Source organism: Papaver somniferum, chromosome 9 (genome assembly GCF_003573695.1).
Source record: "Papaver somniferum cultivar HN1 chromosome 9, ASM357369v1, whole genome shotgun sequence".
NCBI lineage: Eukaryota > Viridiplantae > Streptophyta > Magnoliopsida > Ranunculales > Papaveraceae > Papaver > Papaver somniferum.
Window position 1 is genome coordinate 48,860,205 of NC_039366.1, and position 70,897 is coordinate 48,931,101.

The window sequence follows — 70,897 nt, forward strand, 5'->3', positions numbered from 1 at the left end:
GTAGGTAAAAAAGCATATGTGATGCTAGGCTCGTTTTGGCTAGTCGCATAAAACTTGTCACGAGCTGAACGGCTCGGTGGCGAATTTTGATGGCTGAGATTACGTCTCATGAGGAAGAGTGGCCATTAATTATGGCCGCATCTTGTTGTATAACGAAGTGGCGCCATTGGCATAGTAGCGTCTGGTGGAGCCATGGCATAACGGCATGCTAGTGGTCGTGGCATGGCGGCATGCCAGTGGTCGTGGCATAACCGCATGCTAGTAGCTGTGGCATAGCGACATGCTAGTAGCTTTGGCATGGTGGAATGCCAGTCTCCGTGGCATAGCGACATGCTAGTAGATGTGGCATGCCAGTGGTCTTGGCATATCGACATGCTAGTAGCCGTGGCATGGCGGCATGCCAGTGGCCGTGGCATGGCGGCATGCCAGTAGATGTGGCATGGTGGTATGCCAGTGGCCGCGGCGTTGTAGCATGGGGTGAGTGTCCATGTTTGGCACGTTTGGCACGTACATCTGGAATGTGTGCCTGATATGTGCGTTTGGCATGCTTCTTGGCATGTTGTTGCGTTTTTTGGGAAACCAATTGGCTTTGCGGCCATCTGGCGCGGTTTCCTTGTTTTCAACACTGTGGCGAGTTTAAAGAGACCTGATTGGTCGATGGGAAGTGGGGCCGACAAGCTAGGGCGTGGCCACCCTTCCAGTGTGTTGTGGCGGATTTAATCGCCTAGTTTGGCTAAGCATAGTTTTTCGACCAACGGGGTCTAGTGTACTGCCCGGGGCGCGAAACCCTAATTTTGCAAATTAGTCGGGTTTATGAGTTTTTTATGAGTTATCACAATAATTGGCTGGACTTTGTATGCTTCCACAAAAATCCTTATCTACATAATGCAGTGTGCTTTCCGTCTGAGCATTTCGTGTGATGGCCTTAACTTTGGTACTTGGAGGTTCATGCTACTCCGCTGCGAGTGAACACAAATCTGTCATGCCATACCGATATTAAGGGTTCTGCTGGGGAACATAGCACAGGAAAGTATTTAGTGAGTCTTTTATTGGCGAGGTGCCGAAATTTACAGAGTGTCTGGGATGGTTGCTGCATTCGCCAGTCTGGATAAATTTCATGTAAATATATTGAATGGCTCAATAAATATGCTGGTGGAGAGGTTAGCACTCACGACATCATTTCCTTGCAGAGTGACGTCACATCAGATGCAAGGCTTTAAGATTTTAACCCTAAGTTAAAAACCACCATCAATATTAAGTCCCCTGCTTAGCACGTAACAGTGGCATTGTTGCGGGGTAAGCATGAGATGGTGACAGACGAGAGTAAAATCGAAAGAGCAAGACGTGAAGAAATTTCCACGGAAATTCAACTAACCTTTGGTGGAAGGCATGAGGAATCTGTGATCCTTGTGTTGGCAGCTTTTGCATAAATTCGTCTTGGCCATGGGATGTTGGCACTAGTGCGGCATCTTTGGATACTGGTTGAGGAATGGTTCATGGTGCCGCTGGCTAAGGCATTGATTAGGACGCGGTTGGAGTTGGCTTGGGCTGTGAATGACACTTGTCAGGAGCGGAAAAGTTGGCGCTGAGAAGGATGCAAGTTGTTGGTGTTGGATAGGGCGTGGAGCCGTTGGCGTTGTCTGCTTGGCTTGGCTTGGCCGTGACGTTGTTGGCTTGGCTTGGCTTGGCCGTGACGCTGCTGGCTTGGCTTGGCCGCGGAGATAATGCTGTTTTGAACGGCTAAGATGAGTGTTGAGGTGGTGGAGCCGTCATCACTATAATGTATTGAGGCAGTATGCCTGACAACAGAGTAGTGAGTGTTGAGGATTTTACACGTCTCAATACTAAGAGGATGGATTGTAACACAGTAGTGAGTGTTGAAGAGTTTACACGTCTCAACACTAAGAAAAAGGATTTGTTGAGGTAGCATTCCTGGCAACACAATAGTGGTGTTGAGGAATTTGCACGTTTCAACACCAAGAGGAGTGTGTGTTGGGGCAGCATGCCTGTCAACACAGTTGTGGTGTTGAGGAATTTGCACGTCTCAACACCAAGAGGAAAATATGTTGAGGAAGCTTCCCTAGCAACACAGTAGTGGTGTTGAGGAATTTGCACGTCTCAACACCAAGAGGAAGAATGTATTGAGGAAGCATGCCTAGCAACACAGTAATGATTGTTGAGGAATTTAGACGTCTCAACACTAAGAGGGAGGATGTGTTGAGGAAACATTCCTAACAACACAGTAGTGGTGTTGAGGAATTTGCACGTCTCAACACCAAGAGGAAAATGTGTTGAGGAAGCTTGCCTAGAAACACAGTGGTGGTGTTGAGGAATTTGCACGTCTCAACACCAAGAGGAAGAATGTGTTGAGGAGGCATGCCTAGCAACACAGTAGTGGTGTTGAGGAATTTGCACGTCTCAACACCAAGAGGAAGAATGTGTTGAGGAGGCATGCCTAGCAACACAGTAGTGGTGTTAAGGAATTTGCGCGTCTCAACACTAAGAGGAAAATGTGTTGAGGAAGCTTGCCTAGCAACACAGTAGTGGTGTTGACGAATTTGCACGTCTCAACACCAAGATGAAAAATATGTTGAGGAAGCATGCCTAGCAACACAGTAGTGGTGTTGAGGAATTTGCACGTCTCAATACCAAGAGGAAAATGTGTTGAGGAAGCTTGCCTAGCAACACAGTAGTGGTGTTGAGGAATTTGCACGTCTCAACACCAAGAGGAAGAATGTGTTGAGGAAGCATGCCTAGCAACAAAGTAATGAGTGTTGAGGAATTTAGACGTCTCAACACTAAGAGGAAGGATGTGTTGAGGAAGCATACCTAGCAACACAGTAGTGGTGTTGAGGAATTTGCACGTCTCAACACCAAGAGGAAAATGTATTGAGGAAGCTTGCCTGGCAACACAGTAGTGGTGTTGAGGAATTTGCACGTCTCAACACCAAGAGGAAGAATGTGTTGAGGAATTTATACGTCTCAACACTAAGAGGAAAATGTATTGAGGTAGTTTGCCTGACAACACAGCGGTGAGTGTGAGTAATCTTCACGTTTCAACCCTAAGAGATTTAAAATTTATTTGATATGCCTAATAGATATAAAAAATTTAGTTTAAGGATAGTTACTTAGCTCTGTCTCCGCTAGGCATGTCCTTCGCGCATGATTGGGCTTTAGGTGTATCAGGCCCTCCCGTGAGTAAGCAGCGTGACAAAAGTCCCCATGTGTAATTATCCTGAGCTTATTTTCTCGTGGAAGATGTGCTTCCATTGCATTCGCTGGTAAGGCGGTGACTGCGTTTAAACTTCTAAACCTGAAGGAGGCTTCAGTCCCCAAGTGTAGCTTACTTCAGTCCCCTTTGGAAGGAGGCATGAGGAATTCATAATATTTGCACTGGTGGCTTGACATACTTCTGGCTTGTCCCTATAGTGCCGGTCTTGGCGCTGCAACTTCTTCCATGAACCGTTGATGCTGACGTTGTTACCTTAGTCATGGAACGGTAATGATAACGTTGTTGGCTGGCCCAAACACAAAAACGATAAAGAGGGTGCTAGTGGCTTTGGCTCATGGAACAGTGGAATGCGTTGCAACCCAGCAAAGATAGCGCTTCAATCTTGGCTGTGCAGAGATGGCGTTGCTGACCTCGGAATGGCGTTGCTTGCTCGGAATGGTGGAAACTGGCTTCAGTCCATGGAATGGTGGAAATATGGCGCTGGAACTTTGGCTACCAAACAATGATGATGCCGCTGGAATTTTGGTTACTAAGTGGTGATGATGGCGCTGATGGCTTCAGTCCGTGAAACGGTGGAAAGGGCACTCGGAAGGCTTGTTGGCTGGATCACGGAATGTTGGAGCGTTGGCGCTAACTTAACCATAGAGTGATGGAGCCATGGAGAGTTGGCTTGACCGCGAAGTGCTGGAGCCATTGAGGGCTTGACCACGGAGTGCTGGAGCCATGCAGAGTTGTAGGTTGAGCGACTGGTGTTCCTCGTGTTTTCATCTGCAGCATTTGGCTCCTCTTCGTCATTTGTTAGCGGTGGTAAAACGAGCATTAAATTGTTTTTGTATCCGGATATGTGAATGTATCTCTGTGGCTTTCTTTTGGAGTCTTTGATGGTTGTCAGGATGGCCTGCAATGAGCAGTCCCCAGTCGCACTTCTCTTTAGTTTCTGAAATTGTTTTCTCCGAGCAGGCTTGGGATCTGCTGCGGCCTCGTAAAGTGTTGCAAGCGCCTTCTAGACAGAGAGGTAATGATATTGTTACGCTACACCCTTGAAGAGTAGATGACCTTGTCGTGGTTATGACTTTGGGTTGACCGTGTCTCCTGAGCTTTGACAGTGAAGGGATCCCGTGTAGAGCCTCAGTCCCCAAGTGTGGTTTACATTTTATATCTTGTATTGTCGGTGAGTTGACCATGATAAGGACATCATCTTGCATCCGTACTGGTGACTCTATTACTTCTTCCACGTGAAACCAAAACATGGAGAAGTATGGATTACCTTTGCAGTGGCTGTTGCTATGGTAAAGATCTGACGAACGAGCAACAACAGTTCTTGGCAGCAGATGTGATCGGAAGAGACTACATCTTCGTGGGAACCAAAATAGGTTGGGTGAAATTGCATGGGCGTCCATGGAAGCAAAGGGATTGGCTGGATGCGTAAGCGAGTAAACTGCCCACGACCACGAGGTTTGACGGGATGGATCAAAAAGTGCCACAACTACGAACCTTGGCTGGCTGTGATCACGATCCTTGACAGGGAAAAGTGTGGTGGCTACGGGCACGAACCTTGGAAGGAAGGAGTTTTGAAGCGGCTTCGGATCTTGGAGAGGACGTTGAAGATTTACAAAGTAAAACGCTGAAGCTTCCGCTTCAGATCCTGGAGCAGCTTACGGAGAGAACGCTGAAGCGGGGCGACTGCCGGAGCGAACGTTGAAGCGGAGCCACTGCTGGAGAACGTTGAAGCGGAGCGACTTCTGGAGAGAACGTTGAAGCGTCTCCTGGAGAGAAACATCGAAGCGTATCCTGGAGAAAACTTCAGTGAGGGAGCTATCAACCCTTGACTTCGAAAAATGACTTGATACGATATGGCATATGGGAAGACGGCACAAATAGTGATGGTCGGAAAGTCGTGTTTTTATCCCCATGGGAAATAATACGCTTCTTCTGTTTGATTTTCCCTTGCAACTCTCAGGGCCTTGACGGTTACAGTGTTGAAGTCGGAGGTCGCGTCAATCAGCGTGCTGTCAAACTCGACATCCTTCAGTGGTTAAGAGTCCCCAGTTCCATCCATCAATCGTGCTTTCTAGGAGAGGTTGGGGTTTGGGAACGGCTTCCCTGGATGGAAACAACTGCTTCCCTGATGCAGTGCGGTTGAGGGCTGCAAATATGTCTTGACGCTGCGCCTTGGAGAAATACAGAATCTCACATAAATGTTTCATCATAGACTGCACGATTTTGTGGGTGAAGTCCCCAGAAATCATGCAGCTCCTGACGGGAAGAGGGTCTCTTTGAACTCAGGAGGGTTGTTAATTTTCTTTGCCTCGATTCTGGAGAAGTCGTTCATGATTTTCACGTGTGATGAAATTGGATTGTTGATTCCTTTCTACTGGGCGTTCAAGAGCAACACAAGCCTCTTCATCTATAAACGCGCGTCCTGCTGAAGTGCCTGTGTCGGATGTTAAAAGTATTTCTTGTTAGCTCCATCTGGGGTTGACGTGACTCTTGTGGTAGCCACTCCGTTAGTGTCTTGAGGAAAATAGGTATCTCTTTCTGAGTTGTAGCCTTGTCTGTCCGAGCCTTACGAGAACCTTTTGTTTTTCCATCAAATCAACAGTGGTAAAATGAGATTGACTTCTTCTAGCTCCTCCAGTCTCTCGTCCTGATGGTGGAGTAGCAGCGGCTCTGGTGACAGGTTGGAGCTGTCACACTTGAAGAAACATTGGGAGTGGCGACAACGGCTCTAGCTCTGGTGATCGGCGGTGTAACACCTAAAGGAACATTTTCCGCGCCGCTGGTGTTGGAAGGTAGCGTGTTAATGCCACTGGAAAGAGCGTTAGTACCGGGGATGATTTCAGCGCTAGTGTTCTCAGGGTTTATTGTTGATCCGGACCTGAGTTCTACCATCATAAGATCGGGTAGAAGATGAAATCGGGAATTGGAAATTGATATTGTAACCGAGTGATTAATCTCCCACTGTGGTCGCCAATTGTTTGTGGGTGAAAACGGTTTCTGCTATTTTCGGTAATTTTGTGTGTGTGGGTGAGAAACGAGTCTAAACCCTAAACAATGTACTGCACGGGAGTACTTTTGATTCGAGAGATCAATTTGTACAATCCTGGCATAAACCAAGAAATGGTCGTTCCAGGCTTGCATCGGTCACAAAGTGAAGGAGAATGGCTAGTCTTAGGGAGGGAAGCGAAGAAAGTGTTGAGACCAGAATAGTTGATTCTAGAAGTGTGGGTGTTTTGTGACTTGTATCAGAAAGTTGAATTGGCTAGCTGAATGAAAGTCATCAGATGATTTCTGGATGTGGTATTGTTCATCTGACCAAAACTTGTTTTTTGGTGGGAAATAGGTGAGACCTATTTATACAAGTCGCAACAAAACGTACCCTGGTCTCATGGGAAGTGGAAACGATTGAGTGGTGGAAGAAGGGAGTAACGGGTAACGCCTGGAATTTATGTTTCCATAATGAAGGATACGTTTACACCATTACTTCTTGCCATTACTAACCGCCCCGCTTTATGACACTTTCTGTAACGGGCGTATTGCACGCCGCACGCTGTAAACCGCCAGACCAATACCCTAATGAGTATCCCCCAGTTTGTGACATGTTTTGATGTCTCGAGTGTTTTCGTGGAAAATATGTAGTACTTTGCTACGTGTGGCAACTTCAAAAATGAGAGGCTTACCGTAGGTAAAAAAGCATATGTGATGCTAGGCTCGTTTTGGCTAGTCGCATAAACTTGTCACGAGCTGAACGGCTCGGTGGAGAATTTTGATGGCTGAGATTACGTCTCATGAGGAAGAGTGGCCATTAATTATGGCTGCATCTTGTTGTATAACGAAGTGGCGCCATTGGCATAGTAGCGCCTGGTGGAGCCATGGCATAACGGCATGCTAGTGGTCGTGGCATGGCGGCATGCCAGTGGCCGTGGCATAACGACATGCTAGTAGTTGTGGCATAGCGACATGCTAGTAGCTTTGGCATGGTGGAATGCCAGTGTCCGTGGCATAGCGACATGCTAGTAGCTGTGGCATGGTGGCATGCCAGTGGTCTTGGCATAGCGACATGCTAGTAGCCGTGTCATGGTGGCATGCCAGTGGCCGTGGCATAGTGGCATGCCAGTGGCCGTGGCATGGCGGCATGCCAGTGGCCGTGGAATGGTGGCATGCTAGTATCTGTGGCATGGCGGCATGCCAGTTGCCGTGACATAGCGACATGCTAGTAGTCGTGGCATGGTGGCATGCCAGTAGTTGTGGCATGGTGGTATGCCAGTGGCCGTGGCGTTGTAGCATGGGGTGAGTGGCCATGTTTGGCACGTTTGGCACGTGCATCTGGCATGTGTGCCTAGTATGTGCGTTTGGCATGCTTCTTGGCATGTTTTTGCGTTTTTTGGGAAACCAATTGGCTTTGCGGCCATCTGGCGCGGTTTCCTTCTTTTCAACACTGTGGCAAGTTTAAAACGACCTGATTGGTCGATGGGAAGTGGGGCCGGCAAGCTAAGGCATGGCCACACTTCCAGTTCGTTGTGGCGGATTTAATCGCCTAGTTTGGCTAAGCATAGTTTTTCGACCAATGGGGTCTAGTGTACTGCGCGGGGCGCGAAACCCTGATTTTGCAAATTAGTCGGGTTTATGAGTTTTTTATGAGTTTTCACAATAATTGGCTGGACTTTGTATGCTGCCACAAAAATCCTTATCTACAGAATGCAGTGTGCTTTCCGTCTGAGCATTTCGTGCGATGGCCTTAACTTTGGTACTTGGAGGTAAATGTTACTCCGCTGCGAGTGAACACAAATCTGTCATGCCATACCGATATTAAGGGTTCTGCTGGGGAACATAGCACAGGAAAGTACTTATTGAGTCTTGTATTGGCGAGGTGCCGAAATTTACAGAGTGTTTGGGATGGTTGCTGCATTCGCAGTCTGGATAAATTTCATGTAAATATATTGAATGGCTCAATAAATACGCTGGTGGAGAAGTTAGCACTCACGACACTGTTTCCTTGCAAAGTGACGTCACATCAGATGCAAGGTTTTACGATTTTAACCCTAAGCTAAAAACCACCATCAACACCTATTTTTATTGTTTTTCATGAAACCGTGAAAATATGGAGAAACCATGAGTTTTGCTCAAACAAGGAAAGTTGCTAGAATGAATGAGTTTTCATGAGTTCATGAAAATAATAAAATAAGAAAAAATAATGGAAGAGGCGTGGGGACCGGCCACTGCTAGGACATGGTCGGCCGTCCGGTGGGCCCGGTCCCTGGGCGCCTATTTATTATTTTAATATTATTATTTTCTCTCTCCTATTTTGTGTAGGATTCCTCGTTTGTCCATATTTTCGAATGCTCGTTCGTACATTTGGGTGCTTGCTCGTGCATCATTTTTGAGTACACTTGCACCATTTTCTTGGGGCTTACTCAGTGATGATCCAGATGCCCGGTTGTTGAGTATTTTTTACTAATTTATGAAATTCAGTGGAGAATGATTCATGAAACTGAGTAATAAAGGTAAGTGATTATTTATTATCAATCCATAGGATCAACCGTGGATTCGACCATGGATTCGGAATAATAAAATGAGCATTACCATCCCATGGGATCGTAGATTCGACCATAGAATCAGAGTAATAAAATTATCCATTACCATTCCATGAGATCTGCCGTGGATTCGATCATGAAATCGGAGTAATGAGATAAAATAATTATCTATTACCATTCCATGGGATCGGACGTGGATTCGACCATGGAATCGGAGTAATGAGATAAAATAGATTATTTTCTAAGAATTTAGTGGTGAATGTCACGGTAGAATTAATCTATTGTAGAATCGAGATATGAGATAGTGAAGCGTCATACTCGTTCTGAAAGGTGTATAGTCAGGGAACAACGTGCAGCGTCATTAACGTCCTGAAGGCATTTTGCCCCCTCAACAATCATGTATGGAGAGACGCTTGAATCTATACACGGTCTCTCTACATAGTCAGGGAACAACGAGTGTCGCCGACGTCCTGAAGGCGTTCTGCCCTCTCAACAAACAATTATGTATGGAGGACCGCCCAATCGTTTTCTACGTAGAGGCAGTTACCTCTATGTAGTCAGGGAACAGCGAGTGTCACCAACGTCCTGAAGGAGTTCTTCCCTCTCAACAAACAATTATGTATGGAGGACTGCCCAATCGTTCTTCTACATAGAGGGGAACGATGAAATGCGCAGCATCGAACGCTCAGCAAGTGGGAGGCGTTTCGAGAATCATATTGATCGTGGATCTGAGAGGTATTCGATCAGAGATCGTGCAAACGGTTCACGGATCATAAAATATGAATCGTCACATGCGTTCCTGAAGCCGGGTCTGAAACATGCAGTATCATGATTTTACGATTCTGACCCTTGTCTAAAATCCACCATTAACAAATAAATCTATGTAAAAATGTCATCGTATTCCAAGTTTGTACAACTTTAATTCGACCAAGAACACACTAAAAGGAATTTCTAATGATTCGGTAAATTGAAATTTGAAATATGAGAAAGACTAATGTTTCTGATTGTTGTGTTCAAAATTTTCAGTTCCAAGTGATCCAGACCATTGACTTAGGCTTTCAACCACAATCTCCATATGCTCAAATATGATTGTTCAAGTTTTGAAATTATGCTAGTTTTTTCGCTTTTCACACAACCTTTCACAAAATTATTAACTCCATGATACAATAAATCCATGTAAAAATGTCATTGTATTCCAAGTTTGAACGACTTTAATTCGACCAAGAACACACTAAAATGAATTTCTAATGATTCAGTAAATTGAAATTTGAAATAAGAGAAAGACTAATGTTTCTCATTGTTGTGTTCAAAATTTTCAGTTCCAAGTGATCCACACCATTGACTTAGGCTTTCAACCACAATTTCCGGAAGCTCACATATGATTGTTCAAGTTTTGAAATTTATGTTAGTTTTTATTTGATCTAGCAGCATTGTGGCCGAACATGTGTTCATTTATGACGTCACCAAAGTAAGTGATAACCATGGTTAACTTCCAACATTTTTAATTGTTTTTCAGTATCCATTTCTTTCTACTCTATCTTCTTTGTTCATACGTTTTCTAGTTTTTCACTTAAACTTTATTGATAATTACATCTTGATAAATTCAAGGATTTGGAAAGGATTTTTGAAGATGAGAATTTGGTTGTGTTTCATATATGCCAATGTTCTCCATGCTTTCTACAGAGAGGAACAAAGGCCCATTCAGCTCATTATGAGCACTAATAATTAAGTTGTCAATATTGATTATACGTTGGATTTTTAATCTAAAAAATTATCATTTATGGAGATCCCATGCAACATTTAACATAAATAGTACACAATTTATCTTTAACAATCAAAACTACTATATTTATCATGTTTGCATCAAAACATGAATAAGTTATCGCCGTTTACCACCAATAAGATATATATCACCAAATGTGATTTTCTGGGGAAGTATCTGTAAGGATATTTATAAAACAAATAAGAACAGTGAGAAAAATTAAAAAAAAATAGTATATACATATTTGTTTCTTTATTAATTTTGCTGATGAAATAAAATAAAATAAATGTCTCTCTTTCACATACTCAAGCAATGACATTTTTCAAAGTAAATTTTTTTTTCACGTGTTTCATATGAAGAAATAGTGAAAGAGGTCTAGTAAAGCAAATTTACGGCACCATTAAAAGTATTTTCTCTTAATAACTAACTTTCAATTCTCCTTCAACAATGAGACAGATAAAAGAAGAAAAGGATAAATGAAATACGAGGATTTTGTTGCCTTCCAGTTGAAAAATAGGATTATCAGATAACACTTGGAAATTAACCATGGTTCTTATCTCCAGTTTGATGACATCATAAACAAACACATGTTTGATCACGGTGTTGCTACTGCTAGAGAATATTTTTTTTCCTCGACCGCCTCACGGCCCTCCCAATGCAACATTGACATTCTAACTCCAATGCAACATTGACATTTCCGACATATGAGTCAACTATCATTTACCAGAGCAACTGCTCCTTAACTAAATTTGACCGTAGTGACTACCAAATAGTCCTAATATTAATATAAATGAGTGTGTTTGGTCCTGTTGACTTGGTCAAATGTCTAGTTGGTCCTTTTTTATATTTCTATTAGCCTTTTGTCCAAAAATTATTGTTTGGTCTTAGGGTGGACATTGCTCACTAAATTCAATGCCTATAATACCTTTTTGATTTATATATGTAGTGATTTAATAGCATAGAAGAAATCATTTTCAGATCTACTTTCTCTCTCCTTACTGGTTTTCTTCTCTGCTACTGCAATTTACAGCTGAATGGTGCAGATTTTATTTTCTCTACGGTTACGAAGATGACGAAAATTGATTTACAGATTACAAAGATTGATTTTAAGAGAATACGAAGATTGATTCGAAGATTGATTTGATTACAGAGATTACAAAGGTTGATTTGAAGATTGATTTAACTTTCTCTGCTGTTGTCAAAAAAGATGAAGATTGATAAAGATTTATTGACAGAAAGAAGATTTGAAGATATGTATGAAGATTGATTTGAAGATTATAGAGATTGAGTTGATTTTTTGGTGAGTTTCACTAATCTCTGTAAATCATCTTTATGTTCTTCGGTTTTTCTATAGATTTGTGTTAATTTCATGGCTTATCTTCGATTTTTTTTGTCCGATATGATTTTGTTCTTCGTCTAATGAACATCAAGTTTCTGGATTTTTGTTGTGTGTTCTTTCTAAAGAATGAATTCTGTTTTTTGTTCATAACAATGAAGTTTTGTTGTGTGTTAATTTTAAAGAATGAACTTTGTTTTTTGTTTCATAAAAATAAAATTTTGTTGTGTGTTCATTTTAAAGAATGGATTATGTTCTAGGTTTGAATAACTTGTTTTTGATTAGGTGTTCATTTGAAAGAATGAACTCTGCTTTTTTGTTTTGTTGTGTGTTCATTTTAATTTAAAGAATAGAATATGTACTAGATTTAAATTACTTTGTATTTGATTAGATGATCATTTGAAAGAATGAACACTATTTTTTGTCTTAATAATGAGAGTTTTGTTGTGTGTTCACCTGAAAGAATGAACTTTGTTCTAATTTGAATTAGTTTCTTTTTAATTAGGTGTTTATTTGAAAGAATGAACTTTGTTTTTTGTCGTAATAATGAACTTTATTTAGGTTTCGTTGTATGTTCATATTAAAGAATGAACTATGTTTTTTCAAATTTTGATTGAGTTTGTTTTTGATTAGGTGTCAATTTGGAAGAATGAACTCTGTTTTTTTGTTCATAAAAATGAAATTTTTTTGTTGTGTTCATTTTTAAGAATGAACACTTGTGCAGATTTGTTGATATCACATTTCAATTCTTTATGTGAACCTTCATTTATATTATTGTTTAAATAAAAAGTTGTTGCGCAATTATGTATTAAAGTTAAGATTGCATTGAATACAATAAAGTTTAACAATGATGAAATTAAGAGTTTCATCAAACAAAATGAACTCAGATCTACAAAAAGCGTTACCAACACTTGATATTTTTACCAAAAAGAATAAATTCCTACAAGAAAATAAGTGGGAAGTTCAGAATTCATAAGAGAAGATGAACTCAAATAATTACACGAATAGAACAGTTACGAAAAATAATGCGAAAATAGTATGGAAAAGTATTTTGGTCCATTTGGTATTTTCAAGTAATTATGGACAAGAATACGCGCTTTGTTAGTGGACCAAGCTGACGTGATCCCATCTAAAAATGAACCAAACGATAATTTCCCCAATTTAACCCAATACATTTTTCATTTTTTTCTCACTTAACTAGGAAGAAAAGAAAAGAAAAAAAAAATGCAAAAAAAATAATAATAAACCAAACGAACCAAACGATAATTTCCCCAATTTGACATTTGCTACCGTGCAGGTGTTCCTGCCAGGAAAGAGGTCGATTTGGGTCTCCTCTCCAATGATGGCTTGGACTTAAGACCAGCAGACATCCTAGCTTATAATTGGATTGATGAGCGTGATATGGGTAATCGATGTGACCGGTGTCTCTCCCTTCATGGGTGATGGATTACGTGCTTTTACCCCAGGTCAAGCTCTCGCCAATGCTATTGATCGTAAATGCGTTAAATATCTTGAGAAATACACATAGCATGGGCTTGGCTTTGGAGTCCTTGCCTTCACTACCTTAGGTGAGCTCAGCGATGACACTATCAAATTCCTAAAGACACTTCGTAATTATATGGCTAGTCATGATGTAAATATCAAAGTGGTAAATTTTCTTTTCTATAGGTTAGGCGTTGTCATTCAAAAAAAAAGAAAAAAAATCAAAATTAATTAATTTTCTAAACAAAATACTCTAATAGGCTTACGCGTGTAAATAGTATTTAAATTGAATTTAATGTTATGTATGTTGTTCCTGTGTAAGAAGGGTTGTAGTATAGAAAGGGCAAAAGTTAATGTGATTTGCACCAAAGTACTTTGTTTGTTGTTTCAGGGCAAGCTTCTCTGGCAGGGAAAAAAGGAAAATCAAAGCTTCCACATCAAAGCTCTTACTTATTTTCTGAAGTTCGAGGCAAACAAAGTTTCAATGATAATATCTGCATCGGTTCTAACTACACCCAATGGCTCCAGATCTAGGAATTTCCTTGTTTGTGGTGTTTGTAAATTTTCTTTGTATTTTTTTTTAGATTTAGTATGTATGGTGAAGATGTCAGTATTTGATGTTTTAGATTTAGGAATGAAAACAGAGACAGCTTCAACCAGTTCAAGATCATGTTCAAGTTCATCCATTACCACAACTGCTACCACGTTTCCAATGCCGAGTCAGCCCAATTCGTTCCGATACAGACATTTAAAGACCGATTCAGATCACCACCGTTACTTGAGATACATTGGTTACTGTTTGAGACACATTGGTTACTGTTTGAGACATTGTTACTACTAGTTGGGTCATTGTTACCTTGATTGCATTAGGCAATCTAAACTTAAAAAACTCCGGTTTATGTCATTTGCATGTTCTGATGAACATTGGGTTGGAGCCTAATGCTTTGATACATATTGGTTTTGTTTTCAAAATCAATTTGGCCCGAAATGTTTGTTCCTCTCCTCTGCGAGAGAGAAGAAGGTCCTCTGAAACTGTTCTTAGGTCTGATATGATAGAATTGATAGGCGAGAATCGGTGGAAATACTCCAACTTGAATGACTTTTATATGATCTTGAAATATCTTTGTAAGGTTTTCGATTACCTAAATCGGCATTATCAATATATGTTCTGGGGCTTGCCTCTTTTTCGGAAAAAAAAAAAAAAGGCTTACGCGTGTAAACGTAGCCAAATCACCGAGGCAAAAGAGGGCATATTAGTAAATTCAGACCAATATTAACCTCTAGTCACTCTCCAGCGATATATTGGCGCTCTCTGAATTCCAGCACATCACAATAGTCGCGATCGTCTCTCTCAGTTGAATCTCTAGATCAATTCCGTTTCATCAGGTTCTTCTCTCTCCCCAAAAATCTTTACAAATCCATAATGTTGATATTTGCATTCTAAATTTTCATTCAGTTGCTATTAGATTCATAAATAACTTCTCCACTGATCCAATCTTAAAGTACTAGTACATAGATCTCTGAAAATTATCTTTACTGAAAATTCTTTGATCTGTGACTTTTCATTATATTGTTTTGGAAATTGAATGGAAAATTTCACAAGCTTTGATTGAATCTAGATTATGATTGTATCCATTTAGAAATTTATGATTAATGATTTTATGTCGATCTTATTGCATCTAATAATGATCTAATTAGGCATTAAGATAAGAATCTGTTAGATTACCTTGTCTGGGTTATGTTGATCTGATTTTCTAGGGATTCTTTTATATATGTTTTAGCATTTGCAGTACAAAATGGAATCTGGCAAACAAGGTGGAATTCAGCTCTTGTTAGCTGCGGAACAAGAAGCCCAGAGCATTGTCAATGCTTCAAAGAATGGTATTAATTTTCTTATGCTTTTCAGTCTGGATCATGTGTAGTTTCAATTGTAATCTGCAATTGTTGTAATTTACTTATTCAGATTTGGATATCTTTTCGTGACCCTAATAATTGCAATAATTGAACCCACATGTGCCTTCCCTTACCTTTTTGTATGTCAGTGATTTACAGTTGATTTGTAACTTACTGTCTATTTGGAACCATAAGAAAGATCTTAGGCTACAGTTGATTTTTATTTATTAATTTGTATGTGCCCATATGCATTTGTAGTTATACTGAATCTAAATCTCCTTGTCCAGACAAAATGACTAGGATGAAACAGGCAAAATTAGAGGCCGAGAAGGATATCAGTGATTTCCGAGCACAAGTGGAAGCTGACTTTCAGAGAAAAGTCGCCGAGGTAAACAAAACGCAATATGAGTTCAACTGTTTGAATTCAACTTGATATGAGTTATCATCAGTTCTGTTTGTCTGTTGCACATCTCATGACTGAAGTCATTAGCTAATCTCTTGATGAAAGAAGTATCTTTTAATGTTTGGGAAAAAATTCTGGCTTTTACCAATGTTTCTATGTCCTGAAGATGGGATTGTATGTTCTATGTGTAATGTTGGCTTTATGTTTTATGTTTTTGCTTAATGCTTATATTTTCCAACAGACGAGTGGAGACTCGGGTGCTAATGTGAATCGACTTGAAGTAGAGACCGAGGAAAAGATCAATACCCTTACGTCAGAGTCCTCCCGAATCTCTACTGAAGTTGTGCAAATGCTCATGAGACATGTGATGAGCGTGAAGACCTAGAGTTATGTTTCTCCGTTTCTTGTTGTGGCTCTTTTGGCTTAGCATCCATATGCAGATTGTTCCTTTTTTCCCTTTCCGTTCGCAGTTAAGCCTGTAACTCCTTGAGGTGAACGTGGTATATTGGCTTCCCCATTTGAATTGCGTCAATATTTCTTTTGAAATTTGTCAATTTGGTAAATGATGACGTGAGAAAATAAATATGTTCTTTACTTCTTATGAATTTCAGAATTGATATTTGTACTTGGTGAAATGCTTTATTGTAAACAACTACTTTAAGAATAACATTGACAACTTATGTGCACCCAATCCATGATTGAATTTGAAACCTTAATTAAGAGTTAAATTAAAAGGTTTGTATGTTACTTACTGTTCTGTTCTGGAGCCGGTTGATGTGGCCTAAAACTATCAGCAATGTCATCTGATTATGAAACTCCTTGTGAACCTTCAAAACTGCTGCTGGTATATTAACATCAAGTAGGCAGCTATGTTATAGTCTCTCTCTATCTAAAACGCTCATAACTTCTTGTCCGCGTTTCTTTCCTTGAACTGTGTAGCTATACCGGTTTCATTCTTGATCACCAGATGAACTCTTTCACAAAATCACCCACAAGGCAATGGGTTCAGTAATTCAGTAATTTTACCAGTAGTCCCCACATGAACACTTTCCATCATTAAAATGATGAAACCTACTTGAATCCCGCAACACAATTTGCCGACCAACAATCTTAGGTATGTACTGAAATGCAGAGTGGCAGTCACCACAGACTCGAAGATTTTTCATAATTCTTATCGGCAATCCTGAAGTTTTAAGGAGAACAAAAGCTACTGGGCAAATTTTGGTTTAGAATCTCTTCCTTAGTTTCTCGCTGTGGTGGTTTAGAATCTCTTCCTTGGTTTCTGTTTCAAGATCATACAGGGCAAATTTTGTCTGAGGTAAGTAACCAGCATCCTTCATTTCCCTGGTTAGATCCCTTAGCTTTGCATAGATTTCATCTATGTTTGGATGAGATTTATCTCCTGCTACAAAAACATGAACACCATCTTTCATGGTAACCCAACTACTACCGGCTTCCTTTCTCACTGTTGCCCTCTTCATCATGGACCGGGCCCTTGCTACATCTTCCCACCTGCCTCCAGAAGCATGCAAGTTACAGAGAAGCACATAGTTTACAGCATTTTGAGGCTCTAACTCCAGAAGTTTTTGTGCAGCCTTTGTTCCTAAATCTGTTCTTCGGCCGCTTGCCCTGCAGCAAGCTCCTAGAACAGTCCTCCATACAAGAGCATTTGGCTTCACTGGCATTGCCTTAACGAAGTCCTCCACCATATCAAGCTTGCCATCCCGTCCAAGGAGATCCACCATGCATGAAAAATGTTCCATTCCAGGAACCAAACCGTACTCGTTTTTCATAGATTCAAAATGTTTGAATCCTTGCTCAACAAGGCCTGCATGGCTACAAGCCGATAAGATACCGACAATGGTGACATGATCAGGCTTGTGACCAAGCCGGCGCATCTCCATAAACAGCTCTAGTGCTTTATCACCAACCCCATTCCGTGCATAACCTGATATCATTGAATTCCAAGAGAACTTATTTTTCAGAGGCAGCAAATGGAAGACCCTCAGAGCATAATCAACTCTTCCACTTTTAGCGTACATGTCGACAAGTGCACTTCCCACTACAACATCAGATGCCACAAAATCCTTCATTCCACGAGCATGAATTTCCATCCCCCGCCCTAATGCTGCAACAGAGGCACATGCACTGAGAACTGTGGCAGAGGTGAAACAATCAAAACTCTGACCCTTCTGCATCATAAGCGAGACTAAATCCATGGCTTTGGAGATATGACCATTCTGGATATATCCAGAAATCATAGAGTTCCATGATACTTCATCCCTCCTTTCAGACATTTTAGTAAAGATCTTTTCGCAATCATCCATTCTTCCGCACTTCCCATAGCAAGATATAAGTGCATTCTCAACAACATCGTCATCTGAAACACAACATTTTAGCACTAGGGAGTGAACCTGCTGGTTCAATTCCAGAACTGCGATCGATGAAACGGCTGCGAGAAGATTTATGAATGTTACTCTATTAAGATCCCATCCATCACGCATAATACATAAGAAACACTCAACTGCTTCTACATGCGACTCTGAATCAGCTAATGCCCCAATCATAGAATTCCATGAAATCTTATCCAATTTCGGCGTTAAAGCAAAAAGCTTTTGGCATTCAACTAGATACCTAGAATCTGCGTACAGTGCAAGGAGTGCATTCGAAACAGAAACATCTAAGTCAAGACCCAGTTTGATCCCTTCACAATGAAGTTGTGCTCCCAGTTGAATACACCTCAAGCTTGCACATGAACTTAGAGTGCTGATTAGTGCAAACTTTGATGGCAAAAACCCAGTTCTCATTCTACAGAAACTTTTCATTGCCTCCTCAAAGCGTCCATTTTGATCAAGTCCAGTTATTATGGAGTTCCACGAGACCTCATCTTTGACCTCCATGAGCTTAAAAACTTTGCAAGCATCATCAATGAAACCACACTTTGCATACATGTTAACCAGTCCATTTGGAATTGCAACCTTCGAATTAATAAGACCATTTCTGAGCACGTATCCATGAACCTCTCCACCCTTTCTCCTTCCTTCAACCGACAACACAAACTCAGCGCATGCACTTAAAAGAACCACGAAGGAATCAGAATTTCTGCCGACCAAATCCCTCAGCTCCCTAAAAACGTCTGAAGCATCCTCTCCTCTTTTATGTTTCACCAACCCAACCATCAATCCGTTCACGGATACAGCATTTCTCTCTCTCATTTGTTCAAAAATCTTCTTAGCATCATCCAGTAATGCATACCTTGTAAACCCACTTACCAAAGCACTACCAACATACAAATCACTGAAGAATCCAGATTTAAGGATCCGACTGAATATTTGCTCGAGCAGGGATAGACCAAAACCACTGACAGATGAATAAGTAGCGGTTATCAAACTTCCAAATGTGTACTCACTTGGTTGAAAAAATTTGAACCCATAATCCTCCCTTTGCATTGCCACAAAAAGCTCAAAAGCTGACAAAACATCTCCTGTTCGTGAATAAACTGAAATAATAGAATTGCAAGATATAGAATTTTTCATCGGTATCTCATCAAAGACACGGCGAGCGCATACCATAGAGTCCAAACTACAAGACCCATACATCGTCATCAGTACATTACAAACTACAACATCCAGTGAGTTCCGAGTTTTCATAATAAAACCATGAACTTGCATTCCAAATTTAAGTCCATCTGGTCCAGAATATTGGCAAGCACGAAGAACAGCACCAAATCCATAATGAGAAGGCATTATTCCGGAGCAAAGCATAGAACGGAATAGAAAACATGCCCGATTAGACATTTTCTGTTTGTTATATCCAGACATCATGCAATTCCAAGTAACTTCATTTCTATCAGGCATTTCATCGAACACTTTCTGGGCAGTTACCATATCATTACTTTTGGCATAAATGTTAGTAAGTGTATTAGATAAAACAACATCACTACAGTATCCATTCTTGATGATAAGTAATTTAAGTTTCTCAGCGTCTTTCGAGTTTGTAGAACCCTCATATCGACTAATGAGATTCTCGTATGTCTCAGAATTTGTGTAAGAGTTATGGATTTCATTGTGTGCTTGTTCAAATGAGGGGTTTCGGATTTGAAAATTAGAAGACGGAGGGGTTTCGAAATACTGGTTACAGTTCGTATTACTGAATGGTGAGATAATTGCATCAGTTAAGCTGCTAAAACAGGGGATTTTGATATGGTGAGATAAACCGTAAGCAGAGGTTCGACATTTGGGGATCATAGTAAGGTAGAAATATTTTTTTTATTTGTTTTTTTCATTCTTTTCCCGCTTGTTTTCAAAGGAGTGTTTCCAGAAATATTTTTTACTTGTCGGAGTCTACCTAGAGATTATTGGTATGGAAGTTACTTTTAACAAGCACCAACAAGCGCCTGTAGCTCAGTGGATAGAGCGTCTGTTTCCTAAGCAGAAAGTCGTAGGTTCGACCCCTACCTGGCGCGTTCTGATACAGACACAAAAATATCTTTATGTTTTCTTAAAGTGTGTTTGTTTTCTCCTGACTCAATATGTTTGTTTTTTGAATCAGTAGTATTTTATTACCTGACTCAAACGCGTCCAAGTCAGGGGTTAGGTCTGACTCAAAATAAAAAACAAACGTCTGACTTCTGACTGAGACCGAGCCAGGGGGCGAGTCAGATCCAGATCCCGAGTTAGCAAAAAACAAACAAACTCCTAGTACTTGGGGGTTAAACTGTGCCATTATATCTATAGCATAGAAATATAGAATGGATGAAGTCAAATAGATCAACAACCTAAAGTCAACAATCAACAAATTCTGCAAGATCTCAGGGCAGATGGTGAATCTAAATAAATCAAGCCTTCACTTCAACAAACATCTAAGTGATCAAAAAAGAAGACAAATTTGTGAAATTTTAGATATGAAAGTGATGCCTTTGGAGGAGAAATATCTTGGAATCAACCTCTTCATAGGAAGACAAAGAACCAAACGTTTCAGTCATATCCAAGACAAAATGCAACAAATAATGCTTTTATTGCAAGTTGGGATAACTAATCAAGCTGGAAGGAGCACACAAATTCAGTCAGTGACTAACTCCGTGGATCAATATCAGATGAGCTGCTTCTTACTTCCCCAACAAAATATTAAGAATCTTGAAGATATACAAAGAAGATACTGGTGGAACAAAAAACAAGGAAGTAGAGGTTATTTCAAATCTTGGGAAGGTGTTAACATTCCAAAGATGGGGAGGTTTGGGTTTCAAAAATCTTAGAGTTTTTAATGAAGCCATGATTACTAAGTTGACATGGAGGTTAGTCCAAGAAAAAGATAAAAAATGGACTGAGATTTTGAAGGCTAAACATTTTCCTAAGGAGAACATTCTTCAAGATGAAATTTCTAACAATGGCAATAAAATATGGAGGAGCATACGCACTGGAATCAGTTGGATCAAGAAATTTCATATATGGAAAATTGGTAATGGGAAGACTGTTCATGTATTCAGGGACAACTTGATTGAGGGATACACTGCTCAACAAATACAACAAAACTTCTCTCCTTATGAAGAATATCCATATAACATGAAATTGGTGGAGCTAATGGATCAACACACCAAAAGATGGGATTTAAATAAGCCTCAAAAGTACTTCACACAATATCAGATAGAGAAGATCCTCAACATTAGGCCTTCAACTCAGCATGAAGATAAAATTCTCTGGTCCCTAACAAGAAGTGGTCATTTTACTGTGAATTCTACTTATAAAGCTATCCTCTGCCAGCAAAACCCTAATCTAGTCAGCAAGGAAGAAGAAGCCAAATTCTGGCTCAGTATATGGCACATGCAGATTCCTCATAAATGTCAACTTTTCCTATGGAAGGTAGCCCATGACATTCTTTCAGTTAATGAAATATGTGCAAGGTATAATCAACATATGGAGCCTTTCTGTCAAAGATGCAGTAATGAAACTGAATCTATTACCCACCTCCTGATCCAATGCAACTATGCAAGAAGTGTGTGGAATAATGTTTCTTCTGAGATTTATCAAGAGCTAAGAAATGTCACTGATGTTAGGCAGTGGATAAAAAGTTGGTGCAACCCAGAAAACAACATCTCTTTCGATAAGAAACCCATTATAAATCTGATAGTGATTACCATGTGGTTTATCTGGAAATCAAGAAGTGAATTAATCTTCAATAATTCCACCTCCTCCAGCTCAAGCATGAAACACAGAGTTACTTCTTTCTGCTATGAAAACAAGATTCAAACAAGCTACAGTGGTAACCAGGATCAGACTACCAACAACAACATAGGAAGAAATGGAACAACACTCATCTCAATAGACATTGGACTCCTCCTCCAAGGGGAAAACTTAAAATTAATATTGATGCTTCAGTTTTGCCTAATAATTATTATGCTGGTATTGCTCTAATTGTTAGAGATTTTACAGGGAAGCTGGTGGAGGCCTGAACTCTGGTAGAAAGAACCAGAGATGTTGCTGAAGCTGAAGCAGTGGCCGTTCTAAAAGCTCTTCAGTGGATCCTCCAGTTGCAGCTTCAAAATGTCATCGTGGAAGGAGACAACAAAGAAGTCATGAAGCGTATCAATGGCCATATCATCACCACCGAATGGGAAGACAGTAATCTTATTAGGGAGTGTCAGCACTTAGTTAAATGTTTAGGTAATGTTCAGGTTTGTTTTAGAAGTAGGAAATGTAACCAAGTAGCAGATTCTCTTGCTAAGTATGCTAGGATTAATAATTGTGCTATGAAATGGAGTTCAGATCTCCCTGTGCCTGACATGTCTAGGTTAGAATTTAAAAAAGAGTATTGTAATGCTTAACTTGGTTTTGCTCCGTGCTTAATGAAAATTCAGTGTGTTTTTCTTTCAAAAAAAAAAAAGAAGATCAAGACATTATAATATAAAAAATACAGAATGGATGAAACAAAAGGGCAGACCACTTCTAATAAACAGACTGTTAAATGTTACATGCATCTTAAACATTTTTTGTGGTTACACCACCCTTCCACTAATTTCTTATACACTCTACCTTAGGTAGAAGAAAGTACAAGCTATCACTTGATGCAATTTGGTATCTTCAAGGGGCTAAATCTGACTACTCAACGAAATAATATTACACCGGTAGTCTAAAAAGACGAAGTTACTTGAAAACTTTGACAATCACTCGTTGTGGAGCTTTTGCATCATTGTTTGTCCTCTTGTAAGGAGTGACTGTGAAGGATTGCTACTGTCTCTTCCATGGCACTGCAGTTGTAAAGATAGCAACATCAGTAACTACTACTCAAACAACAGATAGTGGTTCTCACCATGGAATTGAAATTTGACGTGCATAGTGTTAGGAAGCACTACTTGTATTATGCTTGTTCAGCTGTCTTAATATTGTCAAACAAGAGGTGACCATATCATTTTGCTTCCGTACACTCTTAATATGATTAACCAGAGCTTACAGGAAATGTCGCCACATGGGACTGACATGATTGGGCTTACAAGATATGACTCTGGCTTACTCTACCAATGTCTAGTATTCCAAGACTAGCTATGATCAGACGCATAAGCCGGAACATGTATATTTTGCAGCGGTCATCAGTGAACCCAATATAAAGCAAAAAGAAGGAAAGTCAAACCAAAGACTAGAAATCTGAATTCTGGGTTTAACACTTCAACTCAAGTCTATTCTTTCAAGGTGGGATTCAGGTCTGAGCCACCTCCCACTTAAGGTCTTGAACTCCTTTAAGCAGTGCAATATCGATAAGGAACAAAAATTATTAATAAACTACTCTATAGAAGCAAATTTGTAAATAGAAGCACTTCGGTTTTACTTTACCTTCCAGGTCTTAGGATTTTGTACTTTCCTAGCTTTGTGACGTCAACCACGGTCGATCCAGCACGTCCTGAAGGAAGCAAACCGCCATCATAGACATACTCACAGTGCTCCCAAAGGTTCTCAAAATCTTTGATGCATACACTGCTTGGTTGTCCACTTAAGTTTGCGCTGGTAAGGGCAAGTGCACTTCCAGAACCACGTGCAATCACCCGAATAAATTCTGAATCTGGCACACGAACTCCTATACTGTCCAATCCTGGGTTCAGGGATTTCTCTAGTATACTAGACTCACCTGAAATGAACAAATAAAAGATATATGTATTAAAGACCAAAAATGTTATAAATCTATTTCCATCTTTGTACCAAAAATACAAGAGCTACATAAAGCTCATACATTCATTATTCCCTACGTGCACACCTCGAGAATTACTACGCTTGTCTACATTATGTATGGCAAGTGTACAGCAGATAAATAATATATTTGTGAATCAAACCTCGTGTTAGCACAACAGTGACAGGTCCAGGAAGAAGACTATCAAGCAAATCATTAGGCAAATGATCTGTAACGGCAAACCTCTCAATGTCCTTAACATCCCCAACACAAATAGCTAAAGGACTTGTTTGTTTACGCCCTTTAATCTCATAAATCCTATGAACTGCTTCTGCTGAACTGCAATGTAGTAATTGATTAAAAACTACGCCATGAGTAAGTACCTTCGACTACAGCAAAATACAAATTTCACATGAACACAGGGGTAAGTACCTAAGTAGTATTCCTCAACAGCACAATGCAGACACAAAATAGAGGGGTTGAGCTACATGTGCAGATATAATAACGTGTGTAGAACTTTAAGGGTTTTCTTTTCACATGAAGCTCAGAGGTTTAAGCGTATTAGGGTTGAATGCACTACGTTTTTTAAGTAAATCACGAACAGAATTTGATGGAAACTACTTGAAACAAGAGGAATTAGGTTTCAAAAGAATTACCAGGCATCACAAGCGAATCCATAAAGAGTATCAGTAGGCACAGCAATAACTTTCCCTTGTTTGATAGCTTGAATAGCTTCATCAACATAGCCTTCTGTTGCAGGAAGAACTGCTCTTGTTATTCTATTATCCAAACCTAAACCACATCTTTTCAAATCCGAAGCCTCCATTGCTGTTGAAAGACCCAACACCAAACCCCTAATGCGATGCCGAGAATTAAGAAATCTCAACTTGGGTAGTTCTGAACAAAATAGGTTTTAATGCTCAGAAACAAAATAACGACTAAATACAAGATAATAAATAAAAAGAAATAAAGTAAGCTTTGAATATGTATGTGGAGAGAGACAGGGAGACTAACGAGTTCTAAAGAGCACCTCTGTTAGAAGATGGGTGTGAGAATCGAGCACCCAAAACTGGTAATTTTTCAGCAATTTTGGCGGGGAAATTCATCTGAGGAAGACCAAGTTGAGGAACTGAAAATCTGTCTCCCGCGTTTTTACCTCTATAAGCAGCAGGAGCCTGGATTAAACGCAGACAAGTGAATCCTGTCAGTTCAGATCCTGGATAAAGGGCCTTCAGATGTCGGCCTACTTGAATTGTCTCTACGTTGACCGGGGCAACACCGGGGCGGGCTACTTAGTCAAGGGGTTGCAAGAAAGGAAATGAAGTTGACCGAGTCAAGGTGAAGCTGTTCTCGAGAAAGAGGTGTTAATTTGCAACATTACAATAGATTTTCTTTGTGACAATCTAACAAACACGCAATATGCCTGCGTCAGTTTCACCAACACTTTGAAAAATGGTTTCAGTGATACAAAGTAGGAAGTGAGGAATAGAAACAAGTGCAATCAATTACCGATCAAAAAAAAAAAAGAAACAAGTGCCAATCAAGTAAATTACTAGTAAAAATAAATTAATTTGCTATGAGGGAGAGAGTTAAAGAGTGTTAGACTCTTCCTTAAAAACATTAACATCCTATACCAAGAGATACAACAGTTCCTTGAAAATCTTCATTTATCAAATGCAATCACGTAGCACAATACCCTCAGAACGAGACTACACTAATATTACGGTGCACCCAAGAGTAAGGGTAAGTTTTTTTTCGTTGAGAAAGATAAGGGCGAGTTAATGTTCTAGTTTTTTATCCAAATAGATAAGCTCGTCTCAAGTCGTAGACAAGGATAAAAATCACAAACTCACCCCAGCCCTTTAAAACGTGATGAGCATGTTTTCCGGCTTATACCATGTCCTTTCAGTCTTACCCCGGTAAATTACCCAAATAAGTTCATGAATCATAACAGATATTCCAAAAACAAAGTAAATGCATTTTTCCTTTCATAAATTATATCTTCAAACCCAAATAAACATTTTTCATGGAAATATTATTCTTATTCTTTCTTCCCAGCTATAATTTTTTTACTGAAGACAAGTAGAAACCAAAGTATCGACTGGATGAGGTCTCCAGAGCTGGGTACATCATCATCAGTAGTTCAGTAGGTGGATTGGGTCTGCCAAATGTAAATGCTTCTTCAATTTTGTTGGCTTGTAATATTTTGTTCCAGTCTTATAAATTATCTTTGAAAGTTGCATTTGACTCTTATAGCAACTAGAAAGGACTTCCTTGTACAGAAGGACAATGCTACTTTAACTGTCTATCATATATAAAGACGGGCGAACTGCAATGTTGTATACACTTGAACTTACAACAGCCCATGTTAACTACTTGCTAAATATACTACCCCAACTAATATTTTTAATACTTTTGCAAGAAATATGAGCGACCTAGCGATGTGAGCATTGTGTTTCATACAAGTCTTCCAGAAGAGTTTTGCTGCTGTGCTTGAGAACCCGGGGTTTGATTTGCGTGGGATAATTGACTTTGTTGTGATGTTTCTTGTGAACCTAGTTGATTATCCAATTGAGCATGCCTTCTCCTCCATCTAAAGAACTCAGTGAGAAGAGCATTCCCACTCATTGCAATTCCAAAGCCAGCAAACGATGAAAGTAAGATAGCCAGAACAACCTGAACATGAAGCTGTTGAACAATAGAAAGCAATTAAGTGCATAATGTTTGGGGTCTATTCAGAGTCAATTATTGGCTGGATCTATATAGGCAAGTTACGGATGCTAAGAGGAAATAACATACCAGTGTATAGAATAGATGAGCAAATAGAACTACCAGTGTGAACTGGATTGATGCATACATCCAGACAAATGCTCTAGTCACTGAGTGCACCAATCATAAAACAAGTCGCCATCAACATCGAAAAACTTAAGATAAAGTGGAACTAAGATTTGATCAATGCACTATCTGGAGGTCGCATACGTGCCAGTTAAAAAACATAGCTGAAACAATTTCACCCACTTACCCATGGTTGATGCTGTCATTGACGCAAGAAGACCCAGAATGCAGGAAAATGGCAACGTTATCTCAATTGCACCAGTATGCATTTTTTGAACCTGTCAAATATAGATATTGCTCTGAATGGTTATTGTTATATGTCAAAAACCTCAAGTTAAACCTTGGCAGTCTTACCAGAAGCTGCTCGAGAAAACAAAAATAGGCAAGCATGCTAAGAATAACCAGAACAGGCACATCCTGCCAAAGCCTGAGAAGAAACGTTGAAGGTTTAAACTTTAGGCAATGCTACCAAAATCTAACAATTCAGTTTTAGTGTTTCAATTATGTTGTAAAGTGTAAACTTGACAAAATAAACTTCTTGGTGGGCTAGTTTGCAGGGGTCTCAATAATGTTTGCTTGCCTGTACTGCTGAACTGGTGTTTGAGATCCAAGTCCTCGTATGTTATGGGTCGGATTGTTCTCAATTCGCAGAAGGGTGACAGGAAGATTTTGAACTTCTTCATTACATACATCGCAGTTCTTGTTGCCCTTGATACTGAACCATTTTACAGCACATTCTTGGTGGGCCAGTGCAAGTTCACCTTTGCAGCTGCATTCTAGCTTAAGGGTGTTACCCCCTTCAGCAAGTTCGACCAAACAAATTCTACAAACAGCTTCTTTTTCAGGAATATCCTCACCGGCAACCTCGGCGTTGTGAACCTCTGAACCACAAGACTAAGATAAGAAATATGCCGGTTATCACAATCTCTGAGTATAGAAGAAAAAAATATTGAACATAGCTTTGAAAGGTTGATGTTGCAGATGGTAGAAATATTAACTGCATTCACAAAGCTACATGAATATGTTTAGTACTCTGATCTCTTGAGAAAAAAGAGCTCAAGATGAGAAAGAATATACCTGCATCTACCGTTAGAGCACTATTCGTTGCAGTGATACTCCTTTCCATCACTTTGGGACTTGATGTTATTACACGAAATATATTACCTAAAGATTTAGTTCGTCTTATTCCTAAACCTTTAATGTTCATGGAGACTGAAAGTGAACGAGATATGTGCTGTTCGATCTCTTTTCCCTGCATGCATTTTGAACTTGCTCGTTATAACTATTGAGGAGTAACATAGGTTACATCAATACAATGATGGTGGAAAGCTTACATTTGCGTTTGATGAATCAATTGTGTTTCTGCCATGTAAAGATTCCGGGTTTGAGTGCATAATCGGGAGGACAGGAAGGGATGATGTTCTGTTCATCCTGGACGTAAATAGCTTTGTGAATGAGAATGACTTGGGAGCAGAACACCTTTCCTCGAACCCAGGTGTTGAAGCTCCTACAGCTATGATGGCAGCTCTCTCTAGCTCTGAAGTGGAACTCAGATATTTGAAGCTTAATCGAGGGAGGAGGCTTCTCTTGGATGATACACCTTTAGAAGAAGATGGGACTGATGACCCATCCATTCTGGTAGAGGCAGGACTGATTGGTGGGCGCGAACATACTCCTGTAGCAATGGGACTTGTTGGGGACATGTCAATTATATAAATTTCTGGAGAATGGTTATCCAAAATTTTCAAAGGTGTTTCTGAAAAATGAATTGGTCTACTCCACTGTTGATTATGCTGCATTTCTTCAGAAAGCCCGGTCAACTCTTCAACCTACATAAGGAAAAAGGAATAAAGAAATGTGATAAGAAAAGTATATTGTTTAACTACTTCAATGGACTCTACTAAATGTCATTGAGATGCCTCATGACACAACATACTCTATGAACTTCTACGACCCTTAATAGTATTTCTGATGCCTAAATAAAGAGCAAACAGAAAAGATGCACAACAGAACACAACTACTGCCAAGAAATAGTTAGACGTGAAAACATGACGCTCAACACCGGTTAATACTAAATGAATCTATGATTAGGATTTCGGATTCTCGGTAGGTAACTAACTCGCATTACCGATTACCCTACAATCTAGCCTTAATGAATCCAATAAATCAAGAAACATAGGGTTGAATTACAGTTGAAGCTCCAAATAATTCACCACTGACTAGTGAATACCCCTCTTGGCTCGTTTTCCATATGGGCCCTAAATCATTCCCCCCCTTAATACAAAGTGCAGTAGCATTTCTCAAAAGTATCCTAATAACAAAACACAAACAAAAGATACTTCCAACAAAAATTGTTTCTTCCAATTACTTTAACTACAAAGCAGACCCACGCGTAATTCATTAACTATCTATATGAATACAAAAGCAAATGCAGAGGTACAGAAACCCAACAAAAAGTGTACAGAATTTCCAAGTACAACCCAAGAACAAGATTCATATAGTTTTCATAATCAATAACCACCACAAATAAGAAATACCCACAAAACCAATTTCAAGGAAATATTCAAGAATATGAAAACTCCAAACAGACAGTGTGTTGGAACATAGATACAACAATTCAAAGAACCAAAAGAAAGATGGGGCACAATTTTAAGGCTGGATATATTAGAAGAATAAAAGAAAAATACTTTGTGATTTTGAAGCACAGGTACTGTTCCATTGCATGCACTATGGATACATGCAATCCGGTCATCTTCTTCAGAAACAGTCCCCTCTCCACCTCCCATTTATTAACTGATATCAGAAACTCAAAAACTTCACAAATAAAAACTCAAAGGATGGACCAAAAGAGCTCAACTAACCAGAATCAGAAAATTCTGCAACAAAAAAGAACCCGAACTCTGAATACTAAATAAGAATCTAGAGACAGAAAAAAAAAGGAGAAGAAGAATAACAATAAGTGTGACAAGTGATGGTAGCTGTGGAGGATGAAGAAGTGAGAATTAGAAGATCTTTAAAATAGATTTGTTGGTCAAGTTAAAAGGGAAAAAGTTGAAGGAGAAGTAAAGTGTTGGCCAAAATTAAGGAGCCTCGTTCGTATTGTGAATCCATTTCTCACGTCTCTCTCCCTTAAGAGATATTCCCACTGAATTCAGTTGAGTTCTGTAATTAGGCTACACGTAATGTACATTTCTCATACCAAACATGTTAGATGTCTCCTGAATTTTGAGCTCTAATTTTGTCTCGTCTATATCTTGAATATGTAAATATACCCACCCCTAAGGTGTTTTATAGGTGAGAAAGGGTGGGGTGTACCAAATAATCATTTTCATTAGCCATATAAACACCATAAGCTTTTTCTTCTTTTTAGATTAGGTGAGTTTCTGAGATTCTTTCTTTTATCCCCCACTTTGATAGTTTGATGAATGACGATCTTTTTTTAAAGATTCGTTGGAACGTTGTTTTGGGTCTTCATTGATTACTAGGGGTAACTCTGGATTTTCTACCGTGAACGCAGTTTTGTACTGTAGTTTTTTATGTTGTCAAAAGAAGTCAAAATTCAGTAATGGAACACCAAGAAAACAATCCATCGAAAAGAGAAAAAAAAAAGTTCTGGAATTCAAAAATGACTGATGAATTGCTGGAACATGAGCTACCAAGGAGTATATGTATACACCATAATGATTTATGGTGATCAAGATTATCCATTATCAAATAGAATTACTCTCTCAGCTAACCTTTTCTGCAAAAGAAAAACGAACCTTTCAGAAATGTCCAAGGTATTGGACACGAAACCTGGAGTTCGTTATAGCAATGACAATGAGCCTGTGATGAGAGGGTCCTCAGACTTGGGACTTGCAAAAATATCATTTATAACAATATTTTGATATAACTTGTGTATAATCAAGGTAGGTGACGCTGATTTTGGACCAGATAGTAACCATCATTTATTAATCAGCTTTCCGCATAAGTGAAAGGGTAGATCTCATTTTAGTGGGCAAGCTAAGGTGGCATTTCCATTTTTAAAACAAGATTTGGCCATCTGTGGGTATCTAGAAGTGAATTCCACCTCATTATCAAATTATCAATCATTAAGTTATTGTCTTCTGTAAAACGTGATTTCCCAATCTTATTTTCACCGTTCCACTACTAATAAGGCAATCCATGACTGCTTCTCTTATGGTGAGGCTTTCAAATCTTACACAGCCACAGAGATCAAGCACGCAAATATGATGGTTTTCACTAACACCATGTTTGTTTACTCCTGACTCATCTGAGTCGTCTGGATCTGAGTGAAATCGCCTGACTCATCTGGATCTGAGTCGATATGTTTGTTTTGAGTCAGATCTGACTCATCTGACTCGGAAATAAGTGAGTCAGTGGTTTGGTCCCATGAGTCAGGGGTATTTTGTTACCTAACTCAGATGAGTCCGAGTCAGGGGTTATGTCTGAGTCAGAGGTCGAGTCAGATCTGACTCAAAATGGAAAACAAACGGTCTGACTGCTGACTCGGTCCGAGTCAGGGGTTGACTCAGATTCAGACGCCGAGTCAGCTGCAAACAAACAAGTTCTAAGAGAACAAAAAAACATTTTAATTAAGTATGATAGGATGTGTAGTACCAGCAGAAAGAGAACCGATGTCACTAAAGTTCGATAAATTAAGAAACTATTAAAAGACTCATTAAGTGCCTCTCTTAGTCGTTGAAAAACAAAAAGAACGACCCATTTTGAACGCAAGACCTTAAATGCGCGCTCTGATGGTGGTGGAGGTCAGTTGTAGTCAAGTGGCATAATCTATTACTCCCCTCGTCCCGGTTTACTTATCTAAAATGGGGATTTTTCTTTTTTTTGTCCTAATTTAGTTACTAGGTTTCATATTTTTCACCATTTTATCCTAATCTACCCCTACGTTGGAATCAGGTCATGGTATTGAGAATTGTATAATTCTATTTTCTATACACAATCTTAAATAGTCCTCTCTCTGTATCATTTATTCTTTTGAGTTAAGATTTCTCTTCTTTTTTTTTGAATTCTAGGAAAGACCAAAAAACTAGATATGTAAAAACTATGTATCTTAAATACCAGCTTGGGGTAATTTTGGAAAAAAAATTCATCTCTCTGTTTTCCTTAATCTTTGCGCAAAAACCAATTTAGTCAAGTAAACTAGGACGGAGGGAGTATTAACATAAATAAGAAATGGTACGTGACTTACAGTGGACTGGCGTTATGGAATGACTGCTGCTGGTGACAAAATGCAGAGTAACAGATATGTGCTTCTCGAGCGTCCATTTCAGTTACGCGTGAAAGCAATCCCAATACAGTTTAACAAGGAAAATGAATGATGGTTTGGTTTGGTTTGGTTTAGTTTGGTTTGGTTTGGTTTGGTTTGGTTTGGTTTGGTTTGGTTTGGTTTGGTTTGGTTCGACTGGTCTTGAAAACAGATATTTTCTAATTTATGATTCATAAACATAGTCACGGATCGCCATAATTCTTAAGACTGCAGTTCTTTTCCTCCGTGCAAGTAACAAATATTTTTAAAATCTATTGCATAGAGTTAACAAAGGAAAGATCAAGCAGTGCCTCTCAATATCAAAATTTGGGTGCTGCATTGTTTGATATGTTGTAAATTAGTAATTTAAGCAGATGATTAGTTTACCTCTCCAGTAGCATCACTGTTTCACAGTGTGGGGTGTGTGGGAAAAGATCAACAGCCATAGCTTTGATGGGTTGGTAAGGCTCTGAGGTGGGCATAGACTTAGCCCTCTGCCGTGCTTGACCTGCAACACTACGGTTCCTCCATCCTCTGTTGTTTGTATTACCTTTCTCAGATTTATCGGTGGACGGTGTGCAGAGCTCTATGGCGTTGGCAACTAAGCTTTCGGGATTACAGGAGATGTAACTGAAAAAGAAGGAACATTGAAAGATAAGAGCATGTGTCTCTTAGCTTAAACCAAAGAAAGGAGCATTACTAGACTCAAAGCCGGGAACTTACACAATTCGCCGTAAAGATGGATGAGTCCTCAACGCTTTAATTACCTGTAGAATATGCAAGATAACCCAAAAATTAATTTCTGCCTGACCATGTACATAGGACCCTTCCAAATAGTGCCATTCCAATCAGGGTAGCAGCTGAAACTAACTGAATAAACACAAAAATACATACACAACCCCAAATCATAAATAGTAATATATAGAGTTTACATACAGTTGGGTGAAGCCCAGCCCTTGGAGGATCGACAATAGCCACAACATCTTTATACTGCCTCATTAAACTACCATTTCTTCCATTCTGGTCTTCTGAAGAACAAATGGTCTGGATCCGCCCTTTGACCTCTTCCTGACATATTTGGGGACAACCAGACTCATTATTTGCCTCAGAAGTTTCATTACTTATGCTCTCAAGATCTACTTTTCCATCGAGTGAACTTTCTTTTTGACCACTAGCATCTCCTGAATCATTGGTTTCAGACACTCGTAGAGGTTCTTCTTTCTCAATTGCCACATCTATATACTCTTTCAGTAGAGATCCCATCACATCCTCAGCCTGTTAACATTAAATGTAAGTCAAGTGGAAAAGAGAAGAACAGCAAAAGCAAAAAAAAAACAACTCCTTATCTTTAATTCACCTGGTAAACATTGGAACAGAGTATCACCAGCTGAAATTTAACTCAGTCTAGTAAGCCTCTGGTGACTAGTCTCATACGACTACATATCCGATCTAGTTTCTCAAAAAATAAAATAAAATAATTCTTACTTATTTTTCTCTCATGTTTTTTTCTTTCTCACCATGAGCAGCCCAACATTTTTGTAGCCCTTCAGACTGAACAAAAGAAATGAGCAGGGGGATAACCAAAAAAATATCTCACCTTTGAACAAATAAATCTACAATTCTTGATATTATTGATTTCTGCATTTCTCTTAGCATCTAAAACCGCTGAAGCATTCATTTCAATGCCAACAACCTTGTCAAATTTTATCAACAAACTAAGTTAGAAAATAGGAGAAAGGTAAATGTTCTTTTCCCCATCTTGAAAAATAGGAAAAAAATAAAATAAAAATGGATTTGGAATATTACCATACCAACACGGTGTGCTAAAGTCAGCCCAATAGTTCCGGTTCCACAGCAAACATCAAAAAGCAAGGTATCTGGACCCAAACCAGCCCAATCCCCAGCAAGGGAATAGAGTTTTTCCGCAGCAAGGGTATTAACCTGCAGGTTTATGAGACTTGAGGATAAAACAGTTTAACTTCAGAGAATTCTGAAGCTAGAAAGACGACACAAATGAAGAGACCCTAACTTGAAAAAATGCTGTTGGAGATATGCAAAAGCGCTGATTCCCGATGTAATCATGAATTCCTTCCACAACACTACTCTCAGACTCCTCTCCAGAAGCACTTTTGGCCTTTAACATGGATAGTGGTTTCAACGGGGCATCAGCTGGTGCCACATTTGATATACCGGTGTGATCCTGAAAAATTGTGGAACCATACAAAGAAATTGATGACAATTAGAAACCAATCCAGCAATCAACAACTTACATGTAATCCAACTTCTACATCAGAAGTCATGAGTAATGACTTTATGAGGTGAGTGAAATGTTAACAGTGTGAATAGTAAAAGCTAGAAGAGAGGTTAGGTTCCAAAGTGAATTGTAACAATTATCAAAAAAGGAACTTGAAGAGCACAGAGAAGAAAGATAATATAAACCAAGAGTGCATTCAAGAAAAATTTTACTCAGTTGCACAGGAAAGTAACGTGGTTGGTCAAATCTTCAGCTTACAGCAAAAAATTAATACAAATAGTGATACAAAGCAACGCAAGGAACAGCTCACCTGGACTACCAAAGACGTTAAAGGTAAAGGAGGAGAACTTGCACTAACCCCTTCAGAAAATGCTAGAGCCATGCTCTGAAATTCTTTTGTTAGTACTTCCTTGTCAATGCCCGTTGTACAGACCTGCAGGCAAAGTCAAGAAGAAAGAGTGAACCAAACTTAAGCTCGAGAGAAAGGTTTTCCCCATACTTAATAAGATTTTCAAAAGTTACTATGCGAATTCAGAACAACGATAATTCTTCGGAAATCGATTTTGAAGAGGAGACTCCAAATGTATCAAGCAAGTAAAATACTGAAATGCAAATTCATCAAACTTTTGTTTATTTTTCTCGTCTTCGTACTTTAGTTGGTAGACCTTTCATAGCAAGAAAAATTGAGGGATGAAATACAACGCAAGCAGATCTGACCAATGGGACTAACAGACCAATGGAAAAGGAGAGCAGTAACCCTGATAACACACAGACCTGAACCATGACCATGACCTCTGAGATATTAGCTTCAAAGTTCTCAATATCGTAGTTCGAACCCGGGTTCCTTCCTTCTCGAACCTACACCAAAGAAGAGGTCAAAGGGTAGTAAAAGGACTAAAAAATTCCATTGCTGGCCCAATCCACTGCAACTACTTTAAGTACTAGACAAGAATGATACATGAGGTTTAACTGAAAGCTCAACAAAACAATATAATCTTACTGTCAATTGACGCCAAAACCCGGTATTATCAATTCTGTTCCAGACTGGTAAAGCTGAATGTTGTAGATAGCCTTGAAATATGGATGCAAGTTTACAAGAAATTTGAGAAACATTTGGACAGTCTACAGGTTCCTCAACAGCTGTTACACCTTCCCTGAAATATCATATAATTTCATTTTTGTTAATATACACCCACAAACATAAGTCAGTCCAAGAATATGACGAACTTACGGCCCAAGAATAAAAACTGAACCAGCAGCATAACCAACCTAAAGTTCCCCAGCATAAATCCCACAGTGGGTTTCCCTTGTACAGACAATCCTACAGAGAACTCACACTTGTTTCGATATCCCTTTACAAGAGGTGATTCAACAATACCTTCAAGTTTGCATGGGAGACCACCTGAAATACAATTTTGAGGCAATATTGCACATTAGTTCACAATTTTTCAGTTGAAATAGGGCCAGTTAACAAGTATTTCGGAAGGTGGGATGTGAGACTATAACATGCAAAGCAGCTACAAAATGATAGTAACTAATTAATGAGGGATCATCAGAACACACGAGCAAAAATCTGCACAACGACTAGATGAAGAAGAAACATCACAACAACCACTCTGAAGTATCATCTGAAAGGCTTCATAAAAGATTACCTATTTCCTTAGACTTGAGAATCCACTCTGGAAGCGTAACCCCGCCTGAACAAGCCTTACGTGCATGCCGAGTCTACATGGAAACCCCGATATTTTGTTTAGCAACAAAACTTTTCACTCCTAAGCACAAGTATGAGTTAAGGAGGATTTCTCACAAGTCTTTTAAGTGTCTGTGCAAGTGAGTTCTTTTTATGCTCTAACTGATCACTATAAGACATATGAGCTAGGGGAGTCACTGCATCACGGACAGTTCTGGCCCTTGGGACAGCATTACCATCTTCAGAACCATTTATAGAAAGAGGGCCATCTGGATCGTCACTGTCAGGAACTGTTAACATTGCTTTCTTTTCAAATGTCCGTGGTACGACATTTGCGACCTTAACATGCCTATTTCCAATAGCTTTTCCATCCATCCTCTATCAAGTTAAACAAAATAGAAGACAAACATTAAGTTTTCGAAATTCAGAATTTGCATATACTGAAGTATATAATACAGAAGTGTCCAACAGCTGAGTTGGTCAGACACTTGGTGACTGTACCAAGAGGTATGGGTTTCAAATCCCACTTGCACCGGGATTGGGTGGGATTTTTCTGTCTTTCATTTCCCAGCTACCTAGAATTGTAGGCAGCAGGCCTCTTCTTAAGAAAGAGGTTTCTAAAAGAGAAAAAAAAATAAAATATATATATATATATACAATACAGAGTAATACCTCTATTCCTGCCTTGACCAGATCAGCGGTTTCAAAGCCCACAAAACCCACAGCCATTCCAGTCTTTTTTCTAGCTGTTTTATATACAACACCCTGCCATACAAAAAATAGCAATTATGCACAAACAACCAAATACTTAGTCTCAAACTTCAAAAACTGCATCCCCGATTCAGCACTGATTTCTCGAGGTACTTGGTAGGAACATATAGCATCAAGGGTTAGGGAATGGATCTGCCATCCACACACTAAATAGAAGAGATGTTTTGCCTTCAACAGTTAAGATTGACTCTATTGACTTTCCATCTAACCACCCAAAAGATGAGCATCAGTTCCCAACACTGTTGTGCAGGCCAAAAGATTACGGTTGTGCCTAGTTGAATAAATAATACGAAACAATTTTGTTTCAATTTCCCAGGAAGAACTATAAGCATGAATTTCATATAACTAGATCTGGCTGTTATTATTGTACTCAAAACGCAGTTAAATTGATTGTTATTATTGAATTCCATTTCCTTTTACATTTGACATTTCTTTGTTGGTAGTCTCAGATTCTTTAAAATAAGATAGTTTTGGGCAAGTAAAAATGTAAAATTAAGAACAATGAAAGCGACGAGACCAAAATACCAGTACATCGTCAATTAGAAAATTCGAAAAACCATAGAACGGGATTTATCAACTTCTTCAGAATCAAAACTCAAGTTCTGATTTTCTATGGTTCTGAATGCAGAAACTTGCAGAAACTCACAATTATCTCAGAACTTGAGCTTTAATTTTGAAGAAATTGATAAATCTTTTCTATGATTTTCAGATTTTCTAATTACGATGATGCACTAATGTTTTCCTCTTTATCCGTTTCTGTCAATTTACGGTTCTTGATTTTGAGGACCCGAGATTACTAAGAATGAAAGGTGTTCGATCATAGACTAGGTTTAAGGGAGCCAGGAGTCTAATGATTGTATTTATACATTGATGTGCAGTATCAGTTTGTAAAATGAGCACTATGCAAACCAACACAATATGCGTATGTGAATCAACATATTGTTCTGTATGACATAATGTTACTAATAATTTTGTTTATGAAGAGGGTTTTGCATTTCACTACTAAATTTGTTTTCATGTACAATTTACACGGCCTTATATTATTTATCTAAATAAGCCAAATATGAAAGGATATTGGGTACAGTAAAATAATAACAGACTATGTTGTTCGGGGCGACGTGCCGTGTTATTAGTCATCTTGCGTGATACGTTAACCAAACACACAAATTAATGGGATCTAATCTCAGGGAAATAAGTGAGCCCAAGATTAACAAGAATTCAAGGTTTAGGTTGCCCAGGCAAAGTGAGGTGCTTAGGTACCAAAACTCCCACTGGCAGTGCCTAGACTGCGCCTCTGATCCTAGTTGTGTTACTCAATGTATGATGCGTATGTTTAATAACAAAATGTTAAATTAGGGCTGCGAATCCACGCAGCAACTATTTTGAAAACTAACTAAAATAATTTCAGATATCAATGTGAACTTACCAGTTCATCCATAAAGCTCTTCAAGTCATCTGAAATCCATTTCTTGGGAAGATTCAAAAGGCATTTATCAAGAGACGGATCCAAAGAATCCACAAGTGCATCAGGCATAAAAACATCTTCCCTAACATCATCTTTTCCTACTATGTTATCACCATTTTCCAATTTCATAATCTTTTTCGCTCTTTCAGAAGTTGGATCCCATGAATTATCAGGCCGTGGTCTTAATTCTTCTTCACTATGAGCATACCTACAGTTTTCACCGTGACTACAATCCTTATCTTGGCGTCTGTAAAATGAACACAAACTTGTTTTCCACATAGGATGACGAGCCTTAGTTTCTCCTTCTTCATCCTCGCCTTCTCTCTTTCGCTTATCCCCTTGGGTTTCATCGTCATTACCTGGATGTTTCTCTGTCAGTTTATCGACTGAATCTCCTCCGTTCGTTGATCTGATTTCTTCGGATTTTAGGTTTCCCCCGATTGATGAATCAGTATCGATTTCTATTGGAGAAGGAATTAAGGTTTGTGATTGAGATGTGGCAGTTTCTGGTAAGGTAGTAGCCATTGATTAAGGTTTCTCAAGTGTGAGTGATGTTGAAGTTCTACTGTGATACAGGAGTGAATAACTACTGTAACGTCTAAAACCCTAATTGAGAATGCAACGATTTACTATCTTTAAACCTAAACGCGATGTATCCGAGATTACACTGGCGCGAAATTATGGCATTATTATAGGTAGGGCTGAACATGGTTTCGGTTTTTCGCTGGAACCGGACCGAACCAGACCAATTAGGAAGAAACCAAACCGAACCATTTACTAATGGATTGGTTATAGTGTAGAAAGTGGAAAACCGATAATGTTGGTTTTGGTTTGGTTTGACCTCTAAAACCGAACCAAAAACCATTGGAAAACTGATTAATTTTTAAACTTAGTTTTTACCTTGATTAACAAGTATTAGATTCTACCCATTGATTTAGAGCATAAATAGAAACCCTAAATCTAATATTTCAGTATGATATTCTCCCTCTTTCTCCTTCTCTCAGTCGTCTCCCTTCTCCACCCCTAACTACAGCAGTCACTGCTGCTACTCGACTTTCTTCTTCCCTTCTTCGTTCTTTTTTGTTTATCACTAACTAAATTAAGATATATTATATATCTTCTTTTGATATCTAGATTTAGAGTAAGCTTTAACTATTCTTGATATTTTTTTATTTATTTTTTTTGTCTGTAAATTTGTGTAAACCAATACTATCGGCAGCTACGATTTTTTTATCTGTAAATTTGTGTATCTTTTTTTTATTTGAGTCATTTGACATAACTATTGGTTAACCAAAAACCACTGGGACAAACCGAAACCGCTGGAACCATTTAGAAACCGAACCAATGGTTAATGGATTGGTTTGGTTAGTTTTTAGAAACCGATAGTATTGGTTTCGGTTTTGGTTTGGCTAGAAACCGAACCAAAACCGACCATGAACAGCCCTAATTATAGGGGCCAAGTCTGGGATAGGCGGATAGCCAAAAATCAAACTAAATGGGCCTAAATTTCGCGTTTGCCTTTGTCGGGCTGGTATGAACAGATTTTCACCCATCTGCATCTAATCCAATTTGTTACAGATTTGAAATTTGGCCTCCATATCCGATCCAACATCCAATGGATACAGGATGGACGGATCGGATATGGATAATCTGGTAGATTTATTTTATCTAAAATTCATAATAAATAAATAAAACTAATCGTTGATGGTGAATTTTTGACAAGGACAAAACTTGTAACATCGTGTCTGACCCTGTATCAGAGACACGTCTATAAGTATATACATGTGATGGTTTAACCGTTTGCATTATATATATATATATATATATACCTTTCAGATGGTGTCTGCCTGTACAAAATATGTATGCTACTGATTTAAAACATAGCCATATCGTCTCAAGTCGCAAACCCCCACGAACGATTTCCTTGAACCTGCTATATTGGCGTTATCGTATTTAAATTCATGCTAGAATAGCATTGCACTCCATGTTTGGGTATGGCCGAAAAACCGGACAGTGTCGGAACCGGTGGAATCGTACCTGTTTTTGTACCGAACCGAGGAAGGGGGTACAGGTACTGGTTCTAAATCTAAGAACCTAGGCTAGGGAGGTACAGGTACACGGCCCTATTCATGTAACGTCCCGTCCCGTCTCGTCCCGATTGTACCGAGCAATAGTAACCCTTAGATTTAGGTATTAATCTGAGTATCTGATGGACGTCGGTATATATAGAAAAATTACTAGGGTTTCTCTCTTTTTTTTCCCATCTTCTTTGTTGCTCCCCTCTCTCTATCTCTGAGCGAACACCACACCAGTTACAGGGTGGGGGTTATTCTCTAAATCCACCTTCTTTGTTTCGATCATTTGATTCATTTCTCTAGAGTCTAGATCCATCTCTTAATTTGTGGGAGATCACCAGAATTCTTGGTCATGGATGATAAAGTTGTCTCACTAGTGAAGGAATTTGGAGAAAAGAACAAATTCGTCTCTGGCGTTGGAAATGGGAAGTGGCTCTTGGCTGCTGATGGTCTTTTAGAGGTAAACCTTATTTCTCTCTGGAAGTTTCTTCTTTCTGGGTGTTATTGAAGAAGGTAACATCAAATATTTTTATGTACATACTGAAATGAGGTTATTGTTGTTTTAGGGCAAGAATTGCGTAAGTGGCTATTCGATGAAAGCCATTGTTAAGGTTGCTAGTGGTAAGTTGGTTGAATCAGCAGAGGCAGTGGCTCATGAGAAGCTGTTGACAGCAACAGGATGGCCAGCACTACCAACCTTCATTTCAGAACTTATTAATCTCTTAGGAATTAGTGTGGTCTTCTGAATTACTTCTCTGCTTGTCTGATCATGAATTTGTAATACAAAGGCCTCCTTTGGCGTGTTTTAAGATAGCGCTGTATCGGCTAGAACACCAAAATGAATCTTAAAATCTGAAATTAAGAGGTGGATCATCTACACAAACATTAACAGAAAAATTAAGGACCAAGACTAGTACCGAACCGTCCCTGGTACCGGAACCGAGGTACAAGGTACAGGTACCGGTCCAAAAAATAGGAATTGAGGCTAGGGAGGTACAGGTACTCGGCTTCGGCAAGAACAGAGTCGAACCGTACCGTGTGCACCCTTAGGTATGGCATATTGCTATGAATCAAAACCCAAATTATGCCACACAATGATTAGGTCATAATCAGTGGCATAAAGATCATGGCGTCTTGCCTAGCTCCATCTAAGCTCGTAGCATATATTACATCGATGGCACCTTGGCCAACTACCACCAAGGTCACAACACAGTCATTGCATCTTGTAACACTCCAACTAAGATAAGAATGGACTCATGGCATGGCTGGAATCATCCCAAAATCATCAGCCAAGTTCATAACATAACAGCCAATGCCAACTTGGCAAGCTACAACAGAAACTGTCGCATAGCCATTATCGCGCATGTATGTCATGAACCATGGCCAAGTTAGAAAAACCTAAATTGGCTTGACCTTGGCCAAGTCTGTTCCATAGCTTGGCACGTTCAAAACAACTTGGCCACACCTTGGCCAAGTCCGTAGCATAGCCTGCTACGTTAATTTCATCTTGGCCAGCTACGTCCAAGTATGTGGCCTAGCTTTCCACGCTCTTAAAACTTGGCCATACCTTGGCCATGTCTGTAGCTTAACCTCCTACGCCCAAATCACCTTGTCCAACTGAAATCAACTCCTTGGAAGATTTTCTACAGCTTGTTGTACCTTGGACAACTGCATCATTGCTCCATGGGCCCTTGGCCATCCACGACCAAATCCATATTGTAATTATCACGGCTAGCGGGACCTTGGCTAGCCATAGCCAAGTTCATATTATAGTTGTTGTGACTCTTGGGACCTTGGATGGTGATGGCCAAGTCCGTGGAACATATATTACGCCCTTTTGGGACCTTGGCTAGCCACGACCAAGTCCATAGCATAACTAATGACACCTCACATGATGCAAACCCGCGATACCCAAAACCCTAATACGCTACTAAGGGCACGACCAATAAACGACCTAGAAGAATTTGATCTCAGCTTAGCTCCAACTAATTTCAACTTAGCTCCAGATAACCTAGTTGAAATAAAGATTACATTCCAATGGCCCTAACCATATTACGGCTAAACCCTAATTCTCGGCTATGGCCAAGTTGCGCCCTAGCCGGCCAACAACCAATGGATGGCCATGGACATGCTACAACATTGTACATGTGCCTTAGACGTCCATGGTTAAGATAAGATCCAACTATTTCGGTCCCAATCACCGTGGGTATCCCTGAGCATGTTAAGCCACTTATAAGGTCGCGGCTCGCTAAGCTGATTTGTAGCGCCACCTTAGGCCCAGGATATGCCACAACATCTCCAACAGATCACGACTTGATCTGTTATGCTCGTGGCCAAGTTATGGCCCCACCATTCCCATCTCATCCAATGTAGCTAAGCCAAAAGTATTAAGCCACCTCAAGGCCGAAGCTTGCTAAGCTGGCACTAGCGTCATAATAAGCCACGCCATGTCATGTTATGCCAATGGTTACATTAATATCTAGTCTCGACTGCCGCAGCTAATTAAGGCCAAATATATTAGGTAATTTTTTGGATCTCAGCCTACTAGGTTAATCTTAACGCCACTATAGGCTATGGCGTGCCAAACCCTAGTGTTATTTTAGGTCACAACGCCACTTGTTATTTTAACGACACAAATATACCATGAACATATCATGCCACACGTCATGCGATTATTTAGCACTCCAATATGTCATGTAAAGATTATGGCCTGACACATCTATTTTCATCTTAGCTGTAGCGGAAAACTGTGGACATGTTATGTTACTTTTACGCCATTAGCATGTCATGCTAATTTCTAGCACTATAACAAACTGTTAACGTGCCAAACTATCTTTTAGCACCTTAATAGGCTATAAACAGGTCACGGTACTCTCTTGGCGCCCTAATTGGTCGTAGCTAAGTTGTTTCCACAACAACTCCATAAAACTCAATCAAGCATGTGTTATAGGACGTGTGACACTAATGGCTATGATTTATCCTAAACAAGATGTAGTACATGACTCATTTAATTCCCAGAAAACATCAAATACGTCAGATGGGGGGATTCTTCATAGGGTATTGGTCTGGTTCTTTACAGCAACATGCGGCGTGGCAACACCCCATGGTGAGAAGTTACAAGTAGTGACGGTTATAGAAGTTAGAGAGATAATGAATAGGGTAAAAATGAGTTTACAGAAACTTCCTTAAAAAATCTCACCTTACCTCCATCATCTTCATCTCTCCACAATCTCACTACCTCCATTACTTACGAGAAAGGCAGTGTGTATTCCAAAATACTATAAATAGGCCACTTAGCATATTCAGAAAACAAAACAAGTTTACTGCATCTGCAAACTCTTTTATTCTTCATAGTTTAATACCCAAACAACCAATACTGCATTTTCTTTAACTTTTCTGCTTCTCTCCCCTAAGATCAACCCATCTTCTCTCGTGACCGAAGCCAGACGAAACGGCTACTTTCATGGTTTAGGCTTGTCCTGTTCGATTTTGATTTTTGAACCTAAAGATAAAGTACCACATCGGTGCATTTGTTTTTCCTGGAAGTAATTTTTAGGTACTAACAATTGGCGACCACAGACGGAGATCAACCTCTCGGTCACGGGTCATATTCTTTAACCATCTAAAAATAAATTCCGCGGTCACCTGAAAACATGGTAGATATTAGAAACGGTGCAAGAATCAATCTAGTTCCAGTAACATCAACGATGGAGATTTTGAAAACGCTCTTCAGATCCCACCCCTGCAAACAACGTTACTCCGATTACCACTATTGTTGCTGAAGATGTCATGGATACCGAAGGCGTCAGAAATGAGAAAGCATTTCCGAGGGTAGCTGATTTGATGTGGAGGTAGGAAGATCCATCCAAAACACAAGCAAACATGGCTATTACCCAAGAAGAAATTATTTCATGTGTCAAAAATCTAACTGCGCAATTGACTGTAAAGCGGTGTCAGTCTCATACAGAGCAAACCCTCCGGAACGCCTGTAAATCTACTACTGGAGCCGACACATCAAAGGATGGATATCGAAGAAATCACGGAATCCACTTCATCGCACCAGAAAAGATTCAGCAACCAAATGTATTCACCCATGAAGACTTGGGAAAGCTCCTGCAGAATCAAGGAAAAGAAGGTTCGACTTCATTCTACCAACACCAATCGCCATACCCGGAGGAGATCCAGAAAACCACTTTACCGAAAGGATACATGTCTCCCACATTTTCCCTATATGATGGGACATAATTCATCCTTCCCGTGCAAAATCCGTTGAAAGCTATGGATGCTCGAAGCCCAAGCATCGTATCTGACCTCATGAAAATCCTAAATTATATCATCATAAATCAAGTCGATATCTTCAAGATCCTGAACGACATGTTTTCTATTTGTGGAATTCTTACATATCATTTATCGAGGGAGTCAACAAACGTTCGCCGCAGATGAAATACTACTGATTTCTAGGTTAACGCCGATGGTATTAATTTTTCTTCTAGACTCCATGTCTCCGACTGTGACGATGAAGACGAAATATACACCCATGCTGAACGATAATATGAAAGGAACAATCAACCTAGATTTGGTTCTTTTGAAGATTTGGAACAACCCTCTCTGGATAGAGAAGAATATGCGACAAATTTACCACAACGCAGAAAACATCCTTAGGATGAGAGCAAAATGACGGTCAATAAAGCTTTGTCGATGTTCAGCTGTCCGTGACAAATTAATGCTCCAACCACGTTGAAAAGAACAAGTTCGTCATAAATAGAGCTGGCAAACAAGCCAAAACCTGCGGGTTAGCTCGGACCGGCCCGCAAAAAATTTGTGCCCGGCTCGGCTGGTTTCTAAACAAGCCGGGTTAGGGTTGGAGAAATGCTGGTTTATGGGAAAACGGGTTAACCCGGACCGGACCGTAAATCCGCGAGTTTAACCCATAACCCGTATACAGTAATGAGTTTCACTTAATTTCTACCGTCAGATTATCTTGGATTAATCATGTTCGTTTGTTTAAGATATAAAAGCCAAAAACCCTAAGGAAGATTTCATTTCTTCTTCCTCTTTTCTTTCTTCTCCGCTGTCTCCTCACCGCCTCCATCTTTGTTCCACACTTCACAGGATTTTGCTAGTGCTCCCTAGAGGTTGAAGATAATCAGATCAACTGTAAGAGTTGATCTAAAGTTTGATTTTGAACTCGGTTCAAGGTGGATCTGTGAATGTGAGATAGTAAAGTGAATCTGAGAAGAAAGTAGAGTTTACTGTTAGGGGTTTGGAACTTTGGATTATGGAATTACAGGGTTTTGATTATTATTTGAATTTTCGTTGGATTTACAGAGAAGGGATGAAGAAGTTTGGGTTTGTTGCTGCTATAGCCTACCGATGAATCACTTTCTATAGAATTAATGGTTGATTGAATCAACCATTAAAGACCCTTAAATCTCTTCTTCAATCAGCGGACAGGGATGCATGCAATTGTAATGAAAAATCATTCAAACAACTGAAAACGGTAACTGGTTCACAGATCTTCTCGAGATTCTTATGTTTATAATTGATTACTTCTATGATTGTTCTTGAATTTATTGTATTTGGTGTTTAATTTTCTGTTTTCACTCTTCTACAGGAAAGCACCAGTTTTTGTACAACGGATGTTTGTGTAAACTACCCGGAGAGTTTGGTTGGTTGGAATCATTCGATTGATTGAAAACTAGTGGTTTATATTGAATTGAATAAAATTTGTGGATTTGAGGAAATTTTTATTTAGGAGATTCTGTTTTTGTGTGAATTTTTAGATATTTTGTTGGATTTTGTCGAATAGAGAATTTGATGCAGAGTAAAAATTGAGGTTGAAGAATTTAGGGGCAGAAATCATAGGGATAAGTCTCAATTTATGATTGAATTGATTTTTGTAGGACTTTTGAGATGAATTGATTTAAGTAATTGGAGGTTGTAACCAACCTAGTGGTAATGCTCAAGGCACTGATGGTTAGAGACGGTTGATGGCAGTAAATAAGAGGAAATGGTTGAGCTTGGTTATCGTTGTTTGATGGAAGAAGATGGAGGCAGTTGAGAAATGGGTTTATCATGGACCATGGTGGTGAGTCCGGAGACGTTGAAGAACTCAAGTGGAAAAATTGTTTTTATTCTCCATATATGTTTTAGATTAATCCTTGTAACTATTTTACATCTTGCAATTTGTCACAGATTAAGTTTATTAAATTTGAATTTTATTTTTAATTAAACAAGCGGGTAACCCGTAAACCCGCAAGCTTTACCCGCTACGGGCGCGGGTTGAAGAAATGGCCACCCGTGAGGAATTTCAACCCGCGGGTTTTGTCCCGTGTTAACCCGAACCCGTGTAACCCGTAACAAGCCAGCCCCGGCCCGCTCGTTTGCTAGCTCTAGTCATAAAAGAAAGGCATGGGGATAACCATGGAAATAAACGACTGATCGACGATCAATACTCAAGTGTCGGATTCTCCTGAGAGTCCGGAAGGTTGAATCAATTAAGAATAGTTTTCAGATATCTATCTTGAGGAATCATAAAATTTAAGACAAAGAGAACTTTGTGACTTATATCTATCTTGCTTGAAAGATATTTCGAGAACCTCGATAACATAAAAGCAAGATCAGGATACACGAACTATCAAGGTAAAGATAATCGGACCTGGATTCATGAATCTCCAAATAAAGTCTTTAAGTCATAAACCTAATCATGTTTCTCATAGAAAACCTAGGTCAATTAACTCAAAGTGTCGGGGATCGAATTTCCCAGTTGAATGAGTCTCTCTATTTATAGATGTTCAAGAATGAGGGTAACTTAGAATTTAAGCTAAGATAACTTGAGATTCAAGTAAACACTTTCTCTATTTAGATGAAACTCTGATTAGGGTTTCAAGTAAACATGTGAGAAGTTTATCTTGAAATCACATAGAAAAATATACACAGTAGTCTGGGTACGTGAACCGTGTATAATGATGATAGTTCTTTGGAAAATATGTTGTTGAACTAATAAGCAATATCATGTTCGTATAAACACTTAAAAATTTAATCTTGATGCACATGCACAAAGTGTTTTAGTGATCATAGATGATTTAGAGGTGTTTTTGAGAGTCATAACAATGCTAAACATATTTAGAAATAAGTTTTTGGGCATCTGCTAAAAATCCACTGGAACCGTTAAGGCATTTAATGAGTTTGAGATCAGCGTTCATGAATCGGGTTCGCCAATCGTTAATGACTCGTGAACTCCGGGCGTTATGGTTCGTGAGCTGGGTTTGCCTACTGTTGATGGCGATTTTTATCTTAGGGCGAAAACTGTAAAAGTATGTCTATCTGACCCGGCATCAGAAGTAGTAGACCTTGATATATCTATATTTCGCAGGGAATTTGGAGAATATATCAGAAGTTGATGAGTGCTTATGTCTCTCTTCATATTATATTGAAACTCAAGCTCCTAGATCAATTTTTCACTAGTATAGATCCTAATGAGTGTTTAAGCTCCTGGCTGCATTACTCACTAATGCCCGAGCCCGCCTAGTATTTTCCTATGCTATGTTACCTAGCTGAACTCTCAATGTTGGCATGACATGACGATTAATGTTCACTCGCAGCAGAGTAGCACGAATCTCCCGAAGTGTCAGTATTGATATCTGCATGAAAGTACCCACATAGGTTGCGTCACTCTCTGATAAATAGAATTTTCGTGTCAACGCGCTTTTTAATTAAAAGTTAGCACGATCGACACACTTAAATTCCTTAAGGAAAACTTAGATTGTCCATGCCAGTCTTAAAGAGCAATCACGGCCACACGATTTGGCCAGACAATTTGACAAGCCTAACCTACTCCCAGCGGAACTAGGCAATCACAGTGACGACCACCGGCAGGCCCACTAGCATCCCAGATGGTCGGATTCCCTTCAGTTCACCCGCAACGCCTTTGAACGTTGGCCATAACATGGGGAATCGCGCTGTTGAAAAATGAGCTTAAACGAGCTAAGACCGGCAAAAACGGTCTCAAAAACATCACAACCGCCCAACTTAGCTAGCCTAGTTGGACGACTTAAATCTTCTTTCGAATGATCAAAAGGGTACTGGCGTGTGCACCGGCGACCCAACTCCGTCCTTGGTCGATCGACTTGCTCACAGCATGCCAAGAGCGCATTGAATCGCTTGCCCAAAGTAGGGTGAACGCGCTGTTTTGGAAACCCTAAGTTGTGTTGCGGCAACGTGCTACTGTCGCAAGCCGATCACAACCATCCATCTTCGTCGGCCAAATCGAGTGGCTTAGATTCAATTTCAGGCGGCCCCGAAGGTATTAGCGTACTCACTGGCAACCCACCTTTGCACATGGCTGATCGGCCTGCTCAAACTAACGCTCAGTGCCTTAAATCGTTCGCCCAAAAGAGGGTTGGCCTCACGACTCCTAAACCCTAAATTTCATCAATGACAATATACAACTGCCATAAATCATCTCATTCATCCAACTTCGCTATCCTAGTTGGATGGTTTAGATTTGTTTTCAGAAGTCCAAAAGGGTAACATTATGATCACCGGCCACCCCTCCTCCGTATGGAGCGATCGACCAAGTGGTAGCTCACCCGTAGGGTTCTCAAACGATCACCCAAAGGTGGCCGGTCATGCTACTTTTTTAAGACGCTCAATTCACAACTAATTCGAACGAGCTCTAAAACAACGATGCTTCCCACACATCGAATATTTTCAGCTGCTTTATTAAAAGCGATGCTTTATATACATCGATTATAACCGATGTTTTATAAATACTGATTTCACAAATAATTTATTATTTGACCTAAAAAGCATTATGCGTTGCTTTTAGCGGAGAGTCTCACAACTTGACCCATTCACTCGAGACATCAAACATGTCACAAACTGGGGGATGTTGTTAGAGTATTGCTCGGTCGAACTCGCATGCGTTGCTATCTCAAGCATGTTTGTCAATATTAGTGGTCAAAACTATATGTCTTGATTTCTAGTATACTTATGACCAAGTCTCGGTCTAGCATAGTTAGGAATTAGTTGAGCTTCAGACTCCATGGCGATTATCTTGCAAAGACGAAGAACTACTCAAGGAACCAGTGAAACTTCATCCGACCAAAAGGTATGTGGAGACTTGAACTCATCTTGTCACTCAAAAGTCTATCTACTCTATCTCCTACTCTTGAGACAAAAGTCGTATAAGTATGATAGTTTTCATACATACACATTTGTTATTTTGAGCCGAGTTTACTCGTCTATCTTTTTCTCGAAATACGTGTTGGTAAGATTTTGCTTTAACCATCTTCATCTTTACCCGTGACGAAAGTCATGATGACGTTTCAATCTTGAAAATAGCTTTGATGACGGTAGTCGATTCTTTATGTCTAACGACTGTAATAACATTATAGAAGAGTGTTTCAACGACTGAAATGTAGAGTTGAGAATTTGTAACCACCTATGGATGTAAGCATATAGTGTGTTCGCACATTAGTGTATAAATCCATGTGCCGGAAACCAAGTGCGTGCATATGTGTGAATGCGGCGGCATTGGTGAAGGAGACAGGTTGGGTACGCGTACCCGTACGCGTACTGGCGGAAATTCACGTCCGTGATATTCTGCTGAGTTTGAAGTTTACGAACTCAAAAACCAGTCACCTTAGGTACGCGTACCGACGGAACTTTTTCACCCGAAAAAGTCTGCTGAGTTTGGAAACTAAAACCAACTCAAAATTTGGTAGCTAAGGTATGCGTAACCAAGCTAGTTATTTCTCAAATCAGTAGTTCATGGACTTAAAACAATAAATTATAAGGAATGCAAATCTTTGCAAACCGTGAGTATATTGTTCATGAATTGATTCAAATGAATCAAACCGATTTTGTTTCAATTGTATCTATGTATAAAGACCTAAGCAATTGAACAACTCTTGAACTAGTTCTTATGAGTCATTTGAACTAGTTATGAGAAAGATGAATACGGTTAATATGAAAGCACTCATATGGCTAACCATTGGTCAACCATTTGTGAACCAACCAATGTACACGTTTAGGTACGATTACTCAAACCTAAATGAATACATTTCATTTGTGTGTTACAAGTTAAGTTTCGATCTAACGGTTGAAAGATATTAGCTTGGATAAATCAGGTTTTTCATCTAACGGTGATTATTGAATGCTTTGTTACCAAGGTAACTTAGATTGCAAACCCTGATCTGAAAACTATATAAGGAGACGTCTAGCAACTGTGCAAAACTAATCCCCACACCTCCTGTGTGATACTAGTTGGTTTGCTAGAGTCGATTCTCCTTTAATCGTAGGTTTCTTCTCGAGACCCTGTTGATTAACGACTGAAAGACTTCATTGGGATTATGAAGCCAGACGAAAATACTTCTCTTGTAGTTGAGCGATCTGATCTTGCCATTTTCTATCGTACGAGTTCAATTGAATAATTGACTTGATATTATATATCCGATAGGGAAAGATAAAAAGAAATCACAAACATTTTCGTCTCATCGTTTGTGATTCCACAATATCTAGTTTCGCTATGATACGATTTAGATTATTGTGAGGTGATTGATAATACTAAGCTGTTCTTCGGGAATATAAGTCTGGTTTATCAATTGGTTCTTGTTCACCTTGATTTTTATCAGAAGACAGAACAAAACTTTTAGGTTTATCTATGGGAGACAGATTTATCTATCCTTGTAGACTTTTCTGTGTGATACAGATTTGTTTACTGAAGTCTTCGACTTTGGATCGTAGCAACTCTTGGTTGTGGGTGAGATCAACTAAGGGAATCAAGTGTGTAGTATCCTGTTGGGATCAGAGACGTAAGGAGCGAAACTGTACCTTGAATCAGTGTGAGATTGATTAGGGTTCAACTGCAGTCCAGACCGAAGTTAGTTTGTAGTAGACTAGTGTATGTAACGGCTTAATACAGTGTGTTGTTCAATCTGGAATAGGTCCCGGGGTTTTTCTGCATTTGCAGTTTCCTCGTTAACAAAATTTCTGGTGTCTGTGTTATTTCTATTCCGCATTATATTTTGTTATATAATTGAAATATCACAGGTTGTGCGTTTGTATCAATCAATTGTGAAATCAAACCTTTGGTTGTTGATTGGATATTGGTCTTTGGTACCATCCAAGTTTATTATCCTTGTATTTGATAAAGACTCGCAGATTTCTATTTACTTGAGTAAAATGAAATCAAGAGAGAGATATTAACTCCTCGATATACTTTTCTCTAGATTGAGTCTGACTGTCTAGTTGATTCTCTAGAAAATATATTGGAGTTAGTCCATACATATTTCTAATCCAAATATTGGGTGAGGTTGTTAGACCCCCGCATTTTAAGATGCTCACTGGGGTATTGGTCTGGCGGTTTACAACGTGCGGCGTACAATGCGCCTATTACGAGAAAGTGTCAGGAAAGGACGGACGGTTAACAGTAATGAGAGTAGTGGGTAAAAGTGTGACCAATTCTCCCTCGTAATGGAAATGTGATGATCACCACTTACTACACAACCCCACTTGTCCACTGCTTAATCACCTCCACTTCCTACGAGATCAGGGCGTGCTCGAACATGACTTGTATAAATAGGATTTCAAACTATTTCGACAATACAAGTGTTATCAACACAAGTATCCAGAAAACACCAATAACTGATAGCTTATGTTCTGCAAGCCAGTTCCACATTCTGATACAAATCATAAAACAGCCACACCTTCATAATTCAACATTCTGATCTCAAACACCTTCTTCGCTTACCTCCCTAAGATCAACCCTTCTCCTTCACTTTGTGACCGAATTGAATATGGAACAACCATTTCTTGGTTTAATCCAGAGTCTTACAGATTGATCTCTCGAATCTAAAAGTACTCCCATGCAGTACATTTGTTTAGGGTTTGAATTCGTTTCTCGTCAACACACCCAAATTTACCAAAAATAGCAGAATCAGTTTTTACCCCAAAACAACTGGCGACCACAGTGGGAGGTTAATCTCTCGGTTGCAAAAATCATTTCCCCAATTCCATTTTCGATTTCCTAAATTTCTCAAGATGGTTGATCTTAGGAATGGTTTAGAAACCCTCAAGTCCAAGAGGCAAGACGAAGTATTTACGCTTTTGAAAGTCCTCACTGATCAACTATCAAAGGAACCCACACGTATTCATTCTGAAGGAAACGCTATCAACAATTCATTTTGGGTCAATACTGATGATAGTAGTCCTTCTTCCAAGATTCATATTCCTATTCCTGGTGAGGAAGATGAAGCTTATGGTCACGTTGAATGGAAAGGTAGCCACCAACCTAACTTGTCTACTCGTGAATATCAAGAGATTTTTTCTCATCCGAGTCCTCGCAATGAAGAGGTGATTTCATTATGTGCGTCTTTCCTGGAAAATATCAATTCCCATATTGCATCAGAAGATGCTAAGAGATCCGTTGCTGCTTTATTCAGTCAATCTGAACCGTCCCAGAATGAAGAAGATCGTAAAAATGTTCAGGAAAACAGGAGTCCTTCCAATAAAAGATCCAACCTCCAGTCAATCGCTAATGAAAGAGGAAAGATAAAAGCTCCAGCAATGGAACAACAACTCAAACATGCAGCACCAGCGCATCAGACGACTCCACCCCGGAAGGCTGCGGTTGAGACTCCTGCACAACAACAAGAAACTGGAGATGCTGCTCCAAACTTCCCGCTCCCGATCGATGAAGTGATTGAACTCCTGGAAGTATGTATTCATGATGATGCCATCAAATTACCTTATATCAGGTGCGCACCAACTGAGGAATAAATGGCAAATCCCAAATATTGATGTTACCACAGGTTCGCTAATCATCCAACTAATGAATACAACAGATTAAAGCACATTTTCAAAGAAAAGGTAGATGCATGGGAACTTCAATTAGGCACCGGAGGAGTTCGCAGAGACCATCTTCCCGTCAGGAGCTGCATGATTTATGGGGACTCCGTCCACAAAAACGTACAGTCTATGATGGATCATTTTTGTGAGATTATGTATTTCTCCAAAACACAACGTCAAGACATATTTGCAGCCCTCAACTGTGTTGTATAAGGCAAGCGGCTATTTCCAGCCAGGGAATACGCTCCCAAACCCCAACCTCTCCAGGAAAGCACGATCGATAGATGCAACTGGGGACTCCTAACCACTGCTCACTTGAAGGATGTTGAGTTTGACAGCACGTTGATTGACGCGTCCCCCGACTTCAACATCGTAACTGTCAAGACTATGAGAGTTACAAGGGAAAACCAAAAACAGAAGAAGCGTATTCTCTCCCATGAGGAGAAAACATGACTTGCAACGTTCTCTCCAGAAGGCGCTTCAACGCTCTCCAGAAGCCGCTTCAACGTCCGCTCCAGACGCCGCTTTAACGCTCTCTCCAGGAGCCGCTTCAACGCTCTCTCCAGAAGCCGCTTCAACGTTGGCTCAAGAAGCCGCTTCAATGTCCTCTACAGAAGCCGAAGCCACTTCAATGCCTCAGCAAGCCACACAGACCAACAACATCAGGTCTGCCACATCACCTACTCAGAACTCAACACCGCCTACTCAAGGCCTGCACGAAGCTGCGTATCAACAACCACATCGCTGACAAAGTCAGATTCGACGTTTATTTCCAATTTCCATTGGAAGGGGTGCGTGGGCTACCATAAGTTTGGATACAGTACATGTTTATCAAGTGCGACTCCGCCCATTGATTAACAAATGTCGGATCCAAAAGATTGGCACTTTCGTCAATTCGTCAACCACCTTACCAACAAATGCAATAAAAGTACGTCTTTCAGGAGAAAATAAGCTCAGGATAATTACACCTGGGGACTGAAAGCACGAGATGCCTTCATGTCCCTCAACCAGGTTATTTCTGATATCAGCATCATCACTGTCAAAGCTTTACGAGCCGCCGGAATTTCTCAACATGAAGCCGTACACGTGCATCAAAGATCCCAAAAGAAGACTCATAGATACTTATGGTTGTATCACCCCTGAGAAAAGCCAGATACGACGCCCCTCAGCTGCAGGATTGCTATTAAGGGACTTGCCTGACGATCAATAGTAAAATAGAACTACAGTTCCTATGAATGTTCCGAGATTCTTCAACAAACAAGAAAATTCACATTGACTGTTGCATGAAGCACAATTGCATACGAAGAATCACGTGAATCATACTTGGGGGATTGAAGACTTGCTAAAATCCCCTCACCGTCAAAAATCTCTCAGCTCACAGAAGGTAGACAACCAGAGCGCCGCAAATTTTGATGAAGGTTTCTTTCCCTCCAAAAGTACGCCGCAGAGATATATTCACATATACGACCACGCCATTGGATATATTCTAGTGACAAGGCAGAAGTGTAACTGGGGACTGCTCATCGCATCCCATTCCATACAACAGTCCAAAATTCAGAAGATGGTTCAAAGGATGTCGCTTGGAACGAAGGCCTTGAAGACTTGATAGCAGTACGTCGGTGACGAAACGCCTCTCAGCTCGTCTACTTCAACCAACGGCTCCGGAATATTTCGACCATACAAGCATCCACAACATATTATCATCGCAATCAGAAGGGAAAGAATAATCTTGTAAGATAAAGAGCTAGAATAAATACAATTTCATTCTGGTCAGTGCTCAGGAGTTTAAAGAATATTCTAATTGCGGCTCAGCAGTCTAGGCACCAAATAACTTAAAGTCAAGGACGGATCAACAATGCAGCTACACTCTCCAAGATTAGCCCTGACATGATCATTGCGGAACATATATTTCATCCATCCATCCCAGGAGTGCAATGGAGTTTGGTAAACTTTGAAATCCACTAGAGAGGTTAGATACTCATTCGTATGGAGTCAGAACATTATTACACATTTTGGAGAAGATCGATGGTACTGTTGGGTGGCTACATGCGCAAAAGAGAAAACAACACTTACCTTGAGTTCTCCTGGCTCGCCTTGCTGCTGATTATAACTATTGGAGATTGTTTTGTTGCCATTGACGCTGGCTCTACCACCGCTAACAAAGAAAGTCATTCACACCGAGCTAAATGTCCAAGTTTGATCAACTACTCATGGATATTACACTCACAACTAAAATACAAAGACAAGATGAACTTACCTTGTCGTTAACGATTGGCACGCTTGTGATCGAGCTGACGAAGAAGAGCCGACCGCTGCAGACGAAAGTACCGAGCTGGACGAGCAACAAAAAATAGAAGAGGGTCGATACATCTTTTCATACGAATAAATTTTCCAGAGTTTGAACAGAAGAATGGTTCCTTCTTGCTCCATGAACGAGAATAGATAGTTGGGTACACCGCACTCATACCCCATAGCTGAGCTAGGAACACGCTACTACGAAAGCCACTGGACGCGGTATCCCACTGCTGAAGATCGATTTGGATTTCCCTGGTAATATTTACCTGCTTCGTCTTTTCAATTTTATTTTTCGTCCGTCACCATCTAGTGCTTACCCCGCAACAATGTCACTGTTACGTGCTAAGCAGGGGACTTAATGTTGATGATGGTTTTTAGCTAAGGGAGGAAACTGTAAAAGTATTTATATCTGACCCGATATCATAAGTAGTAGACCTTGATATATTTATATTCCGCAGGGAATTTGGAGAATATATCAGAATCTGATGAGTGCCTATGTCTCTCTTCATATTATATTGAAACTCAAGCTCCTAGATGAATTGTTCACTAGTATAGAGTCTAATGAGTGTTTAAGCTCCTATCTGCATTACTCACTAATGCCGGAGCCCGCCTAGTATTTTCCTATGCTATGTTCCCCAGCTGAACTCTCAATGTTGGCATGACATGACGATTAATGTTCACTCGCAGCAAAGTAGCACGAATCTCCCGAAGTGAAAGTATTGAGATTTGCATGAAAGTACTCACATAGGCTGCGTCACTCTCTGATAAAGAGATTTTTCGTGTCAACGTGCTTTTTAATTAAAAGTTGGAACGATCGACACACTTAAATTCCTTAAGGAAAACCTATACTGTTCATGCCAGTCTTAAAGAGCAATCACGGCCACACGATTTGGCCAGACAATTTGACAAGCCTAACATACTCCCAATGGAACTAGGCAATCACCGTGACGACCACCGGCAGGCCCACTAGCATCCCAGATGGTCGGATTCCCTTCAGTTCACCCGCAAAGCCTTTGAACGTTGTCCATTACATGGGTGATCGCGCTGTTGAAAAATGAGCTCAAACGAGCTAAGACCGGCAAAAACGGTCTCAAAAACATCACAACCGCCCAACTTAGCTATCCTAGTTGGATGGCTTAGATCTTCTTTAGAATGATCAAAAGGGTACTGGCGTATTCACCGGTGACCCAACTCCGTCCTTGGTCGATCGACTTGCTCACAAAAAGCCAAGAGTGCATTGAATCGCTTGCCCAAAGTAGGGTGAACGCGCTGTTTTGGAAACCCTAAGTTGTGTTGCGGCAACGCGCTACTGTCGCAAACTGATCACAACCATCCGTCTTCGCCGGCCAAATCGAGTGGCTTACAGGGGGTTAGTCCACGAGTGAGTTTTGGGGAGTTTAATGTATTTTAGATCTTGGGGATTTTGAGGGAGTGTAAGAGAGTTTGAGAGAGTTTGGTGTTTTGAGTGTAGGGAGTTTGAGAGACTCTCCCAAAATCTCTACTCTTTTGAGAGATTTGAAGTGAGTCAAAAATACACTGTAAACTCCCTAGAACTCCCCAAAAAAACTCAACTCCCTATCATTCTATTTTTTTTACCACTAACAGGGAGTTTAAGAGCTTCTTTCAAACTCCCCCACGACTAACAGGGTTTTCTAGGGAGTTTGGAAGACTCTTCTGAATTCTCCCACGACTAACGGGGATTTTGATAGACTCCTTAGAACTCCCCCACGACTAACAGGAAAAAACCTAACTACACCCAACTCCCCAAACTCCGTTGAGGACTAACACCCTGTTAGATTCAATTTCAGGCGACCCCGAAGGTATTAGCGTGCTCACTGGCAACCCACCTTTGCACATGGCTGATCGGCCTGCTCAAACTAACTCTCAGTGCCTTGAATCGTTCTCCCAAAATAGGGTTGGCCGCACGGCTCCTAAACCCTAAATTACATCAACGACAATATACAACTGCCACAAATCATCTCGTCCATCCAACTTCGCTAGCCTGGTCGAATGGTTTAGATTTGTTTTCAGGAGGCCAACAGGGTAACGTTGTGATCATCGGCCACCCCTCCTCCATATGGAGCGATCGACCAAGTGGTAGCTCACCCATAGGGTTCTCAAACGATCACCCAAAGGCGGCCGGTCATGCTACCTTTTTAAGGCGCTCAACTCGCGACTAAATCGAACGAGCTCTAAAACAACGATGTTTCCTGCACATCGAATATTCTCAGCTGCTTTATATACATCGATTATAAGCGATGTTTTATAAATATTGATTTCACAAATAATTTATTATTTGACCTAAAAAGCACTATGCACTTCTTTTAGCGGTGAGTCTCACGACTTGACCCATTCACTCGAGACATCAAACATGTCACAAACTAGGGGATGCTCACTGGGGTATTGATCTGGCGGTTTACAGCTTACGGCGTGCAACGGAACCATTACGAGAAAGTGTCAGGAAAGGACGAACGGTTAACAGTAATGAGAGTAGTGGGTGAAAGTGTGACCAATTCTCCCTCGTAATGGAGACGTGGTGATCACCACTTATTACACAACACCACTTCTCCACTGCTTAATCACCTCTACTTCCTACTAGATCAGGGCGTGCTCGAACATGATTTGTATAAATAAGATTTAAACTTATTTCGACAATATAAGTGTTATCAACACAAGTATCCAGAAAACACCAAGAAATGATAGCTTGCGTTCTGCAAGCCAGTTCCATATTATGATACAAGTCATAAGACAGCCACACCTTCATAATTCAACATTCTGATCTCAAACACCTTCTTCGCTTCCCTCCCAAATATCAACCCTTCTCCTTCACTTTGTGGCCGGATTGAATCTGGAACGACCATTTCTTGCTTTAGGCCAGAGTCTTATAGATTGATCCATAGAATCTAAAAGTACTCCCGTGCAGTACATTTGTTTAGGGTTTGAATTCATTTCTCATCAACACACCCAAATTTACCAAAAACAGCAGAATCAGTTTTTACCCCAAAACACCTACCATTGGGCGTTTCACCAATTTCAGATCATCACGGTTCGTGAACTGTCCCATTCTGAACTTAAGATTTGACAAACTGGTTCGCCAACCTTCTTGTATTCCAGATCCTCTGATATCTAGGGTTTGCGAGATGGTTCGCCAACCTATCCCGAGCCAATATTATAGAAGTTTTGAATTTGTTTATTTGATGTTTGAAACCTTCCCAAATGATAAAAACTCTTCTTGGGAAATTTTCACATGATCCAAACATTATTTCTTGGATAATAAATTATTCCAAACTAAGTTTCAATGGTATCAATGAATATGCATTGCCTTAAACCATATTTCGAGATGTTTAACAAGATAAGCTTGACTCGAAATTTCTTGTTTGCAATAAATCTACTAGAATTCATAAAACATAGTCTCAAAAAAGATATAATGGTAAATCTTGTTAGTAAATAGAATGGTTCAATCTTCATATACCTTGTCGATGAAATTCTCCATTTATGTTCGTTGATCTTCAGTCTTCGAGGGTGATGTCCGATACTCGACTACCAACTTTTACACCTAGTCCTGAGACTTGACTTAGTAGACTATAAATCAATATATAGTTTTGTTCATCCAACATTAACAACAAGCTTGAGATAGCAAAACTTGTGAGTTCGACAGAGCAGTTCTATAACAAGTAAAATACTTCAAATACCTATAGTTTCACTTACAAAGCAATTTTAAACACAAAGGATAACCATAGTGACTATCAAGAACATGATCAAGATATAAGACACCAGTTCTCCTTTATGCAAACAAGAAAATTAAATAAAAGATCACCTCCTGATGCAGTCTCGTTTGGCAAAGGAAATTGGTTTGCAATCTCCAACATAATATTTCAGAATCTTATGACTTATGATAATCTGCGGGATGGATGCGCTTTCTTGGAGCAGCAAGGACAATCTGATCCTATATGTCAACAACTACCTTATAAATATTGTTGTCATAACCATGTGGTGTATTTGAAAAGATAGGTGTGCTAAAGTGTTTGAATAGAAAAACCAAAACCTAATCATAATTGTCCAACAAGTTATTAGATTTTGTCGATATAACAATATTAGCTCCCAAAATGATAGAATAGTAACATAAGTCATGCATGTAACAGAAATAATATAAGATCATAAGTATTGGTTTTCACCTCTATATAGTGGCTTAAGATATATATTAATGCAAATATTCTTCTGAATACTTACATGGCTGGCATAGGCCACATGGATTTAATTGTTAAAACTCTTCAGGTAATTTTGTGGAGGCCATGACCTACACAATAAGAGCAAGAGACAAGGATCAGGCTGAAGCTTTGGGTCTTTTCAAAACCATAAAATGGGTTAAAGAACATAACAAAACTGATAATATCATTTAATGAGACAATAAGGAAGTGATGGAAAAAAATTACGAGACAGGTCAAAGCTAAAACAAGATGGGAAAAATCAGTATATTATCGAAGAATGTAAGTCCGTCCATGGTCAGTAGTCTTAGGAATGTTTCTGTTTGTTTCGGTCTATATAGAACAATATGGAAAAACATGTGTTTGCTAAGTTTGCTAGAGTCAATAATTTCAATTAGGTTTGAGTTGTGATCCCCTAGTAGTTGTTAGTACAATCATCTAGATATGATATGGGATATTTGAATTGGTGAGTGTAAAGTGGCAACCTATTGTAATCTTCATGGTAACAAAGATTGATTGTACCTGTTTGGATTTTTTAATGAATCTTCCCTTTTTTCGAGATTTTATTTTTTTTTGCTATAAGATGGTGTAAGTATTTTGAACAACTACTAACGAAAGTTGATGCCAAGGTAGTACAGTAGTAAACTCGGTGATAATAACAATAATCTGAGTCCAAAACACGTTAACACCAGATTACTGTGGAAAATGATCTTTCTAGCACCTGGTTAACATGGATCGAAGACAATTTAGTATATTGTGCTATGTCAAACCAGTAATGTCTGACTTGTTTTGTAAATCTCAACCAACTACTGAACGATTTACAAAAACGCGTTTATTTATTCATTGCAGAATTGAGGAGAAGAAACTAAAGTAATAAGATTAACAATATATCGTCTATGGTTCTCGACTTTTGAGGCTATTATTTAGGATTTTGCTTCCATCGCATTAGATTATTCTTTTCTAATCACTTCTTTTCTTAAAAAAAAAAAGAAAAGAAAAAAAGAAAAAGAAAAAAAGATTAGCTAATAGAAGTTAAAGTGTTGAGGAATTTGAAAGCTTGTATCCCATTTGAGGATATAGTAACCAACGGCTTAAATATTTTGTTAAAAAAATATTTGTTTATACAAATTCTGTGTATTGTATATGTTGGAATTTTGAATAGAAATATGAGTTAGTTAGTTAGTTAGTTAGTTTGAATGTATGTGTCCACTCACTTAAACCTTTTCAACATGTTGTGTCTTATATCAAGGGATGTGACTCTCCACTAAGGGTTGTGACTCTTCATGAAAGGATTTCTCCAAGAGTTACTTCTAAACCTATATAAACCCCACACATTCTCCATTGCAAAACAAGTGTCTTTAGAGTAATAAACTAGTACTAGAAATTTTAGAGTTTGCATGTTGTCTCAAGAGTTAAAGAAGAGTTTGTGCTACATCTATTCGCGTTCGTTGTTCGTTGTTATCGAAGTGCTGCGAAAAACATCGAGGTATTATTGAATGTTGGAGACATATGCCGCTAAACCTGTAACATCATTATATACAGGGCATCAAATGTCTTAAGAAAAGAGATTACTCGCCTCAATACACCCAAGTAAGTTTGTTTAAGTTTTGTGATTGATCGTCTCTTTTCTATCATTCTTTTCTTGCTTTGTTGTTGGTATTACGAGATGTAATACATAAGTGAAAATCGTGTTACAAAGAGTTGTAACGGATCGGTGGATAATACACGAGTCGTATTATTGGAGAATCGTTAACGAAGATGATTTTCCAACGGTATAAAGTTATAAAACCAATCATAATCTTAGCACATTAAGCAGGCTCTCTACACACGGTGGAAATTAAAAGGAAACCCAAGCTATCTATAGAGAAAACTAAGCTTCTAGTTGTGGTGTTTGGAAGGGCATCTATAAGCAACTCAGATATTTCGAAGGGAATTATATCTTGTAAGTGGGAGATGGTTACGATTCATCTTTTGAAAGATTATTGGCCAGGTAGGAATGCTTTCTTCATTTTCCGTCCCAAGGCGTATGCCATAACCACTACAAATAATTGCATTATTAAGAGTTATGCTCTTACACTGCAATAAGGTGAAGGATGAAATTTGGTGCTGAATAGACGGTTTATTAAAATTAAAATTACTAAGGTTTGTGCTTTAATTTTACTGTTGAAGGTCTTATTTTGGGTCCGGTCAGGATCTCATCAAATGGAACATAAATAACTCGGGTATGTTTTCAGTTAAGTCATGCTACGCTAAGTTGGAAAATGAAAATCTTTTCCAAACCTTCATATCAGTACTTGGCCTAGGTCGTAGCCCCATAAATTGTGAACACAGAGATCAATGTCATCTGAGTATTCACAAATAATGCGCGTAGACTCATGGCAATACAGTAAATAAGTTGCGCCTGAGGGGAATGGATTGGTTATCTCGAATCCTTGACTCAGAGTTCTAATACTCTTCCTCATCTCATCAACTACAATCATTGTTCTTAGCTCATACAATAAGATAAATAGTGAATGAAGTATAAAATGTACGAACATGATATACCATAAGTATCGAATTGAACATATAAAGTATAAATGCATGAACATAGACGAAACGATTAACTTATATGATTCTCTGTCTGCGGGTTTGGGTTTTTCATTATATGTATGAAGGTTACAGAAATAGTCGAATGACTTTGAGATCAACATAAGCCTGCGTAGCAGGAGTAACTTCACTTACACTTTCTCTATCTCTCTGTCTGCGGGTTTGGGTTTTTCATTATATGTATGAAGGTTACAGAAATAGTCGAATGACTTTGAGATCAACATAAGCCTGCGTAGCAGGAGGAACTTCACTTACACTTTCTCTATCTCTCTGTATCTCTCCTATTCTCCTCTCAATATTTTCCGCCCCCTCTTCACTTGGGAGAGAGGGGTATTTATAGGGTGGTTACGTGGGGTCCATTTATGAAGCCCGTTATAACCTTATCCTCTTATGTCTTGTGCCGCTTACGCATAGGTCTTCGTGTTCACGGTTCTCTCTGCGTGTTCCGTTTGAATATGCAGTGCTATCTGCGCTTCCTCCACAGGCTGACTGACACATATGCTGTTTGAGGGTATTTAATGCGGGTAGTTGAGATGTATGTCCGCGGTAGACAGCTGTCCTCTCCCCCTGTCTTGTCTGCGTCAGTCTGACTATCCCCAGCCGTAGATCTTAGATCTTTCTGGGGATAGGATAAAGTGACTCTTGGGTTATCCTCCAGTGCTTCGCAGTGTTCTAGTGTTTCTGTCTCCTCGATCCTCTATCATTGGATCTGTTGGGTGACGACGCTATCTTGACAAGGCGCCTCTCTTGGCTGTCCACGTGTGATATCATATCTTGATGCTCTCAGCCGCATGTCCTCCACGTATGTCTTTGTGGACACGTGGCGGAAGATGAAATGTGTACCTACAATTTTCCCCTTTTCATCCTACTGGGCGGTTAGTCGAAGTGGGAAGAAAAAACGTGTTACTCTCTTCATCTTCTCTTTATTATTTTCCTAGATTTTAGGGCACGTTCCCCACTATTTGCAATAACTTCTTCTTGGGTAGTGGGGCGGTTTTATTTCTCTTTGTATATATATATGAGAAGGAATATGAAAATTCTCTAGTCATAAATTTCATTCCTTCTCTTTCCTCAGAACTTTTATTTTTTGTTTTATGCTTTTGTTTCCTTGTTATTAAATGTTGTTGTTGCTACTGTTGTTTTTGTCTTTGTTGCTGCTGTCGTTGTTGTTCCTCAAAGCTTTTTTGTTGTTGTTGTTGTTGTTCCTCGAAGCTTTCTGCGGCTGTTGTTGTTCGTCGAGGCTTTTTTCACGACCCTGATTTTTCCTTTATAGGTAAGTGGTTCTACTGTGTTTGATTATCTTTTGAAAAATATATTCGTTTTCTGTTGTTGCTATATGTGTTTGTGATGAAGAACATATATATAGATGTGTGTATGATTGCCCCTGTTCGTCATTACAAACAGTAATAATATCTTCCTTCGTGCATGCTTGACCCTATTTGTTATTTCCCCTTTTTATTTAGGTTTTGTTCTTATTTTCCATCTGGTTCATGATTATGAAGAACTGGATGAAATTGGGTTTTTTTATTTTCGTTTTGTCTCCGCGGAAATCTGAAACTTGTTTGTGTACTACGCAGACATGGCTGACCGTCCACGGGTTTCTTATCAAACTCCACCTCCTAGTCCGCGTAGATCTCCTCCGCGTAGGGATCCTGATGTTTCTCCGCCTGGTGGAGGTTCGTCTAAATCTTCCCAAGGTGATGCCCGCGTTCATAGGGTTTCGTCTTCTTCTGGTCAGAGGCACTTAAATTCTAAGAGGGGTGAGTCGCATAGAGGGAATACGCAGAAGGGGGACCGGCCAAAAGAGGCTCCTGGCTCCCGGTATGTTGTTTCTCGTCCCTTAGTTAATCCGCGTGATGATCCTAAGAGAATGCGGGATGTCCTACTTCTTCGGTCAGTGGCGCCTCCTTCCGCGTCTCATCAGCATCCTCTACCTCCCCCTCCAGTGTCTCAACCCAAGGGGAGGTCTTCGAAAGAAGTGGTTTCGAAGACTGATGTATCTAAGGTTCATCCTAAGAGGAAAGCTTCCGAGAGAAACCCTTCGAAGGGTTCTGCGCCTGATCCCGTGGAGGAGGAAGATATTTCTCAGGAAATACGTAGCGTCGCTGTTGGGGAGAAGAAAGTGACCTTCAAACATATTGATATGGAGGTTTTCAAGGAAAAACATGGTCTTCAGCTATTCGATGTTCGTTTTTACGCTGCTGATGATGATATTACTTATGAGATGATATCGACATATAAGTTTGATGAATTTCATCTGATGACCATGGTGGGGGCCTTTGAAGCGGGTCTTATATTGCATTTGTACAAGTCTGGGGATTCTTTTTATTATGATGTGCTGACTGGTCGAGAGGGTTCTTCGAAGAACACACACTGTCACTCTATTTTCCAACTTCATGGGAATTATCTTCGTGCACTGAGGGAGTGTTATCTTCGGAGCAAAGGAGAGACAATGATGACTCTTTATGTTCCCAATCCTGAGGAAAAGGAGTGGTATACGCCTGAGAATTTTAACAAGTCTTTCGGTGACTATGTTAACAGTAGGAATCGTAAACCGTGGAGTGTGAGTCTTCGGAATATTGCCGCTCCTCGTGGTGAGATCCGCCTTCTGAGTGAAGTAAGTGGTGCTAAGGTGAAGTACGTCCCGGGTACAGAGAATTCTACTAACAAACTGGTGTTTCCTACTCGTGAGCGGATCAAGCGTGATCATGACTATGAATGGCACGCAACTGTTATTGAGGTTTTTGGTCCCTGGGCTTGGGGGTGGGTTCCAGGTCCGCAAGGACGGCGTCCTACCGCAGATATCCAGATACGTGCGGCTCCTCCTGCTTGTTATGGGAATTTCCGTCCTTGGCATTTGAATTTTGAGGGCATCAATTTCCAATATGCCCTCGATGTTGTTGATGGAGATGACGAAGAGAGTTCCGATGCTGATCTTCAGGCGAAGAATGTTGTGGTTGTCAAGGTAAGATTTCCATATGCCTTGTACTTTAGTTGAGGCAGTTTTAATTCTTTTCAAAGTCAGGGATTTTTATTCTTGTGCCTTGTCTTTTTAGGCGACGAAGAAAAGGAGGATAAATCCCAAGCAGTCCACCATCGCAACAATCGATGAGGCGGAGGTTTATGAAGAAGATAACAGTCATGTGACTGAGCTTGGAGAGGATGAAGATATGTCTGATATGGAAGAGCGTACTGATACATCCCATCTAGGTCATGATGATGAAGAATTTGTTGAAGGGAATACTACCGCTGGTGGCAGCGGTATTGGTGGTGAAGTTAATCCCGCAGGTTGTCATGATGTTGGTGCCGAAGCTAATCCTGCGGGTTGCAGTGATGCTGGTGATGATAACACTGGCCTTGGAGATGAGGGTGTTGGTGGTGAAATTCCTACTATGTCTCAGGAGTTTTCCTTTGGTCGGATTTATTCTGCGGAGGATAGTTTTGACATAAACGCTGCCCTGGGCCTGGCTTCTGAGTTCAACCTGCTTTCTCCAAACGATGATTGGGATGTGATTGGTAACTCCAACAAGGCGGACGGAAAGGGCAAGGGAGTCTTGGGTGCTAGTGATGTTCCAGAGGGGAGCGGTGCTAGAGACCTTCCAGATTTGGATGCGGGAGTAGCCTCGAACTCTTCGGGTGCTAAATTCACGTACATGGGTAAGGCCTCGGTTGGGTCTTCTGGAGATGATTTTCCTCAGTCACTGATCCTTAAGGGTGATGATGCCATCTTAGCTTGGTTTAAAAAGAAGAACTTGATGTTCGTACCCAATCCAGCTTCTGTGGTGGAGGGTGAGAAGAAATCTTATGCCTATACCCGTAAGATGATGCAATTGTCTCCCGAGGACCAGGTTGCAGAAGCGTGGGATAAGAACCTTCGGGCCTTGGAGGCTGCTCTAGTAGTCGACGCTCCCTCGACTGTTGCTGATATGATGGCGTTGGCTGATGGGTATCAGTATGGATTTCCCCAACAGCGGATGTTAGAGGTGAGTTCTCTTATCATTTTGCCTGGTATCAATTTTTAGCAATTTTTAGAGTCAAGGTGTTCTAATCTTCTGATTCGCAGATGATGAGGAGTGAGCATTGCAATCACATGTTGTACCAGTTTTTTAAGGCCAAATCCCTTAAGTTGGAGGCTAAGATTCGTCTTCGGGAAAAGGAGCTTACTGCGGCTGAGACTGTCATTGCTGATAGGGATAGGGAGATATGTGAGTTGAAGAGTCTCCTCAAGGCCAAGGAGCAACAAGGCAAGGAGGAGGAGAAGCTTCGCATGGATATTGGTATGGCTCGTAGTGAGTTGGAGGAGGCCAAGAAGAATTCTTCAGCTGTTACAGGTTTGATTATCTGTTCTCTTCCTTGCTGTTGTCCTTTACTGTAATTAGTGTTCTGTCTGAGTCTCCCTCCCCCACCCTATCTTCAGTGGGTGGAGTTCCTGAGTTAGTATGGCTTCGGAAAGAGCGGCAGCGTCAGAAATCTCGCATCGCAGAGTTGGTAGAAAATATAAAGAGCGAGGCTGATAAGTGGAATGCTCGTGCCAATGAACATAATGCTCTGGCAGAGGAGTGGCGGGTAAGACGAGTCCAAATGATTGATATGCAGAACCAATATAACAATGATCGTCGTTTGTTTGATGGAACGTTGTTGTGGACGCGTGATAATCTTCGTGAATCCCGAGAACAGGTCTCATCATTGGAAGCTAAAATCAATCTCTTGGAAGAAGAATTGCGTCAAGCTCGTTCTTCTCAGTCTTCTGATGTTAAAGATTACATTCAACGTCTTGCTAGGGAGAGAGATGACGCTAGGGCTGAGGCTGGTGCTCTTAGCAAAGCTTTAGCTGCGTCTAGGGATGATGTGGTACGCCAAGCTGAGTCTGAGAGAAATCTTGAAGTAAATATGTATCGTCTCAACAAGGGTCTGGAGGGTTTAAACAATGAGGTCAACCATCTTCGTCCTTGGATTCAATGAAACAAGTAGAATTAGATGCGAGTCAGTACGCCCTTTCAACCCTTCAAGCGGATTATAAGAAGTTGTCAGATGAGTATGATTTTCTTGATGAAGCCCGTGATGCTGCTGTTAACGAATATGAAATAGCTTCGGCGAGAGTCGAAGGTATATGCTTATATTATCGAGTGTGATTCTGTAATTTCCTGGACCTAACCATCTGCATTTTTATTTTCCTTGCAGAGCTCCAGGGAAATCTTCGCACTGAAAATGAAGAGCTTGCGGAGGCTCAACCTCACTTAGTGCATCAGGAAAGTCAGATTAATTATCATAAAGGTTTAGCTACAGCAAGGGACGAGGCTGCCCAAGCCGCTTCGAAGGAAGTGAGTCGCATTTCCTCGTTGTTGTCAAAGGCTGAGATGATGAATACTGTTATTGCGTACAAGGCTCGGTGTCAACTAGTGGAAGAGACTAACAAAATTCTGGATAGCATCGAGTATGATCTTAAGACCGAGCATGGCCTTATCAAGAGCTATCCGCGCCGTGAGAAACCCCCGCCCCTACATCTGGTTCTTCAGGGCCTTCCTCAGGTGGGAGCGTACCTTCAACGCAGAAGGGGAAGATTGCTAAACCTGCTGGTGGGGTTGAACTATCCAAGTAGATTTTTGTAGAGAGTTGATCTTTGTTGATTATGAGGCTTCATGAGATTCCTTTTGTATTTTCTTGTTTCCGTGTATCATTGCCAAGCCTGTAATCAACTTTTAATGAATTGATCATTGTTATGGTTAATTTGGAATATAACTGAATGTAATCAGGGATAGTGAAGTTTTTGAGTGCGAACCCGAAGATATGTGTATCTTCGTGAACGTCTTGAGACCTGTCATCCCGCTGGCTAATCCTGGGCAGAGGATTCCCAGACGGTGGGGGTCGGGGCAGCGTTCTAGGATATGAGTTGTTTGGAATGTACGTTCATTCCGTCAACCCGCTGCCATAAGATTGGTTGGGTATCTCTTTCTGTTGGATGCCTTCCCCATGGTCCTACACTTATAGACGCTGATAGGGGAGTCCCGAGAGATTGTAGGTGACTACTTTCCCCAAGTAAAATAGAACAACAATTAACACCAGTGTTTACGTGGTTCGACAGCAGAGTGTCTAGGTCCACGGGTGAAAGATATGTGTAAGTGAAGTGTTTGAGTGCGAACCCGAAGATATGTGTATCTTCGTGAACGTCTTGAGACCTGTCACCCCGCTGGATAATCCTGGGCCAGAGGATTCCCAGACGGTGGGGGTCGGGGCAGCGTTCTAGGATATGAGTTGTTTGGAATGTACGTTCATTCCGTCAACCCGCTGCCATAAGATTGGTTGGGTATCTCTTTCTGCTGGATGCCTTCCCCATGGTCCTACACTTATAGACGCTGATAGGGGAGTCCCGAGAGATTGTAGGTGACTACTTTCCCCAAGTAAAATAGAACAACAATTAACACTAGTGTTTACGTGGTTCGACAGCAGAGTGTCTACGTCCACGGGTGAAAGAGGGTTAAAGTGTCTATTCAGTTTGTTGAGTTACATTTAAAGAACTCCATTGATGGAACCCATTTTCCAATAGTGGTTATACCTGAACTCAAGGCAATCCAGTTCTCATGCGAGATTTTATTAAGGTACACAGTCGTTACAATTTCATGAAATCCAAAATAAACATTTAAGAAAAGGAACACCAGTAAGCAATCGAGTGTAAAAAGGAGGATTAAATCTTTGCTAAAGATTTCAATCACCACTTCGACAGAGAACATAATGCAGATGAAAAAAAAGTGAAGAACTTGGAAGAATCACGAAAAGTGAGGAGAGAGGAATTTAATTCTGTTAAATATACATGAGATTCATCGAAAAATAAAACCTAAAACTGGGTTTGAACGAGAAAGGATTCCAATTAGGATGGCTGGAAAGTGCGCCCTTGTTTTGGAGGGATGCACAAATTTGAACTAGTGTTTTTTTTTTTGCTCAGTAAAAAAAAAATATATTAATGGAAAAATGGAAAGCTTACAAAGGAGGACCAAAGCAGCAGACCCCCAAGTAAAGAGTACACAAGACAAACAAAAAGCAGAAAAAGACCCCAAACTAAGGCAGAACAGAAAGCCAAGACCCCAAAGACAGAAAGGGAGACTAGAAAGAGTAGCAAACAATAGTCTTTTTCGTGAAATGACTAGAAAAGGTTAACAAGTTCTATTCAACTACTCAAGTATAATAACATTATTAGCTAAAGATAAAAGGGACCTTAATTCATCATTTGAATTAGGAAGCGCAATGATGCAAATGCGATAAACCGGTGCTCAAAATGGTTTGCAACATAACTAAATAAGAGCCAACATCAGTGTTTGCTGATTTTGACTGCAACAACAATGTAAGTGAATTTTACATTGTCATGCGACATACTGGCAACAAAGATCTAGAATTCAATGGTTACAATCGGGTGATCTCAACACAACCTTTTTCCATACTAAATCTACCATTCACAGAGCTTGTAACAATATACAACAATTACAAGATCCACAAAACAACTGGATTGATAAGAAGGAAGACATTGTTCAACTCATACTGGATCACTACTTTCAACAATATGCGGCCCCGCCTACAGTGATAAATGAAGACATGTTTACAAATATCATACCAAGATTAACTCCTAGACAATCAGACCTGCTTACGAAGGAAGTAACTACAACAGAAATCAAACAAGCCCTCTTCTCCATAAATTCTGAAAGTGCTCCGGGTCCAGATGGCTTTACAAGTAAGTTTTTCAAAATTTTCAGGGAAACAACTCATCAACAATTAATAGCAATGGTACAAAGTTTTTTTAATAACTTAAACATGCATCCTCTCATGAATCACACAAACATAACACTAATACCTAAAATTGATCACCCTTCAAAACCATCTCAGTTCAGACCCATAGGGCTTTGTAACGTCACATATAAAATAATTTCAAAAATTCTAGGCAACCGAATTAGACCCCTTCTCCCCTTTTTAATAAGTCCTTTCCAAAGTTCTTTTGTTCCACAAAGATCAATACACGATAACATAGCAATTGCAGGAGAACTCTTCCATCATATCAAAACCTCGAACCTCACCAAAGATCCAAAAATAGCTCTCAGACTAGATATGCAGAAAGCCTATAATAGCTTAAATTGGGGATTCATCAAAATCTCTTTTACAAAACTTGGATTTCCATCATTCTTCATTGACTACATTATGCTATGCGTCACAACAGTGACATACTCAATCAACATAAATGGTACACCCCATGGCTACATCACTCCAACCAGAGGTATCAGACAAGGGGACCCGCTATCTTCCTACATTTTCATCATTTGTGCGGAAATCCTATTTACAAACCTTGGAAACCTTCGAAGTCAAAAGTTAGTTCGGGGACTTAACATATCAAGAAAAGCACCACCCATAATTCATTTGATGTATGCAGATGATTTACTGATCATATATAAAGCTTCCAACCAAAGTAACCAACACCTTAAAACCCTACTCCACTCCTATAGCGCATCTTCAGGACAGATAGTTAACACTTCCAAATCAATAATCATCCACTACCCAAACCTAGACCTGATCACGGTAAACGAACTTCAGTATTTCTTCAATATGTCGGCGACTTCAAACCTCCAACCTACCTAGGAGTCCAGTTCAAACATGGCAGAACTTCCAATCAAACCTTTGCTCCCCTCCTACAAAGACTATCCCGAAAAGCTAAAGGATGGATGACAAAATGCCTAACTCCAGCCGGAAGACTCACTCTCATCAAAACCTCCCTAATTCCCACCTCAAACCACATTATGCAAACACAAAATCTACCCAGCAATGTT

General features: G+C 39.9%; 4 protein-coding genes, 1 non-coding gene and 1 pseudogene across 10 annotated transcripts; 2 read left to right on the forward strand and 4 right to left on the reverse strand.

Moving 5' to 3' along the window:
* Nucleotides 1-14,593: 14,593 nt before the first annotated feature.
* Nucleotides 14,594-16,333, forward strand: LOC113312463 (V-type proton ATPase subunit G1-like). 2 transcript variants are annotated; one of them, XM_026561213.1, is made up of 4 exons: nucleotides 14,594-14,732; nucleotides 15,128-15,227; nucleotides 15,527-15,627; nucleotides 15,884-16,333. In XM_026561213.1, the coding sequence occupies exons 2-4, from the start codon at nucleotides 15,143-15,145 to the stop codon at nucleotides 16,025-16,027; spliced, it is 330 nt and encodes a 109-aa protein (XP_026416998.1). In that variant the 5' UTR covers nucleotides 14,594-14,732; nucleotides 15,128-15,142; the 3' UTR covers nucleotides 16,028-16,333. The 2 variants fall into 2 exon arrangements, with proteins under 2 accessions (XP_026416998.1, XP_026416999.1); XM_026561214.1 differs by having other exon boundaries at nucleotides 14,621-14,732; nucleotides 15,137-15,227.
* A 117-nt stretch (nucleotides 16,334-16,450) lies between these two features.
* On the reverse strand, nucleotides 16,451-19,966 carry LOC113312461 (annotated as a pseudogene).
* Nucleotides 19,967-20,034: 68 nt separating this feature from the next.
* TRNAR-CCU lies at nucleotides 20,035-20,107 on the forward strand. The gene has a single exon. It is a non-coding gene; the product is annotated as a tRNA-Arg (tRNA).
* A 2,460-nt stretch (nucleotides 20,108-22,567) lies between these two features.
* Nucleotides 22,568-25,939, reverse strand: LOC113310371 (yrdC domain-containing protein, mitochondrial-like). Of its 3 annotated transcripts, XM_026559024.1 has the most exons (6): nucleotides 25,650-25,939; nucleotides 24,827-24,971; nucleotides 24,453-24,693; nucleotides 23,960-24,135; nucleotides 23,466-23,757; nucleotides 22,568-22,885 (listed from the first exon to the last, which is right to left on the reverse strand). In XM_026559024.1, the coding sequence occupies exons 2-6, from the start codon at nucleotides 24,900-24,902 to the stop codon at nucleotides 22,825-22,827; spliced, it is 846 nt and encodes a 281-aa protein (XP_026414809.1). In that variant the 5' UTR covers nucleotides 24,903-24,971; nucleotides 25,650-25,939; the 3' UTR covers nucleotides 22,568-22,824. The 3 variants fall into 3 exon arrangements, with proteins under 3 accessions (XP_026414809.1, XP_026414808.1, XP_026414810.1); XM_026559023.1 differs by lacking the exon at nucleotides 25,650-25,939 and having other exon boundaries at nucleotides 24,827-25,288; XM_026559025.1 differs by lacking the exon at nucleotides 25,650-25,939 and having other exon boundaries at nucleotides 24,811-24,874.
* Nucleotides 25,940-26,086: 147 nt separating this feature from the next.
* On the reverse strand, nucleotides 26,087-29,873 carry LOC113310370. The gene is made up of 8 exons (XM_026559022.1): nucleotides 29,319-29,873; nucleotides 27,966-28,460; nucleotides 27,709-27,883; nucleotides 27,212-27,512; nucleotides 26,986-27,058; nucleotides 26,819-26,909; nucleotides 26,596-26,675; nucleotides 26,087-26,484 (listed from the first exon to the last, which is right to left on the reverse strand). The coding sequence occupies exons 1-8, from the start codon at nucleotides 29,415-29,417 to the stop codon at nucleotides 26,254-26,256; spliced, it is 1,545 nt and encodes a 514-aa protein (XP_026414807.1). The 5' UTR covers nucleotides 29,418-29,873; the 3' UTR covers nucleotides 26,087-26,253.
* A 1,958-nt stretch (nucleotides 29,874-31,831) lies between these two features.
* Nucleotides 31,832-38,724, reverse strand: LOC113310720 (zinc finger CCCH domain-containing protein 24-like). Of its 3 annotated transcripts, none has more exons than XM_026559478.1 (15): nucleotides 38,042-38,724; nucleotides 36,517-36,609; nucleotides 35,962-36,222; nucleotides 35,807-35,879; nucleotides 35,424-35,556; nucleotides 35,155-35,308; nucleotides 34,929-35,012; nucleotides 34,513-34,587; nucleotides 33,930-34,100; nucleotides 33,707-33,841; nucleotides 33,498-33,593; nucleotides 32,837-33,175; nucleotides 32,624-32,667; nucleotides 32,288-32,530; nucleotides 31,832-32,172 (listed from the first exon to the last, which is right to left on the reverse strand). In XM_026559478.1, the coding sequence occupies exons 1-15, from the start codon at nucleotides 38,603-38,605 to the stop codon at nucleotides 32,166-32,168; spliced, it is 2,472 nt and encodes an 823-aa protein (XP_026415263.1). In that variant the 5' UTR covers nucleotides 38,606-38,724; the 3' UTR covers nucleotides 31,832-32,165. The 3 variants fall into 3 exon arrangements, with proteins under 3 accessions (XP_026415263.1, XP_026415261.1, XP_026415262.1); XM_026559476.1 differs by having other exon boundaries at nucleotides 34,465-34,587; XM_026559477.1 differs by having other exon boundaries at nucleotides 32,063-32,530; nucleotides 34,465-34,587.
* Between the last annotated feature and the right edge of the window lie 32,173 nt (nucleotides 38,725-70,897).

Excerpts from the sequence above, each read along its gene's own strand:
- LOC113310720 (XM_026559476.1), bottom strand. The coding sequence starts at position 38,605 with ATGGCTACTACCTTACCAGAAACTGCCACATCTCAATCACAAACCTTA. Across the intron at positions 35,557-35,806 it reads TCTCAAGTCTAAGGAAATAG|GTGGTCTCCCATGCAAACTT; the intron begins GTAATCTTTTAT and ends ATTGTATTTCAG. Across the intron at positions 35,013-35,154 it reads GGTTTTGGCGTCAATTGACA|GTTCGAGAAGGAAGGAACCC; the intron begins GTAAGATTATAT and ends TCTTTGGTGTAG.
- LOC113310371 (XM_026559024.1), bottom strand. The coding sequence starts at position 24,902 with ATGAATTTCCCCGCCAAAATTGCTGAAAAATTACCAGTTTTGGGTGCT. Across the intron at positions 24,694-24,826 it reads ACACCCATCTTCTAACAGAG|AACTACCCAAGTTGAGATTT; the intron begins GTGCTCTTTAGA and ends TATTTTGTTCAG. Across the intron at positions 24,136-24,452 it reads GGATTCGCTTGTGATGCCTG|TTCAGCAGAAGCAGTTCATA; the intron begins GTAATTCTTTTG and ends ACTACATTGCAG.
- LOC113312463 (XM_026561213.1), top strand. The coding sequence starts at position 15,143 with ATGGAATCTGGCAAACAAGGTGGAATTCAGCTCTTGTTAGCTGCGGAA. Across the intron at positions 15,228-15,526 it reads TGTCAATGCTTCAAAGAATG|ACAAAATGACTAGGATGAAA; the intron begins GTATTAATTTTC and ends CTCCTTGTCCAG. Across the intron at positions 15,628-15,883 it reads TTCAGAGAAAAGTCGCCGAG|ACGAGTGGAGACTCGGGTGC; the intron begins GTAAACAAAACG and ends ATTTTCCAACAG.
- LOC113310370 (XM_026559022.1), bottom strand. The coding sequence starts at position 29,417 with ATGGGAGGTGGAGAGGGGACTGTTTCTGAAGAAGATGACCGGATTGCA. Across the intron at positions 28,461-29,318 it reads CTGTGCTTCAAAATCACAAA|GTTGAAGAGTTGACCGGGCT; the intron begins GTATTTTTCTTT and ends TTCCTTATGTAG. Across the intron at positions 27,884-27,965 it reads TTGATTCATCAAACGCAAAT|GGAAAAGAGATCGAACAGCA; the intron begins GTAAGCTTTCCA and ends AAATGCATGCAG.